This window comes from Mercenaria mercenaria, chromosome 3 (assembly GCF_021730395.1).
Source record: "Mercenaria mercenaria strain notata chromosome 3, MADL_Memer_1, whole genome shotgun sequence".
Taxonomy (NCBI): Eukaryota; Metazoa; Mollusca; class Bivalvia; order Venerida; family Veneridae; genus Mercenaria; species Mercenaria mercenaria.
Genome location: NC_069363.1, coordinates 79175859 through 79247947, shown reverse-complemented (window position 1 = coordinate 79247947; position 72089 = coordinate 79175859). Strand labels below are relative to the sequence as shown.

Below are 72089 nucleotides of genomic sequence, written 5' to 3'. Positions count from 1 at the left end.
AAGTCTGTTAATGGCATGTTGTATTAGAACTATGAAAGCGTAAAATAAATAAACACACATTTTACAAACTACTTTTACAAAATACAAGAGGGCCATGAAGGCCCTGTATCGTTCACCTGACCTATTGGCTTAAAGATCATCAAGAGTAACATTCTGACCAAGTTTCATTAAGATACGGTCATAAATGTGGCCTCTAGTGTTAACTAGCATTTCCTTTGATTTGACCCAGTGACCTAGTTTTTGACCCCACATGACCCAGATTCGATCTTGACCTAAAGATCATCAAGATTAACATTCTAAGTTTCATGAAGATACAGTCATCAATGTGGCCTCTAGAGTGTCAACAAGCTTTTCCTTTGATTTGACCTTGTGACCTAGTTTTTGACCCTACCTGACCCAGATTTGAACCTGACCTAGGCTATAGATCATCAAGATTAACACTCTGACCAAGTTTCATTGAGATATGGTAATAAATGTGGCCTCTACAGTGTGAACTAGCTTTTCCTTAAAATATCAAGATTAACATTCTGACCAAGTTTCATGAAGATACAATCATAAATGTTGCCTCTATAGTGTTAACTAGCTTTTCCTTTGATTTGACCTGATGGCCTAGTTTTTGACCCCAGATAACCCAATATCGAACTTGTCCAAGATTTTATTAAGGGTAACATTCTGACCAAGTTTCATTAAGATTGGGCCAAAATTGTAACCTCTGGAGTATTAACAAGCTTTTCCTTTAAGGAGGTAGGTTACCTTGTTACAAGGGTAAATTCAAATTAATTGAACCGCAGCATCTTTTTGTATTTCGTGTAATATGAATTTTTAACTGCTAAAATCTCAGTTTCGTTTGTCTCTGTCCCTTCAAATTCAATTTTTATCCAGGTTTGAAGAACATGACCCTCCAAAGGTATTTCATATTGAAAGAAGAAGGAAAATACGGATATTTAACACTTTTCAGTGTATTTTAGTTTAATTGATATCCGTAGAAGTCAGTATAATCTATTATTTTACTAGTATGCACGTCAGCTTTCTAATATAAGCCTAAAATGTATATGTCGCGGGGCTCGTGTTTCCATGGTAACGCATTTTCTCTCATTTTTAAACAACTATGTATAAAAATAGGGGTTTTCGACGACTTCAGTGCCATTCTATTAATGACCAACATGGAATATTTGGGTAATATTATTAGCAAAATACCAAGCACTATACATGGTACCCTATTTTTCTTAAAGTTTAAAGTAACCATGGCAACAGAGATGTTTAAAATGGCTTATATCTTGCTTTTTGTCGTAATTTCTTATAAAATAACATTGAATAAGATTGTCTTTCTAGTTGATGTAGCTTTAAAACATATTATTTCTAACGTAAGTTATATTTTCGTGTTATCTGCATTTATTCAAACAAATTTCTAAGCTTAGAATACTTACAGCAGTACCCCTCGTCTGGCATTTTTCATGGAAAAATCGTTCAGCATGCTACTATTATTCTCATGGATATTGTTGAAATGAAAATAAAAAGCCGAAGCTGTGTTTCTTAAATAGGCTAGTGTCAACGCTTTTGAATTTTACATTTAGATACATAGGTCACGGGCTTCGTTTCCATGGTAACATCAATTCAATTCAAGAAACCACAATTTTCTACTGAAATTCGAACAATTTTAGATCTTAGTTTTAGTATATAAGTAAGAAATTATCAACGGAAACTGAAATAGGTATTACAAATAAAACAGCTAGATTTTTTATTTGAAAATGGCCGTAACAAGTAACCTCTCACCCAACTATATTCCAAATAACATTGGTTACCATCATCCATTTTCTAACATTCCGCATAACATTTCAATATAACTACATAAAAGAAGCAAAATATTGATTATTATTCAGAGCAAAAGACTCAAAAAAATATTTCAGCAAATAATGGTTATTTGAAAATAGTTTGAATAAAGAAAATGCACATAATTACGTACTTTCAAGACAAAAGCTATTAATTTTGCGCGGTAACTGACACGTAACGTCATGACGTCAATGACGTCATTTTAAGACAACATTGTTTTGAAGCGTTTCTGCGGCAATTTATTCATTATTTCTGCATTATTAAACCATAAAGCGTCAGATCGAAGACAGGTCTATGATTTGTTTTCAGAAGAATGAATATACAAACACATTTAGTTTGTCGTAAACGTCGTCGTAAATCGTCACGTTAGCTTCCGGTTGGACATGCGCACATACAAATATAAAGGTAACCTACCTCCTTAATTTGACCTGGTGACCTAGTTTTTGACACCAGATGGCCCAATATCAAACTCTTTCAAGATTTTATTGAGGGTAACATTCTGACCAAGTTTCATTAAGACTGGGCCAAAATTGTGACCTCTAGAGTGTTAACAAACTTTTCCTTTGATTTGACCTGGTGACCTAGTTTTTGACCCCAGATGACCCAATATCGAACTCGTCCATGACTTTATCGAGGGTAACATTCTGACCAAGTTTCATTAAGATTGCACCTAAATTGTGACCTCTAGAGTGTTAACAGTCAAATTGTAGAAGACGACGGACACAGGGCGATCACAAAAGCTCACCTTGAGCACTTTGTGCTCAGGTGAACTAATAAAACTAGAGTAGATACATCGCTCATTAAAGAAATGTGCAATTTAAATCTAGTACTAGACTGACTGCAGTATTGTTTTGTAAAGCTCAGCACTGACTAGAAATGTTAAATTGAACATTATTAGCTTTCAAAACAACCCCTTTAACAAGTGAGAATTTTCACACATGATAAATCTTCGACCAGGTTGACTAGATACTGTAATGTTTTTAAAGTGCAGCACTTTTCAACACACTTTAAATAGAACATTAACCTTCAAAACACTTGAAACAAAAAACAATAACATATTTCCAGTGGTTTGCGACAACCGACAGGTTACAGCTTTCGTAATTTTTTTATTTTAATCATTTTTTATTTGTTTTGATAGAATATGACAAAGAGCAAAAATTTACATTTTTTTGCAATTAAGTACTGGTTTACATAGTTTAAAATGAGAGGAAAACAAGCTTTTCAAACAAGCAAATTCGATGAATTGGAATCCCCCGCCGAAAGGGTCAGAGTTGAGGAATGGCAAAAAAATATATCCAGCAAAAAGTTAAGAATGTTACCATGGGGGGGGGGGGGGGGGGGGAGGGGGGTGACCAAGGTAAGGTGGTGACCAGGTGTACACAACATCACATGTTTATAATAAATGTTCATGGAAAAGAATGAAAGAAGTTTAATGAAATTCTTCCAATTGGTTGGTTTGTTATGTACAGATCTGTGGATTTTTAAACAATTAAAGGGCAATAACTATATGGAAAATTGACCAATCGAAAAAAAACTTGAAGGGCATCGTCGCAGTATCTTGGTTCATGTCTATTTCAAGTTTGATGAAATTCTACCTGCTAGTTACTGAGAAATGGCTGCAGACGGACATTTTTCATTAAATCAAGGGCAATAACTCTGAGGGAAATTGACCTATCAAAAAAAAAACTTGACGGGCATCAGCGCAGTATCTTGGTTCATGTCTATTTCAAATTTGATGAAATTCTACCTGTTCATTACTGGGAAATGGCTGCAGACAGACATTTTTTATTAAATCAAGGGCAATAACTCTGAGGGAAATTGACAAATCAAAAAAAAAACTTGACGGGCATCATCGCAGTATGTTGGTCCATGTTTATTTCAAGTTTCATGAAATTCTACCAAGTAGTTACTGAGAAATGGCTGCGGACGGACGGACGGACGGACAACGCCATTTCAATAACCCTCTCCCAATTTCATCGGCGGGGGATAATAATATTTAGCATACGAAACTAATTGCAAAGTTTTATGAACCTAGCTTGAATTCGTTTTGGGTTATCGCAGGAACCAGATCTGCAGAAGGATAGATGGATGGACAGAGGCCCTCTGGTGTTCCACTGGTGGGGGACTAAAACGACAAATATTGTGACCAGGTTTGCTTACTAAAATGTTAAATCTAAAGGGTTTACTGTCAAACTGTTGCTGACACAAAAGCAATGTTTGATACATGGCAATTGCAATAGCTCAGTCATCTTGAGCATTCTTGCATTAGGTGAGCAAAAAGGGTTATAGCCCTTCTTTAAGTTGTGTGAGAAAGTCTGGAATATCATTTACCTGTCTGGATGACTCATGAACCTTGCAGTCTGTAATCAAGGCTTTCTTCTTTGAAGTTTCTGTTTCTGTAATTGTAAGCACTGCATTCTTTTTCTCATCAAGATGATCATTAGCTGCAGTTTTTGATTGTCTTCCTAGTTGCCGTTTCTGATGTGTGTTTTCTTCCTTTGCTGTCTCCTCAATATCAAAGATCTCAACATCTTCAGCTGTCTTTGCAAAATCTGTGGTTAGCCTTTTTAGTGATCTATTTCTAGAATGTCCCCTCTTTCTCCTTTTGACTGGATCATTTTTACTGTTACTTTGACTTTCCACTACCATAACACTATCACTGTCACTGAGAAGGATACTATCGAATGTCAATTCACAATCAATTACTTCCATGCAGTCATTATCAGAGTCAGAGTCTTCCACTGTAATCTCAATATCAGATCTAACAGTTTCTCCAGCAACTCTCCCAAAGTTTGTACCAGGTTCCTCCTTTAAAAAGTAAACCGCTGACAACGTATTCTGAACACTTTTTAGATCAGTGCTCTCTCTCTTTACAGAGTCCCCGGCAGTATTTGACTTTTCTGGCTCATTTTGATCAATTTTAAGAATTCCTGAAGGATCACTTTTCTTTGAATGGCAATCTTTGCCCACAGTCCGGGTCCCATTTCTCGAGTGTTTTCCTTTTAAAGAAGCTATCAGAGAAAGAGCACTACATTTAACAAATTCACTTGTTGTTCTAACTAGGTCAGCTTTTATATTACCCACGATGCCCCCTGCACAAATATGTCTTGAATCTGTCACTGGTTTTTCATCAAATAAACGATGGCAAGTATCACAAGAAAAGGTCTTTATGTATGTAGAGAACACATCAGCCTGAAATTTACAAACAAAGACAGTAATCAAGGGTAAACTGGGTGAAATTTTGTTAACCCTTACACAGCTAAATTTCTACAATGAATTTGTCCATCTTCCAATTTGGACAGTACCATTAACTGTTAAAAGGAGTGCTTACCAAAAAAATACTGGCTGAATAGCAAACAGTGCAGATCATGATCAGACTGCACGGATGTGCAGACTGATCATGATCTACACTTGTTGCAAAGCAAAACCAGTCGTGTCCAGCATGATAAGGGTTAATGTTTCAGACAAATATACAGCTATCACTAAAAAGTATTTCGTACTACCACTAAGATCCTTGCTTGACAAGGTTGAAATTGTAATAACTAATACCTCCTAAATCTTTGTATACTTCTAACTGTACCTTTTATATTCAACCTGGGAGATAATTTTATAAATGAGCCGCGCCATGAGAAAATCAACATAGTGGCTTTGCGACCAGCATGGATCCAGACCAGCCTGCGCATCTGCGCTGTCTGGTCAGGATCTATGCTGTCCGCTAACAGTATCTCTAATTCCAATAGGCTTTGAAAGCAAACAGCATGGATCCTGACCAGTCTGTGCGGATGCGCAGGCTGGTCTGGATCCATGCTGGTCCAGAGCCACTATGTTGGTTTTCTCATGACATGGCTCAAATATGAATTCAAGACAGAGTTATAGTTCTTGTGCTTGTCAGTTGATTCTGTTTTCATCTACCCTAGTATCAAGTCACTATCAACCAATATAAGTAAAACTAACCTTGGTACTTCACCTCCCTATAAAATTTTCAATGAAAACCTTCCAGTAGTTTCAGAGGAGCAGACCAGACAAACATCTGTCAGAAGGATGGGTCAGATGTATGGACAAAGAGAAAAGGAAAATTCATTATATCTCCCATAATCATGGCAATTTAAGGTGTGAAGAAGGATTACTGTGGCCTAACTATAGTAAAGGGACCAGCATGGGAGCCACCTGGTCTAGTTGCGTAATTGCAGACAGGTTTTTGAATACTAATTTTTCACTTAGCATGGCCAGAGAGGTCTAAATTAAAGCTGGTTTTTGTTTAAATTTCATTGTGGGTGTATTTTTGACATTTTGACGGAAAAACTGGGAGAGGAGATGTGAAGTGAAACTCAGTTTTAGTACGAGTAGTATTTCCAGGTCACAGCAGTGTGATTTTGATGTGGTTTTACATTAAGCAAATATGACAAGAGAAATCTCTCTTAAAAGTTGCATGACCCCTACTTTTCTCTTCATTTTATGTCAGTTTTATCATAATTCTAATTTCTTTAAAATGAAGTAAGGATTTGTTCTCTAAAATGGGTCTAGCAATGTTTGGTAACTCATTCAGAAATTTAAGTTTTATATAGAATATATAGGGGATACTATTTATGCTAGTTTGACCTACTGTTATGACTAAAATGTACCTACCAAAATTGTATCAGCGAGTGCTGACATCATATGAAAATTGTTTGTCTCATTCTGATGGTCCCTGAAATCTGCAGGTGTGAGAATGTCCATTCCACAATCGAGGCACTGAACTTGGAATGCTATCTTTTTACATTTTCTAATATAATCTTGAACAAACTCCTCAGCCATTGCTACAGGAAGATTAAAGTCACTGTCTATATCATCATCTGAAAATAAAATTAATCAAAAACTTCTTTTTCAAATTCACCCCGGTTCATTTATATAGATAATATATGCAATCATAAATTTACTATTTTTTTCATTTTTCATTTCATTACATAACATTTCACTTCAAACATGTGTATGCATACAACATTGTGAGTATTACTCTTATAATAACATGTATATTGTAATACATGAAAACAAAACAAAAACAAGAGGGCCATGAAGGCCCTGTATCGCTCACTTGACCTACTGACCTAAAGATCATCAAGATTAACATTCTGACCAAGTTTCATTAAGATATGGTCATAAATGTGGCCTCTAGTGTTAACTAGCTTTTCCTTTGATTTGACCTGGTGACCTAGTTTTTGACCCCACCTGACCCAGATTCGAACCTGCCCTAAGGATTATCAAGGTTAACATTCTGACCAAGTTTCATGAATATATAGTCATAAATGTGGCCTCTGGAGTGCTAACAAGCTTTTCCTTTGATTTGACCTAGTTTTTGACCCCGTCTGACCCAGATTTTAATTTGACCTTAAAGTCATCAACATTAACATTCTGACCAAGTTTCATTAAGATATGGCATAAATGTGGCTTATACAGTGTTAAGCTTTTCCTTTGATTTGACCTGGTGACCTAGTTTTTGGCCCCATCTGACCCAGATTTAAAGTTGACCTAAAGATCATCAAGATTAACATTCCGACCAAGTTTCATTAAGATACGGTCATAAATGTGGCCTCAAAAGTGCTAACTAACTTTTCCTTTGATTTGACTTGGTGACCTAGTTTTTGACCCCACATGACCAAGATTGGATCTTGACCTAATGATCATCAAGATTAACATTCTGACTAAGTTTCATGAAAATAAAGTCATAAATGTGGCCTCTAGAGTGTTAACAAGCTTTTCCTTTGATTTGACCTGGTGACATAGTTTTTGATCCCAGATAACCCAATATCGAACTTGTCCAAAATTTTATTGAGGGTAACATTCTGACCAAGTTTCATTAAGATTGGGCCAAAATTGTGACCTCTAGAGTGTTAACAGTCAAACTGTTGACGACGGACAGACGACGATGGACAACGGACACAGCGCGATCACAAAAGCTTACCTTGAGCACTTTGTGCCCAGGTGAGCTTAAAAGAAAATTCTAAATACATATTTCCTTTTCTTTGAGTATTTTCTTGTGTGTTTTTTTTCATTTGTGGAACCATTTGAAAAATTCTGGTTCAAGATCACCAAAGGAACATCAAGGCCACGTTTCATCAAAATCCATTCAGTGCTTTTGGGGGAGATATTGTTTAAAGAAATTGTTGACAACAGATGGATGCATGACAGATACAGCATAATCACAATAGCTCATCATCAACACCTCGTACTTGGGTTAGCTAATAAAGTGAAAATGCATCAAAACTACTTTTTTGCTGGGCAAGTAGAATAGTTCTCTACATACTTGGTTTGGTCAAGTTAGAAATAAACAGTTGTTATATTTCAATAAACTACCAAAAAAACATTCAATAAAACTGTTTTATCACTGAAATACTGCTGAAAACTGGCATGAAACAAATCTTCTTAAACAACAAAACCTACCTTTGAATGGAAACCTTATCCTGTGATGTTTTGACTTTTCCATATGATTCCAACAAGTTCCTAACGTCTCAAATAAATACAAGCACTGAGGACATAAATATGCTGAAATTTTAAGGGGAGGGTAAAAAGTTAAATGGTTTTCCATGTTCATATGCTCACTACACATATCCTTGGTATTGAACTGCAAGTCACATTCTGGGCACTTGTAGAACAAGGGGTCTGGCAGAAGTTTGCTGTCTCTAGCATGCCGACAAGGGTTGCAAGGTGAATGCTGGAAAAGATTCATATGTTGACCTAAAGAACCTTCCGAGGAAAATTCCGCCTCACAATATAAAATTGGACATATATATTGTGCATCTGAAGTTGAGGCTGATTTATGACTTGAAAAAAGTTCACCATCTTTATTTCTTAAGCTGTTCACTGATATATTGTCTTCTGCTGATGCTGAGGATTTATTTTCTTTTTCACTGGTACCCGACCCAGTTGTCAGACTTGCAGAAGTTACAGTACTGGTTCTCAAAGGACTGTTTTTTGACGATGTATGACTAATCTGACTGGTACCCTGTTTACTCATTTGACTGTTAGTTAAAGACTTCCAACCGGTCTGACCATGAAGATTCATTTGAGCAGGTCTGAGAGTTGTATCTTTTATCCCTGCAGAAAAAAATAATGCTGCAAATGTATTTTTTTTGGAAAGAGATTTGTTTGTTTTGGGTTTAACGTCGCACCGACACATTTTAGGTCATATATGGCGACTTTCCAGCTTTGATGGTGGAGGAAGACCCCAGGTGCCCCTCCGTGCATTATTTCATCACGAGCGGGCACCTGGGTAGAACCACCGACCTTCCGTTAGCCAGCTGGATGGCTTCCTCACATGAAGAATTCAATGCCCCAAGTGAGGCTCGAACCCACATCGATGAGGGGCAAGTGATTTGAAGTCAGCGACCTTAACCACTCGGCCACGGAGGCCCCTATTTTGGAAAGAGAACTCCTGACAAAATGAGATATACAAAATAAATGTTATATCATCAAGACAAGGTAGTTACAGTTTAAAATTACAGCATATTCAAAGACTGATTCATATAAATGACATTTGATTTTAAAATCTAACGCCTATCTATATTTAGCATAATTTAAACCACAGCCGAACAGATAAACAAGGACTAGATAATTTCTTCTATCAAACTGTGTCTGCCTCATTAGCTTATTAACTCTTGTTTCTGTTGTGTTTTATATATAATTACCAGTAGGTCAAATGGCAATTTACAAACTTTAATGAAAACACCATGTGTGTCTCAAGGTCAATACTGGTCGACTGGTCAATACTGGTCAATTAGTCAATACTGACTGTTAAGATATTTTGCAAAGTTTATGAACAATTAAATAATGACTGAAAGAACATCTGGGGCTTGATTATCGTAAATGCAGGCATTAGTATTTAGTTAAAGCAACCAAAACAATACTCCCGAATTGGTCAGAAGTGGTTGATTGGTCAATACTGATTGATACTGGTTATTAAACATTTTCTGTTAGATTAGACTACAAAGATATATAGTTTTGCTGAACTTCATTTGTAGAAAGTATTTCATAAACTGTAGCAGTGTTTTATTCACAATGATAAATCTAATGATTTTTAATATTGGTATAAATAATTTGATGAAAAACTGCTGCAAAACACCTGGACCCTTTCATGGAAGTGGTTTAATTGTGTTTTGATAGCAAGTGTCACATTGTCTTACAATATACAATAGGTATGTTGCTGGCCTGTTTATCTAGTCACTAATTATCTATCCTGATCAATAATCCCACTGTATTATTGAGATGCTTGAACATGGTAAAATAAGTCATGCAATCAAAGTATTCAACTGACCAGTATTGACCACTATATGTATTAATCAGGGAATTGCATAGGACCAAAATTTGAATTGACCAGTACTGTCCATTTCAATGAGTGTAATTTATATTAATAAAATCTTAAATTAATTTGAAATAACGGCTACTGTAAGAAGATAAAAGCATTGAATAAACTAGTATTGACCAGTCTAAGTATATTGTCCAAAATGGAGCCTGACCAGGACACATTGCCACAGACCAAAACCGAATCGACCAGTATTGACCACTATACTTTTTAATGAACAAAATTTTATATTATTCAAATTGCTTTATTATTTTTATATTACTACCACAGCCTGTGCCAATCTGTGAATGTGTATTATGTAAAAGTGTTGAATAAACCAGTATTGACCACCCAAGAGTGACCGTAGTATTGAATCGACCAGTATTGACCAGTATTGACCGGTTTTAACCAGTACTGACCGCTGGCTTTTTGCCAACATTGGCCTGCACATCCATGATACTAGTTGTTTCCTAATATGGAGCACGGCAACACAAGAATAGTTCCAAGACTGGAGAATCCAATTTAACTGGGTAGGGTATCAAGTGAGGAAGTATTATAAAGTTGGACATTGTGTTCAGTCTTTGCTGCTACAAGTATAAAATGTTATCATCGCTAATAAACTGTTTAAAGCGATGCTAAATCGGACCATACCATCACAATGCAACTGACGTCAGCATTTCAATCATGTCCTTAGCTGATTAACATTTGGAATTCAAATTTCCCTGAATTTTCATAACTGGCGGAAATTTCAGTCTAATATAATTACAGATAAAGCAACTTACCATTTTTCTTCGCCCAGTGACTCGCAGCATAACCTGCTCTAGCCAGTTCCCGAGGACATGCTACATTCTGTTTCAGATAGTCTGAATGGACTTTCTCAATATCACGTTTCGATTGCAATAAAGCATTCTAAAATACAAATAACAAATGGCTTATAATTCATTACACAAATGAAAAAGAGTTCAGAGATTCTACTTAATTAGTGCAGTTAGTTCCAAATCCTTGTGTTAAGTAGACAACTTGTGTTCTACAAAATGATCTTTCAAATTCTTAATTCATATTATGTTACCAAAGTCCCGGCCTTCCAGCATGGCCTTGCAAAAAAGTAGGAGAAAAGTAGGAGGTCCCTACACAAAAAAGTAGGAAAAAACAGGAGGTTTGAGGACAAAAAAGTAGGAAAAGTAGGAGGTTATTAACATGAAATTTGCAATGTTTACTGTAACAGCTGTTAATACTGCACCTACACCAGGCCCGGACACTGAAATGTTTGCTTGGGGGCACCAGTCTAGAACGGAGACGACACCGCAAGGCGCATAGCGAGCGCTGAGAGTGGGTAGGTATTGGAAGGGTGCCTTTCGCTCATGTTAGGGGGTCAGGATCTCCCCCTGGAAATTTTTGAAATACAGGCCTGAAATGGTGGCCTCTGGTGCATTTTTATGTCTAAATTTTGAGGTACTGGAGGGGTTACTTCCCTCTTTATGGGGGGTGGGAGTCAGGGGGCTTTCCCCCTTGGAAAGTTTGAAATACAGGTACGAAATGGTGGCCTCTGGTGCATTTCTGGGTCTAAATTTTGAGAAAAAAATATTCCTTTGCCAAAATAGTAGGGGCATCTTTGATGAGTATAGGTCACTTCTCAGCCAACTAAGGGATGCACGAGCCCCCTTGGCCCAGCCCTGGATCTGGGCCTGTACACTGGCAACCAAAAATGATGACCACAGATATCTTGACTGGCAGTTTCTGTGCTTAAATCAGTGTGTCCATATGGTTTGGTAGGATAATAGGTACCTTGATATTAGGCAATGTATTGCAGGGGGCACCAAATGGCTCCAGAAACTGCCAGCAACACATCAAGAGTCCATTATCTGCAAATATAACTACTGAAAAGGCTGTTTATTTTTTTCCTTTCTATGTCAAGCAAAAAAGTAGGAGAAGTAGGAGGTTTTCATCAAAAAAGTAGGAAAAAGTAGGAGGTATTTAAACAAGAGGACCATGATGGTCCTGAATCGCTCACCTCTTCCCACATGACCCAGTTTTTGACGTCGTTTTTTCTATTATTTGACACAGTGACCTACTTTTTGAGCTCATGTGACCCAGTTTTGAACTTGACCTAGATATTATCAAGATAAAAATTCTGACCAATTTTCATGAAGATCCATTGAAAAATATGGTCTCTAGAGAGGTCACAAGGTTTTTCTATTATTTGACCTATTGACCTAGTTTTCGAAGGTATGTGACCCTGTTTTGAACTTTACCTAGATATCATCAAGGTGAACATTCTCACTAATTTTCATGAAGATCTCATGAAAAATATGGCCTCTAGAGAGGTCACAAGGTTTTTCTATTTTTATACCTACTGGCCTAGTTTTTGACCGCATGTGACCCAGTTTTGAAACTGACCTAGATATTATCAAGGTGAACATTCAGGTCAATTTTCATGAAGATCCATTGAAAAATATGGCCTCTAGAGAGGTCAAAAGATTTTAATAATTTTAGACCTACTGACCTAGTTTTTGACCGCAGTTGACCCAGTTTCAAACTTGTCCTAGATATCATCAAGATGAACATTCAGACCAAATTTCATACAGATCCCATGAAAAGTATGGCCTCTAGAGAGGTCACAAGGTTTTTTTATTATTTGACCTACTGACCTAGTTTTTTATGGCACGTGACCCAGTTTCAAACTTGACCTAGATATCATCAAGGTGTACATTCTGACCAATGCTTATGGAGATCCATTCACAAGGATGGCCTCTAGAGAGGTCACAAGGTTTTTCTATTTTTAGACCTACTAACCTAGTTTTTGACCGCAATTGACCCTGTTTCAAACTTGACCTAGATATCATCAAGATGAACATTCAGACCAATTTTCATACAGATCCCATGAAAAATATGGCCTTTAGAGAGGTCACAAGGTTTTTCTATTATTTGACCTACTGACCTAGTTTTTGATGGCATGTGACCCACTTTCGAACTTGACCTAGATATCATCAAGATGAACATTCAGACCAACTTTCATACAGATCCCATGAAAAATATGGCCTCTAGAGAGGTCACAAGGTTTTTCTATTATTTGACCTACTGACCTAGTTTTTGATGGCAGGTGACCCACTTTCGAACTTGACCTAGATATCATCAAGGTGAACATTCTGACCAATTTTCATGAAGATCTCATGAAATATATGGCCTACAGAGAGGTCACAAGGTTTTTCTATTTTTAGACCTACTGACCTAGTTTTTGACCGCACGTGACCCAGTTTTGAACTTGACCTAGATATCATCAAGATAAACATTCAGACCAACTTTCATACAGATCCCATGAAAAATATGGCCTTTAGAGAGGTCACAAGGTTTTTCTATTATTTGACCTACTGACCTAGTTTTTGATGGCACATGACCCAGTTTCAAACTTGACCTAGATATCATCAAAGTGAACGTTCTGACCAATTTTCATGAAGATCTTGTGAAATATATGGCCTCTAGAGAGGTCACAAGGTTTTTCTATTTTTAGACCTACTGACCTAGTTTTTGAAGGCACGTGACCCAGTTTCGAACTTGACCTAGATATCATCAAGGTGAACATTCTGACTAATTTTCATGAAGATCTTGTGAAATATATGGCCTCTAGAGAGGTCACAAGGTTTTTCTATTTTTAGACCTACTGACCTAGTTTTTGATGGCACGTGACCCAGTTTCGAACTTGACCTAGATATCATCAAGATGAACATTCTGACCAACTTTCATAAAGATCCCATGAAAAACGTGACCTCTAGAGTGGTCACAAGCAAAAGTTTACGGACGGACGCACGCACGCACGCACGCACGGACGACGGACACCGCGCAATCACAAAAGCTCACCTTGTCACTTTGTGACAGGTGAGCTAAAAAGTAGGAAAATGTAGGAAAAAGTAGGGATGCCAGAAGGCCTGCAAGTCATTCCTAAATCATTCTCTATTGCAAGATAATCTATGAATTACTTGGAATAGCAAGTAAATGCCAATAATTTAATTAACAAGATACACTGCTTCCATAAAATCATAAATATTCAAAATGCTTGCGTGTTTGCTTATTTCACAGTACGTAGCCATCAGCAAAACTTTGATTTCAAGGTCCCAGGCCCGTAATCACAATTGGCAAAGTAAGTATTCTCCATATTTTATATTCTGGAATTTTTACAGAAAAACATGTGCATATTGATCTATTTTTATGTCTGAAGAACACTGCATTGCTTAACAGGAATATCTAATATAACAAAATTGCTGTGTCATCCACTATCTTACAAGAAGAAATGATGGCTTACAATAAATGAAAGGATTAAAACCAGTGCAATTAGACTGTTTCCTAATTTCACAAAAATTTTGTAAGGAGAAAATATCTTATAGTAAATGGTTATTAAATATAATAAGATTGAAGGTTGTTTGAAATCCTGTTAACTTATATATATAGATAAATAACCTCATTGACAATTACAAAAGAAATGTAACAGCTGAGCCTTATCCTTTAGCCTGCTGGTGGTGAGTTATTCTGCCTTTGTGATCAGTGCAGACCAAGATTAGCCTTCACATTCGTTTCAGTAAACACCCCTTTGAATAATAAATGGTACTGCCCAAATTGAACGATGGACAAGTTCATTTTAGAAATTTAGCAGGCTAAAGGTTAAATGAAAATGTCATCTACAAACCCTCATCTCTCTTTCTGCAGAATTCTGCTGAAATCTACCAGTGATCGAGTCTAACAGTGGATGTTTAGGGACTGGTCCAGCTGCATAATCACCATATTCAGTATCAAACTCACCACACTTTCTCTAAAATTAGAAGAGAGTAGACGGTCATTCTAAAGTTCTTATTCATACTAAATGTAACAAGCTTGCAATGTTTATGTTGTAACAGAAAAAACACGATAACTCTTTTAACTTACTGAGAAACTTCTAAGATAATTTTTCTTTAAGACCTGAACTTGTCGCTTGTTGCCAAGCTTTTTCCTCTATGATATTCCTATATATAATTTGCTTTTAAAAGTATAAAGTATAGATATTTTGTACAAGAAGCAACATTTTTAAAGGATTTCAAAACAAGTAATATAAAACAGTTCCAGCAATAGAAATCAGTAAATTTACCTTTGAATATGAAGATTTATCCGGGGAATCAAGTATTTCTATGACTGAATCATTCTTGGCCATGTTGTGAAAACTGGATGTCAATGGTGTCCTGAAATTTCATACAATTTATAGGTAATATTCACCAGTTGATCTGTGCATATGTACATGTACCAATCCATATTTATCAAAGCTGCTGCAAGATTAAATCTATATATAGCAATGTAGGTTTGTTTGCTTTGATGTGCTGAATCTTCAAGAGTTATTCATTCCATCAGTGCTAATAGATTCCAGTAATATTAACCTGTTCAAAGCAAGCAACTTCCCCAAATGAATCCGAGTTGGAAAATGAGTAATATTACAAACCTTGCCTTTGACAGTCAGTCTTCCATACTTGTCAAGTTCTGTGGACAATTTTCCAGGAGATTTCAGTTGAAAATACAGGAGATTTGATGAAAATCCAGGAGATTTTATCGACCAGCATTTTATAGGAAATTTTTGGTTGAATATAAAACTGTATAACAGATTACACCGAGTCAAATCATTACCTTGAAAAACCGGATCAGTAACGCTGGATCTCAGATCAAATGGATCGGTTTTGGTGATTTTGGGGAAGAAAATTATATTTTCCTGTTATTTGAAAATCACTGTGAAACAATGCTGCAACTCAGAAAAAGCATTATTTCAGTATATTCTTCGGCAAAAACACTAAATTACCACTTCCATGATATCACTGACATAATGAAAGGATAATGCAACAACTCACCCTATTTCTTTGCTCACATTTATAACTCCTATAGTTCCGGTAATTATAACCCTGCCATGCATGTATCGTTAACTTAAATTGAGAGAATAACTTGCAAAGCAGTGGTATGATAATTTATATTTTTAGACAAATTGAATTATTTCTGCTAAAGAATTGCTAATCCCATAATTCTTCAGTTTAGATATTGTCAATTTTACTACTTAATAAAGTTCATAGTAAAAAGTATGTGATTGTTGTCAAGGACCCAAAAGCTTTTGCCTTACTTTTAGTCTGAAAATGGAAAATTTACATACTAGTCTAAAGGAGGTAAAATCACAAGGGTGAGATTTAATTTTCCATCTAAAAATAGTCACGTAACTGGAGTTGAGGAATTCTTAAAGGTCCATGTGCGTGTTTTGTGCGAATGTTTTTGACATTTTGGTAGAAACACATTAAATTAATAGATGTGCTAAGGTGAGAGATAAAATTACACTGTAGAATGAAAAGTAGTTCCAAGTAAGAGCATCTTAATTCTGATCTTGAGAAAAATCTCTCGATAATGGCTTTCTGGTCATCGTACTTTTAATTTGAAAAGGAGCTAGCCTTTCTGTACATATATTTTTTTACTTTATGTAGAAAATATAGACAGGATTTAGTACGTGTGTTTTTTTTCTGTCTAAACATTTTGACAATAGTGCGACCGAATTACTGTCGTTAAGGAAATAGTATTTCACGGGGTTTCAGAAGAATGATTAACTATATAAAAACAATAAATTGATGTTTAGACTAGAACGGTATCAGGAGAAAATACTTATCGCTGTTTCTGAAAGATAAATTAAATGAATATGGTACGTTTCCCTTAGAAATTGATGAAAACGCACAAAGAGGTAAAATCCGAAGCTCGTTTGTTACTGCATTTTGCAGTCGCTGATCCTTTGGTTCCTGCGTTACTGATCAGTTCAGTCATGAATCGCCTTATACTGGCCTTTAAAAACATTTAATTAATCTTTTGAAGCAACAACGTGTTTCATGAATGTATCAGGGACATCACGGCACTGGTAATATTGTTTGTTTGTCAGAGAACATACTGAAAATAATGCTTTTTCTGAGTCATGGCATTGGGCCAAAATTAAAAATGTGTTTGTTTGCTGTTTCCCTACCTACCAGCATAAAATGCTGCGCCCTAAAATTTTTTATTGGACAATGCTGGTCAACTTTTTTTTAAAAAATTGGATATGAGAAATGCCGCATATATTTCAAGTAAGCAAAATAATAAGTAAGAATTGCCTACCTACCTACCTAACATTAAAAAGTAGGGTCGGGAGAAAGCAAACAAAGACTTTTTTAAATGTGGCCTTGTTTACCTGTTATTTTGGCATGGTTTTCCAAAGTAATTGAGAAAAGTGCTTAGATCTAATGGTAAACAAATAGCAACGAGTATTCCATAATGTTCAGAGCACATCATGCGCTGTATGCCGTCTCTGACAATGATTTCTAAATAACTGAAAAAGACAATTTTCTTACCAAAACAGCTCTATTTGATCCGAGATCATGCGTTACTGATCCGGTTTTTCATGGTAACGATTGGACTCGGTGGATTAGATCTAAATCATTTTCCTTTCTGACTTGATTAACTGATTTGGGCAATGTTTTCAAGGGCTTAAGTTGCAAGTTGAGACATTTTAACCCTTAAATTATCATGCTGGACACGACTGATTCTGCCTCTGCGACCAGTGTAAATCGTCTGTGCAGTCTGATCATAATCTGCACTGTTTGCCATTCAGTCAGGTATAATAACATTAAATGAGACATACATGTAAAGTTATTGAGAACGAAATGAACTTTTTATTACATTGTTCAATCAACGCCAATCTTAGAGAATTCAGTTATTAAAATTAGTACACAAGCTAAACAACCATTCTGTTAAGTATGACGATAACATGCTCAAAACAAGAAGCTGCGTTCAATAAACGCTTGATGCCCCCCAGTGGCATCCTTGTCGATTTTGCACCTAAGTCCAAAATGAGGTCAAGGTCAAACTGAGGTCAGGTGATGTCTGAAGATGAGGAATGGTTACAGTTTACATCTGTATTAGTATCAATTCATTCTAGTAAGGGGTATTGATGCTAGACGAAACAGTCCCATTTGGTTAACCAAGAGATGGCCCATATAAAGCAACCTAAGTCCAAAATGAGGTCAAGGTCAAACTGAGGTCAGGTGATGTCTGAAGATGAGGAATGGTCACAGGTTACATCTGCATTAGTATCAAGTCATACTAGCAAGGGGTATTGATGCTAGACGAAACAGTCCCATTTGCTTAACCGCGTACGGACGGACAGGACAAGCACTATATGCCTCCTGCATCAGTAGATGCTGGGGGCATAAAAATTAGGGTAGGTAGGTCGGAAAAAAAATATTAAAGAGGGTTATGCCTTTAGAGCATCAGTAAGTTGATTTCTAACATCACTGGCCATGTTTAAAGCATAAAAAGTGCAGTTTTGCAGTTTTTTGTTAAAAAGTTGAAAAAATATTCTCCAAGGCCATAAAAACATTTAGGGTCGGGCCAAAAATTTAGGGCAGGTTTGGGATTACGCCTTATGTGAATAATCTGTAGGTCTTTTTGGCATATTCCTAGATTTTTAGCACATGAGCAATATCTAACATTGATTAGATTATTAGATTTTTTTGTTGGATTTAACGTCACACCGACACACGATAGGTCATATGGCGACTTTCCAGCTTTTCATGGTGGAGGAAGACCCCAGGTGCCCCTCTGTGCATTATTTCATCACGAGCGGGCACCTGGGTAGAACCATTGACCTTCCGTAAGCCAGCTGGATGGCTTCAGGGTTCTCACTAGCAATTTCAAGTTGCAGTCCTGGAGCTGAAAAAGTTGCAGTCCCAACTACTGACTAGACTGACGGACAGAGTTAAACTTTCGTCAAAACACAGGCCTCTATTGTACTGTCATATTAAGTGTAGACCGACAGACATTTTGTAATCACAATTCTTCACCCAAATATTGTTAAGGTGAGATAAAATGGTAAATGTAAAATAGGTAAAATGCAGTCAAAAATCAATGTAGGACAAAATCACCCCTGGACACCCCCTCCCCCACATCCCTGCTCTTTCTGTTTCTGGTCTTCCTGGATGAAATCCTCCTGTGAAATTATCAAGGTGGACAAAATCCCCCTTGTGAAAATATCAAGTTGGACAAAATCCCTCGTGATAATTTTTTACTTTACCTTATTATTTCAGAATGGAAACGTATATAAACATACAGTGAAAAGAAAATATATAAACAATTATGTATTATTATACTTTTATTTTAATACTTATTATTAATAAGAGCATATTAACGTTAAAACATTCGGTCTAAAATACATTAAGAATGCACAGTATGTCTATGATCATCAACATACTAATAAATGCTTCTTCAGTAACATAAGCGATTTTGCAGAAGAATAATCACTTTACTAAGACCGACATTGACAGCATCTTAAAATTACTTGGACATTCATAATTAAGCCTAATTAACACTTTTTCTAAAAACATCTTGAAAACTGCCTAGTAATTAGTACGTGAGAAAACAATCGAAGTTACTTCAAACACCACATCGTTAACAATTAGACATTGTCACCTATGCAATCACGCCGACAATCACATGTATTCGAGTTGATCATACATATATGCCGCCTGTCTCGCGGTGTAGTGGAAACGGGCAACACTGATCGGCTAGACGCGGCTATCCGTGACAAGCGGGTAACTCCGCCCACATATTTTGCTCTCGAGTCAAAACTTGTGTATAAAAAACTATTTGCAGGTTTATGTAATCAATTAATTTTCATTGCGTCTCACTGCAGAAACGTGCGTCAGGGGACTCCCAAGCTGCAATAAACAGGCGTATACCGGGACCAATTACAATGTATGCGTACAGGGACTCCGATTTCGGCGTTTCCGAGAAGCCTGGGCTTCCTCACATGAAGAATTCAACCTATTTCACCATTTTAAATTTATACTGAAAAGTGCTTTTTATATACTCATAAAAATGAAATACAAAAGGCTGTTTACAGGTATCTCCCACTCATGAAATTCCTTTCAATTCATCTTTCGGTTTTCCATCTACAGAAAATCTATATACTGTTCAAATTATGAAGAGGATTTGCTAGCCATCCAGGCTTGGCATCCGGTTACCAGACAGCTAGACATTTCCTTCATGTATACACGTGATCTAATTCAGTTCCCATTTGACGGTGAGATTTGCTCTACATGCCTTTCAAGTTGCTGATCTATTTATTTTTATAACTCTTCGATTTTTTTTATAGAAGTAGCGTACCTAGATTAAGTATGGGTCCATGAGTCATATACACTTTTAAAAATATATTACAATTAGTATGTTTTCTAAGGAAAAAAATGCCAAAAAGTCATTCTGAATTTTTTTTGCCCCTGTGACAATGAGCCATTAAAGATGTAATTTTTTTAAAAAAAATATTTCTTTACAAATGGTTGGCTGTCTTTGGGCAAGTGAATACTCTTTCAGAATAATCTTGCTTCAAAGCCTAGTTGCAAACCATTTACGCACAGCGAGCGAGCAATGGCGTAAAACAGTAGTGTTTTCTCTATCTGAATAAATCCCACACTTTTTTAGCACCAAAGTCTTCCCCCTAAAACACACCAAACACACCGTGCCAGTTTAAAATAAAGTTTTAACCATTCGGAACAGGCTAAATGCAAACTATCAAGACCGAAAAATCAGCTTCAATCCTACTTTGTTACTTACAGATTCGCTATTTAACTTTTTCGCTTTCGCAAATTACCTTCACCTGCCATGATTACCGATGACAAGACGGTAGCTGTAAAGACCGTTTTCACTGGCGGAGACAATTTACGTATTTCAAACATAGCGATAAAATCCAAAGAGTACCTGAATGTAAACAAGTAGCTATGGCACACGAAGATTATTTACGAAATTCAAATTAAATAGCAACTGGTAAGTAACTAAGTAGGACTGAACCTTAATTTATTTTTCAGCCTTGTTAGCTTACATTTAGCATATTCTGACCGCTTGTAACGCTATTTTTAACTGACATGGTGTACTTGATGTGTTTTGGGGGTAAGACTATGGTGCGGAAAATGTGTGAGATTTATTCGTATAAAGAAAAGACAGTGGCTAGGGTTACGGTACCTCCGATTCTAGGATTACGGAAGTTCCGTATTTCTAACAACCTTATGGGGAAAAGGGCCAAAGGATTACGGAAGTATTTAAAAAAGGCCCACCCAAATTTTTAAAAATTTTTTTAAGGGAAAAAAAACATAAAAAATGTTAAAAAATTTAACTTTTTTTCTGTTAAAAATTCTTTCCTGTGTCTTTTTTCGTTTTGCGATCGGCCTTTTTTGGGTTATTTAAAAAAAAGAAAAGAAAAAGAAAAAAATAAAGAAAAAGGTTAAAAATTAAAAAAAAAAAAAAATTTCTTTAAATTTATAAAATAATAACGTACTCAAAAAAAAAAAAAAAAATACAACAATATTTTTAAAAAAAAAAAAAAAATTAATTTTTTAGGGAAATTGAAAAAAAAAATTTGGGCCCAAATGTTTCTTGTTTCTTTTTTATTTTCTCCCCCCCTAAAATACGGTAGCAACCCGTACCATTTTCCGTACAAATTTTTAAAACCGTTTTCCATCTAAATTACAATGTGAAACAGGACTAAAACCAACAATCAACTTGAACAGGTTTTAAATTTGGAGGGGACAGACGGACGAAGAGGGGTTCAAAATTTCCCGTTTTTAAAAATTAAACCCCAAGGTTCTTTAAATTGTTTTAAAATTTTGAAATCAATTTTTTTTGGGGCAACAAATTTTTACAATGTTAATTTTTCCGAAAAACACTCGAAAAAAAAAATCTAAATTAAAAATTTTTAGTGAGAGGAAAAAAGGGAAAAAGGGGAAATAAACCACCCTTTCGACAATGGGAAAAACTTTAAACCTTGAGCTCGGGAAATTTCGGAAAAAGGGTAAAATGCAAAAAATTTCCCAGTAATTAGAAAAAAATTTTCCCGCCAAAATTAAAAAAAATCTTTATTTTCCCTATGAAAAAACCCTTACTGAAAAAATTTAAACCCTGAAAAAGGGATGAAACAAAAATATCTTTAACAGAATAAAATGTTTAAAATTTTCAAAATGCCAAAGAATAAACGTGCGTTTAAAGAGCTTTTGAATTTCCCTTCTTTCTTTTTAAAAATTCAAATAAAATGAAAAAAAATTTGTTTAAAAGGGCCAGAAAATGCATGCGCTTTCCCCCTTTGCACAAATACAAAAAAAAAGTAAAAAGCCCCTTTAAAACTGAAAAATGAATTGGGCCCAAAATTTCGGCCGGGATTTAAAAATATCTAGTTTTAAAGGCCTTTAAAAACCCCAAATATGATTATTTAATAAAGGGTTAACAATAAATGGGTAATAATTTTTTTCAAAAATAAGCATATCCGTTACAAAAATTGTAAGTTTTGGGTAAAAGATAAAAAAGCCCGGGGCCAAGGGGTTACATCACTGCTGCATTTTTTAAGAAAAAATGAAAGGGATCCAGATTAAAGTAAAAGGAAATCACAAAAATTAAAATTGGCCCTGGGGTTTTAAAATTGGTCTGGGAAAACCTTTCAGTCCCACATTCTTTTTTTAAAAATTCGTTTTGGGAAACCCCCAAAGCGTAAATACTTTCAAAATTGATTTTCACTACTTGAATAAAAATGTAAGTGAAAAAAGAATAAAAATGTTCACACTGAGTTTAAGAATTGAGAAGTTTTCCAAAAAAACAGAAAGTATTTAGGAGCTGAATTTTTTCCAGGGTTGGGATTTTTTACTAATTTTGTCCACACACAAAAATTTAAATTCTTAAGTGTTTTAAATAAAACCAAAAAAAAGCAAAAAGTGAAATTTTTCCCAAAACATTTGCTTTTGGGAATGAATAACCCTTTATTATTTGGGTTAAAAACCTTCTATTACTTTTCTCATCGAAGCGTTTAATCTGCTTTTTTATTTTTTTTTTGATAAAAAATGTTTTGGGGAAAAGGGTTTAAAGAATTTTTGTTTTCATAACGGGAAAAAATCGAATGCTTTCATTTCCCTGTCCGCCCTGACCCTTCCCAAAAGAGTAGCATTAAATATACAACTTTTTAAATATAACAGGAAAAAATCTCCCCAAAAAACCCCGGGCCGCCCCCCCTCACCTTTCCCAAAATTCTTTGATTGTTCTTTTTAAATAAAAAAATTTAAAGAACACAACTTTTTTTAAACGAAATAAAACACTCAACATATACTATATCTCCCCTGTCAATCCCGACTTCTTACTGTTTAACCTTTTTAACGGGAAAATATAGATACTTTCTTAATTTTATTGTATAAAAACATTTGACTCACGTGAGTACCCCAGCCTATTTGCGGCATACAGGGGTTTCCCCCAACCGGGTGCCCACTATGCCCGAAATAATGAAACAAAAAGGACCCCGGTCTTCCAAAAAAAATTAAAGAAAAAAGTTGCCATATATCCGCTTTGTGTCCAAGGGCATGAAAAACTTTTTTAAAATATAAAACAGCTTAAGTGCCCTTTAAAGGGAAACTTTTAATATGAATTTTTTTTTTTTGGTTCAAAGGATTAACGCCCCCCCAACCCATTTAGGAATATGAAAATTTTTCAGCTTTGAAGGGTTTGGGTATGAAAAAGGCGCGCCCCAAAGGGCCCGGGATAAAACCCAATTATATTCGGTAAACCATTTTGGAGGGTTTAAATCGATCAAAAAACTCGCCTTTTCCTGACCTTTAGAGTTTTTTTAATCCCTTTAAACCCCCAAACCAAAATTAAATTTTTTAAAGCCCCCCTTTGGACCCCCCAAGAATGCCTAAAAAATTGGTTCGTCTTTTCTTATAAGATAACACCTTTTTTCCCAAAGTAAATTCATCTGGTAGGTATGACAAAAACCAAAAAACAACATACTTTTAACGGAAGATAAACACGATTCCAAGCATAGACAAAAGTCACAAAAATTTTTGGGGCCCATTTCCTTTTCATTTTACCCAAAGTCACGCCCAAAGACGTCAGGGGAAATAAGAACCCCAGACCATGGGCCCCAACAAAATCAGACGAAAAACGAAGAAGAGACAGCGTTTTAAAAACACCCGCCATTTAACAAAAAAAGTTTTTTCACTTTTTTTTAAAGTATTTTTGAAAAAGGGGGAGCCCTTTTTTCCCCCTAAAATTTTAAAAAAAACTTTTAATAAATTAAAAGGTAGTAAAAATGAAATTTTTTCATTTTGGGGAAAAAACCCGGGTTTTTTCTTTGTGATGTAAATTCGGGAAAAACTTTTTTGAAGATAAAAAAATAAAAAAACGTGTGCGTTTATTTGAATTTCATTCGCTTTTGACGAAAACGCGAACCCTTTTAGAAAATATCCCCCCCCCCCCCCCCCCACCCCACGAATATAAATTTTGATTTACAAGCAGTGCATCTCGGCCTATCAGAAAAGAAAGGGCCGTTAATAGTTTTGAAAAACCCTCCAGAAAAAACCTGACTTTTTCAAGAGAATATTTCTTTCCCTGGTCCCAAATAAGGGATGTTGCTCAAAAAAAATTTTATTCAAAATTAACTCTGAAGAAACAAAAGGGTGGAGTTTTTACACAAAAAATGTTCATAAAAGGAAAAAAAATTAAAGAAAAAGCAGTTGAAAATTTTGACATAAAAAAAGCTTTCCCAAAAACTGCAAAACAAAAGTCGAGAAAAAAGAAAGTTTTAAAAAGAAAAAAACCCTTTTAAAAAAACCCCTGAAAGGTTTCAAAACCAAAACCCCGCGCCAAACCTTTGCAGTGTTTTAATTTTGGGCCAAAGCCATGGTTTTTACCACTCCCCCAAAACCGGGTCCAAAAATAACGCTTTTCCTTAAAATCTTTATTTTGTTAAAAAAAACTTTAAAAATTTTTGATAAATTACTCAAGGATTGCTAAAAAACCCGGAAAATTTTGTTTCGGCGAGGCCTTAAAAATAAATGGGCCCGGGCATAGCCCGGGGGGGGTTTTAGAGCGTTCGACTATAAAATCTAGGACACGGGTTCAAAACTCTTTTGGGAACCCCAAATACAAGGGGAATTCGTCTACCCCCTTACCAGGGAAAAAAAATGGGGCCCAAAACTAAAAATGCAGTTTTTCTTACAATTTTTCTTTTTCAAGAATATCTAACAAAAACACATGCTATCCCCTGCTCCACTGTTTTCACTATCTCCCGGGTTTATTTTTTCCTTTGGAAACAGTATTGTAATTTGTCGGAATGGGGCATGAGTTCCAATCGATGGAAAATCCTCCGGAAAACACGGGAAAAAGGAACAGGCGACTTGCAAAAAAAATTTTTTTTTTTACCAAATAACCAGGTTGTAAGCGGGTTTTTCCGATTTGAAGGAATATTTCCACAAATTTTATCTAATACTGTTGGTTTTGGGGCAAAACCACAGAAACATTTTTTTTAAAAAAAATCCCAATTTTTTTTTCTGATGGTAAGGAACAGTGTGGTGAAAAAAGAGGTAAGGTGCAGGGGAAAATTTTTTAAAAAGGGTTTTTTAACATTTTCCCAAACCTTGTTTCGAAAAACCCAAATTTGACATTTCCCCTCCATTTAATAATAAAAGAAGCCCTGAATCGACCCTTCTGTTAAACAACACTAAAACAGAGGTGAAACCAAACCCGTGAAAACCCTTTCCCCGTTAAAAGTCATGCCCAAACAACGAGTTTTTGATTATTGGGGGGTCGTTTAAAAATGGGCCCAGAAGCAAATTAAAACATACCATAAATTCTAAAAATGGCCCTCCCGAGTTTTTTTCCCCCCAAAAATTTTGCGTGAAAAACCCCAAAGCAACTCGCGTTTTTGGGGGCGAAACGAAAAACGGGGTTGAAAACTTTTAGAAACGCTGCAAAAACAGAAATAGTTCTTGCGCATGCTCACGGCGGGCGTGCCTATCGCGCAAATAAATTTTTCCCCTCCCAAATCCCCCACGTCCCAAAACCCGGAAAAGGGGTTAAATGCGAAATGCCCAGCAAGCAAAACCGAGCATTTTAAAATACGCATGCTCACGGCAATGGATTTAAGTGTTTCATCCGGGCTTACTTTTTCTAGTTTAAAAAGAAAATTATATTTCTCTCAAATTTTTTTTTTTATTTGAAATTTTTTTTTTTGAAAAAATTCCGTAAAGATTTTTTTTTTTTAAACATTATCCCCCCGGAAAGTGTTTTAGACAGGTATAGTAGAAAATTTCAAAACTCATAAAAAGGGGGCATTTTCCACTGCTTACAAAGCGGCGACCCCTAATTTCCCTATACCCGCCAAGAATTTGGATTCGCTTTCCCAAATAAGTAATGTTGAAAGGGAAAAACAAAAGTTACGTTTTGATTTTATTGAGCCAATGTACGGGTATAACCCCCAAATATAAAAAATTTCTTCAGTGTATCCCCACATAATTTCGCGAAAATTTGAAAGTTTTTTAATAAAAAGCGCGCAAATTAAAACAATAAATTTGCCAAACAGTGGTGACTTCCCTTTAAAAATTTTTACACCATTTGCTGTCAACAAAGGGGTGTTGCATCAGTTTTTGAAAATGTGAAATATTAAATTTTGGGGTTTTACAAGTTCGCGGTGGGGTTAACTTTTCCCATATTATTTTTTAAGTTTTATGTATTCCTTTTTTCATGATGCAAACCCTTTCCAAATAGGTTTACCATGCTAAAAACCTTTTGCTAGATCTATATTACTCTAAACCCCCAAAATTCCCAACACGGGTTAAAGGGAAGCGTTTTACAAAACCCTTCCCCCCGGAAGAGCAAAAACCACAAAATTTAACAGATCAATAAAAAAAAAAAAGGTAAATTACGCTTTGAATAGTGCACAGGTGCTAACACAAAACCCAAAATTTATTTTCCCTTTAAAGGCCTAAAAGTAAAATTTTGGGTTATGTGCCCTAGCACCTGGGAAATAATGCATAAAACCCAGGTCTGTAATTTTTAAGTAAATAAAAACATGATCTAAAATGAAATAACAAAAATGCACGCAATAAATTTTTTAAATTGGCGAAAACAAAACTAAAACGTCGGACTTTTTTCCCAACACAGCATATTTAATTTAATAATTCCCCACATTGAACAAAAACCCAGCTTTGAATGGAAATTTCTAAAAACCAATTTTTAAACCCTTTTTTTTAACAATAAAATGTCTGTGTATAAAAATATTTTGGGGAAATTTTAAAAAATGATGGAAGGGAAATTTGAAATTTAAAGTTTTTTTGTTTTTAAAAATATCAACTTCCAGTTGGAAAAAACAAAAATCCTCTTTTTTAAGAAGTATAATAAACCAATTCGGAAAGGGGTTTGAAACCAAAGCAACCCAAGGGAAAAAAAGAAGCAAATTAATTTAAAAGATGAATTAAAACCCTTAAACTGCAAAAAAAACCCCTTTGGTTTTAAAAAACCCAAAATAAATATTTTAAAAAAAAACTGAATTCTTTTTTGTTTTTTTTTCACATTTATAAATTTTTAAGAGAAAAATTTATTTTAAAATAAATTTTTCAAAATTTTACCTTTTTAAACTCTTTCCCCAAAAAAAAAATATGTTGAGTAAAAACTCTTTGGCCAAAAAAATTATCAACGCCTGGTTAGAAAAAAAATCCAAGTCAAACCCCAAAACCCTTTACAAACACATTCTGGGGTTTTTTTTTTATTACACCAGAAACTAAAATTTTTTAATTTTTAAAAAACCCAAAGGGAAAAACAAAGGGGGAAATTTCCCGCTCAGTTTTTAAAGAAAATTTTAAGGGCGAAAATCCGCAAAAATTTTGTTTTTCAAAGGCGGACAATGGGCGGACAAGGGATTATTCTAAAAATTTACCCAAAAACAGGAAGGGGGAATTTTTCTTAAATTCGGGTTAAATGCTTTTCAAAAAAAAGGTGAAACCCTCACTAGGGGGTTTCCAGAAAAAATTTAAGGGGGAAATTTTTGAATTTAGAAAAAAGGGCCTTACGAGAAAAGGGGAATTTGGGAAGGTGGAATTTTGTATATAAATTTAAATTTTAAATAGAACCCACTGAAAAGGGCCCCATGTTTTAAACCCCATCCAGATTTGTCATTCTTTTTTAGAGAAAAAGCACTTTCTGAAAGGCTTTTTAAAACAGGGATGTTGTTAGTTAGGAAAAGACAAAAGACAAGGAGTACTTTTTTTTAAAAAATATATTTGTGATAATTTTAAAATTTTTAAAAAATTTTTACTTCTGAAAACCCTTTAAAGAAATACAAATTAAAGTATAGAAATTTAATGAAAATTTTCCCCTTTTTTAAAAACCAAAACACTACTTTTTAAAAAATTTTTACATTTCAAAAGTCCCTTGTATAATGTAAACTTTTTAAAAAGAAGCAAAAAAAATTTTAAAAAAAAATTTTAAAATTCAATGTTAAATTTAAAATTGTTTTTTTAAACTTAGAAACATAATAATTGCCAAATTATAGATTTTTAAATCAAAAAAGGAAGGAAACGGGCAACACACTTTTAAAAATAATTTCAGTAAAATAATCAGTATTCATGACATTTTTCCATGTTTAAATTATGGATTTTTAAATTTCTTTTTTAAACCCTTTCAAGAAATGTCTGTATTTTTTGTGCTTTTTCTTCAAAAATTTTCTATCATTAACCACAGCTGAATATTTGAAAAAACGAAGCTCATTTCTTTTTAATAAATTGTATTTGGAAAAGCAAATAAATCTAGGAAATGTAAAAGTTTTCATGCTCAAGATAAATACAAAGGGTACATTTTTAATTTTTTACATAAGGCGATTTTTTTCCGGTTTAAAGCTTTTCTGGGAAATTTTTTTTTTCCCCCTAAGCAGAGAATTTTCCTTTAAAGGGGAAATTTTTTTTTCCTGTTTAAAAACTTTTTTAACCCCCAAATTTAAAGGTATTTTCCCCGCCTTATTTAACGGGAAAAAAAATTTCATTTTTTTGGGAGCCCTTTTTCCCCCAAAGGTCTCTCTAAGGTTTAAATCCCTTTTAATAGCAACATAAAAAGGGAAAACCCGCCTTTTTTTTCTGGGGGGTTTTCCCCGCAAAAGGGCGAACTTTTTCGTACCAATTTCGAACCGGGCAAATTTTTTCCCTTTGGGGGACATGTTTTCAAAGAACTATACAAGTAAGAACTTTAGGGTTTAATAAAACCCCAAAAAAAGTCAAACAATTCGTTTCTCTCCCCCTTTTTCTTAAATTTCACCCGGAACCCTTTTTGATTTTCCCGGTAATTTTTCCACCCCTTTAAAAATTTTAACAAGCGCATGCTAATGAAATTAAAATGACCATATTGTAAACCATCAATCGGACCTTCACCTGGGAAAAGAAAGGAGAAAAAATTTTGAAAAAAAATTAGTTGAATAATTTAAAAATATTTGACAAAAATTTATAGTTTTTAAAAAACTGTTAAACATGCTTTAAGGGTTTAATCAGATTTGCAAAAAAGCGTTTATTTTTACAAACACGCCCCTGGGGCAATTGGCCAAACCCCTTTCCGCAGCCTTAACGTAAAAAAAACATTTAGCGTCTGATGACCCTTTCACCTTCCAAAAGAATCGACATTTTTTAAACAAAAAATTAATTTTGAAAATATTTCGAAATGTCTGGTCTGCAATTCAAAAATGGGGTTTTATCTTTAAAAACCAAAGGGATTCATGGGATTCAAACTCCCCAGACAACATCAAAAACAAAACCCTTTTTAAAATTTGATGAAGTTCCAAAATTATCCGGGTACCCTTGGGCCCCCTTTACGGACCCATTTGGGGTTTTTGGGGAAACGAAAAAAACTCAATTTTCATTTTGGTAGAAGGAAAAACGAATAAGCCGGGTTACTAAAACCCAGTTAATTGGGAAAGATAAAATTTTGTTTTCCAAAGCGTCCAGATTTTGGGGGACCGGGGGGCCCCCGTTGCCCCTTTTAACCTTTTCTACGAAAATCAAATATGGGGTTTCCTTTTCCCAACTTTGCAAATCTACTTTCATTTTCTTTTTTTCTTCCGCAAAAAGCTTAAAGGGCGAGTTACTCACTTTTTTTTTGTCAAAAACAAGAAAATATATATGCCCGGCGAGATTTTCAAAAAAAATGTGCTGGCTTTTCCTAAAATATGAAAAAAAATTTTAAAGGGCAAATTTCAAAATGGGGGAAATATGTTTCGGTATGGGCTTAATATTTAAAAAACGGGGAAAATGTGTAGGGGGCAGAAAACCAGTTGGAAAAATTTTTTGAAAGGTTTCCCACCCTGGGTTTTGAACCCGGTTTTGACTGGGACTTAATTTCTAACCTTTTGACAAATTTTTTCATAACCATGTTTAAAAAATAAAATTTCTCTACTAGAATAGTTATACTAGTTTTTCATAGGAATTTCATTAAAGGGTTTTTTTTTGTAAAAATTTCAACTAAACCCTTTTCTCTTTCTTAAAAGTTTAAGATAAACTTTTTTAAAAGTAAATTTTATCTGAAAAAAACCCAAATTGAAAAAAGAGAAAAAAGTCTTTTCATGAAAATTTAAAAAATCTTTTTAAAGCTTACCCTTTAAAAAAAAGGCATTTTAAAAAAAAAAACTAAAAACCCTGTAAGGGTTTTGAAAATACCAATTTTTTGCATAGTTAAAATTAGAAATTTTTTTTTGACTGAAAATTAACATTTTGGGATTGACAAAAAAGTTTTTAAACAGCTTGAAAGGTTTAAAAGTATAAATTTTATGCATTTTTTTTTTGTTTCCCTTGTGGGGGCAATTTTCCCCATCTGAGGGACGGAAGGCTGGCAGCAAAAAAAAGATATTTCAAAAGGATCTTGTGCTTTGGGTTTTACATCGACATCATACTAGAAAAGGGTATAATCATATTTTTTGTTACTAAGGGTTATCCCTTCTTTTATTTTTTCTGAAACTTTACATAAACCTTGTCCAGCATACAAGCAAAGTAAAGTATGGCAAGGGGGGGGGACCAATTTTACATCCTTAAAGGGCCCCAAGGTGAAAAATTAAAGGGTTTTTTTAAGGGTTTAAAATTTTTCACAATCTTTTTTTTTCCCGTCCCTATCTTTTGTTAAAAATTGCAAAATATCTTACTGTAACTTCACCCTAAAACTTGGCCAGCAAAAACAAGGGAAAATATTTGGGGGGGGGGGGGTGGGCCGGTATACATAAGGCCCAAAAACACCAAGGTGTTATACTTTGGGGTTTTTTTTTAAGATTAAAGATTTTCTCAACCATGTTTTTTTGTCATATCTTTGAACCAAATTTTCTTTCATCTTACTGTAAAATTTTACAAATCATTGTCCACTAAAAGCCAAAAAGTGCAGTAATGGACCCATTAAACTTAGGGCAAGGTCCCCAAGGTTTTAAACTTAAAGGGAAAATTTTTTAAAGGGTTTAAAAGTTTTTACAGCCTTTTTTTTTATCCGGGCCTATCTTTTTTTTCTGTTACTTTTACTTACTGTAACTTCACCTAAAATATACATAGGGACCAAACCCCCCAAACAGCTCGCCCTTAACCCAAAAAACAAGGCCCCAAAGGGATTTTTTACTTTGATTATTTTTTAAAGGGTTTAAAGTTTTTGGGAACTTTGAAATTTTTTGGGCATTTTTTTGTTACTAAACTTATAACTTACTGTAAAATTTTATAATTTAAAATTGTCCAGCTACAAACAAAGACTGGGCAGGGGCGGTCCCATTAAACCCAAGGTCAAGGTTTAAAAAGTTTTAGACATGGAATTATTTTCATGGGTTTTTTTTTTTCCAAAAATTTTCGTTTTATTAGACATATCTTTTGCTGCCTTTAAATTAAAAAAAAATTTTTTTCTTAAAATTTTCACAGCCCGTTTAAATTACATTTCCCCAAAGCTCGAATGAAAATTTTTACAAAATATGCCCCTTTCATTCTTAAAAATTTTATGCAGTCTTCGCTCTTGGATATAACTTTTCTACAACATAAGAAAGAAAATTTGAAACTTTAAAATGTACTTTATCATCATCATCTGCATTTTGGAAACCCCAAACCCCCCTCACCCTGATTTGAAAAATATTTTACAAAAATTTTGCCCGTTTTTTAAACCTTAAATTTTTTTTACAAATTTTGTTTTCTGGCATCACATGGACTTTTTAAGAAAATTTACTTTTAAACTCAAAAAAAAACTTTACCATCGCAACTGCATGCTTTGGAAAAAAACCAAATAAATCTTTGTTTTGTTTTTTGACAGAAAAAAAAGCCCCTTATGTAAATTCCTTTTAAAAATAGAGGTTTCTTATTGAGATATATATTAATTTTTTTCTGTCAAAACCCGAAAATGGAGCGTTTCTGTCCCTTTCGGACACTCTTGTTTTAAAAATTTTATTTAAAAATTTAAAACTTTGCCAAGCCAGATCAAATTTGGGCAAATTTTGCTTCAGTTGAGCGACAAGGCCTACTTGGGGGCCCCTTTTTTTCTGAGTCTTGTTAAAAAAACTTACTGGGAAAGAATTTTTTTAGTCAATAGTCGGGAAACAAACAACCCGGTACAGTAAACAGGTAAAATTTTTAATTTTAAAAAAATCTTAAAGCGTAAAATTTTGGCTTCGGGGCCCCAGGGTTCGCGTGTAAAAAAATTTATTTTAAAACAAAGAAAATTTTCCTTTAAAATTTTTAGAACCTAAAGAACAATATAGCTATATGGCCCAAACAAATTTTTTGTAAGATAAAATAATTTAAAAAAAGCAAAAACACATAGAAAAGGTCGAATTTTGATAAAACCAACCGCATAATTTCATACAGCGCGATCGAAAAAATATGTTCAAAACAAACGTAAAGTAATTAAAAATTTATATAAACATTGAATTTAAAACTTTAGGCTATTAATGCAAAAAAAAAAGATCTTAAAAACATCAAAAAATGACAAAGGGCAGCATTTTTTAAAAAAAGAGTAAAACGGGATCAGTTTAAAACATTCAAAAATTTAACGAGAAAAAAAATAACAAAATTTATCGATATGAACCTTTAGCATAGGCGTGGGGGTGTAAAAAAATAAATAACCGTGTACGTCAACAATCGGACTATATTAAAAAGCAAAGTTTTAATGTGTTTTTTTAAAATTATAAAAAATTTTACTGATAATTAAATAAAGTAGTAGAGGTGGCATGGCGTTTTATCCCCAGGGGGTTCAGAGAGTAAGAAAAGGGACTCGCGGCCCTTTCCTGGAGACAAAAATTTAATAAATTAAAAATATATCTCATAAACTATTTATTATTTTTTGGGAATTTTTAAAACAAATTTTGGGGGGTAAAACATTTTAAAAAAACCTACAATAACAAAAAAAGATCCCCGGGCCCTTTAAATTTAAAGGGATCCTTTTTTTTATATCGAAAAAAATCTAATATTTTTTGGGAAAAACCCCAAAAACCGACCTGTATCTGGGAAAGGGGCTCAAAAAATTTAAATCTCACTGGGCCCCAAGATTAATTTGTTTTGACTGGAAACATTTATAACTAAGCAGCGAAGCGAAAAAAAATAACATGATTAAAAAAAAAACAAAACAAACCCTCAGAAAACTAAGGGTGTGAACTTTTTATGCCGACCTTTGGGGAAACTTTTTCACACTGAACTTAAAAAAGACTTCAGTGACCATGAAATTTATTTACTGACAAATTTCTAAAATTTTTTAGCATCAGTTTGCCCAAACATTCTCAAATTACTTGGTGAGCGTTTTTAGATTCCCAAAAGAAACCCTTTGTTTTGAAAAAAAAAACATTTTAAAAAATTCGTCCTAAACTGAGCCAAATTTTTTGGTGTAAGTTTGGGATTCTACTTTTTTTAATTTTTTTTATTCCCCATTAAACCCGGGGAGGTCCTACAAATAAATAATTTTCGAAAATTAAATTTTTTTTTTTACAGGTCATGTAAACGAAAAAAGAAATCAAGCAAAGGACCCTCAAAATGTTGCACAAACCGGGAAATTTGGGGACTTAAAAATTTTAGGGTATAACTTCATAAAACTGGCGGGAAAAAACCCAAAAGCAAGGGCTTTCGAATGGCCGTAAAACAGTTTTTTGGGCCTTCGTAGGAAGATGATACAATAAATTTAAAGTAAGCATTCAAAAGATGCGTTTAAGGTAACAAAAAGAAGTTAACAAATTTTTATGTGGAAAAGGAAAAATTTCTTTTTGCTTTACGGGAAAATGATATTTGCATGCATAAATTTAAACGGAGGCAGCTCAAAACCACCAACAGGAAACTCTTTTTGATATTTAAAGTTTTGATAGACCCATTTGACTGTTTTTGGCCCGCTTGCGGAAACGGTATTACGATAGTTTTTAATTTAAACCTCCATAAAGTCAGGAAATTTTCGCTTGTGGGAGAAGAAACTCGATTAAAGAAATTTTTCCCCTAAAGGAAAAAAAAAACCCTTTCGCGAACCAGAAGCGTGTGAAAACATCCCCGGGGAAAAAAGTCAAAAAACGCGGCCAGCGCATTTTTTTCCATCATCCGAAGATTTAAACTTTCAGGGAAAAAAGGGTTTTTTGGGTGGACCACTTTCTCTGCCCCAAATTGACCCTTTTTCTCTGCTGTTTCCCCCCCCGGTGGGGGCCAAAAATCCGGACTCTCGATCCATAACGACGGCCCCCTTTCGACTGAGCTAAACATGGCCCCCCGATTTTCCCTTAACCCTGCTGTGATGTTTCTAAATTTTAGAGGGGATGTTTAAAAATGTTAAAATAATTATTTACGACGTTAAGGTACTTCCGCCATCTTGAATTTAGAGTGACCTTCATTTGAAGTGTGAAAATATAGTGAACAAAAGCTTTCAAATGCAGCTGTTCCAGAATACAAAAACAGCTCAGTTTTCAAGACCTGAACTTAAAGTAGCTGTATAAAAAGTAAAACTAAAATTTGGAAATAAACAAAGAAGATATTTTACCTGTATTTTTCCAAATTTTTGGTTAGATTTATAAATCCTTTCAAAATACTTTATTAAAAATTCATGAATGGCAAAAGTTAGTTCAAAGTTTCAATTAGTGCATAGGAGAATCGTCTTACTGAATAGAACTAAACTTATTACAAAATGTGTTTTCAAATCTGACCACCTCATGTATTAAAACTAAAATAAATCTGTACATATTGCTATTTTCAGCATACATAAAAGTAGTGCAATGTGCGGACAATGATTTTTATACGTATGGTGTACCAAACTGCCTAAAATTGTAAGACAAGTCTCAGACTTAATGTGAACAGGATTTGGCAACGATCCGAAATTCTTTTCAAGGATTGTCAAGTATAAGAAAGGTATAATTTATTATAGTGGAATTTATGTACTTACGCGCTGCTTATCTCGCGGAAAATTTGATGGAAATGGAATTTTCGGCACTTCCTGCGGTAACTACCGAAATTACTTAACGTAACTTTCTCACTCATGCGTGATTGTATATTTATAGATTATAAAAACAATCGAAATATTTGCTTTATCACGATATATGCAAATATCTTTAGACAATCTTGAACCATTAGGCCACAGTATTTCCGCATACTGGTCCGGGACAAGTTCGATGTGTATAGTGATTCCTTATTAGATGTTTCATGCCTCGTAAACTAACCAATTTTGATCTATCGACTTTTTAAACATATAGAAAAAAGCGATGTTTTTGAAAAGACAGTGAGAATAAATCCCCCAAAAAAAAATTAAAAGCCAAATATGTTGGGGGGAGGAATAAAATTTTTAATAAAAATTGTAGAAACCGAACATTTTAAAAAATGAGTCAGTTGAACTTCTCAGGAAAACCTGATGTTTAAAAATCAGCAATTTTAAAAAGTAACTTTTTTGCACTTGGTTCTTCGTTAAACAATGTTTATTTTTTCCTTTTCATAGTTTAAACGAAAATAAATGGCATTGAAATTCCGGCATAAAAAGGAATTGACTTAACATTACTGTGGTTGACACCCCATAGGCAAAGACCACAGTTATTTGCCCTTGGGTTGACCACAATACGGAATATAGGGAAGTGGTTATGCGGGAAATAGTTCCTCTGTTTGAGGGAAAAAATTTTTGGGGTGATTTTTTAGTGAAAGACCTGCAATAAATGGCATTTTTAATAGGGGAAATTTGAAATAGAAGGCACAGTCAATTTGACAGAATGAGAATGTCAGAATATGTATAACGCTTTTTGATAGGGCCTTTTTTGCCTGTTTGGGGCCTTTAGAAGTATTCTTCTACGCATGTGATTTGGTTCAAAATGGGGGAAAAAACAGCCGGTAAACCCCAATGTTTACTGTGGCGGGAAATTTTTTTCTTTGATAGTTCGTTGAGTTGGGTTTTTTTTTAAGGGGTTGGAAGCAGGGCCAAAATTGTTTAAGTGCCATCCTATATAAAAATATAGTAAAAAAAACTGTGGTCTTAGGCCTAGCCCGAAACAGGGGGTCCATACAAAACTGTCTACAAACCAAGGATAACGAGTTCTTTATCTGAAAATTACGAACATTGTGACACGTTCAGATACACTAAAATGATAGACTTGCTATTTGCCCGTGCACATTTTTTCTATCGTCGTTAATATAAAGTAGACAGAAAATATTCGAACACATGCATAATTCATTAAACTTCTTTAATGTATGTTCTGAAATAACAAATAACTGGCTAAACTGAGACCCCCATACTTCAAGAAAAATTAGTTTATTTCCCACGAGGTTCAAAATGCACGGGGGTTCGTGATAATACATGCCTTTAAATTTTCACTGGTTGAAGTGTAAACAAATAGTTAAATTTGCTTCGTTTTTTTTTCCCCGGGAAAAGATGGGACGGTTTTTTATATTGGAAAAATTTATGAAAAACTATCTTTAAAGTTGAAAGTTGATTATTTTCTAAGGACGAAAAACTGAAAAACAATTAACACTTTACTTTTTCACCCAATGTTCCTCAGGTGAATTTTTGACATTGTTTAAAAAGAGAAATCAGTTTTGTGTCATCTTAAAATGCGTTGTTGGGCCCCTAAACGTATGTTCCCGGGGAAAAAATTTAAAAAGGGTTTTTTTTTGGGGATTTTTTTTTTAATTTTTAAAATTCAAAACAAGTGTAATATTTCCAGTTTTTTGAAATGATTGAAATTCAACTTTTTTTAGAAAAAGTTTTGATCTTTTAGAAAATTTTTTCAGCGGATGCTTACAAATTTTAAGGAGATGGCTTTCTTGTCAAGGGGGTGTGTAAAGGGGAAAAACTATCTTTCACATTGCGTTTTTTTTCTTTAAAAGTGAGGATCGGTAACAGATTAAGGAGATCGGGAAGTGAAAAACTTTACTAAATGGTTTTATTAACCTGAATAAGGGGACGTACAATTTCAGTAAAGGGAATCTCAGGTTTAAAAAAACAATAATAATTTTTTTCCTTTAAATGAACATGGCGGCAAAAAATTTTAGAAAAACTGTGCACGTGTTTTGGGGCATTGAATGTTTAACGACATTTTTTGAAAAATTTTCGCCGTATGCAATTTTGGCATTTCTTTTATTTGAAAAAAAAGTTTTTTTTAACAATTTTGGTTTCATCGATACCGAAATTTTTCACCAAAAATGTTCCTCATTTTTTCCAAAGCACTGTAGAGATAGGGTTCGCGTAGCTTTCATGCTCGCAAGTTTACCCACAGAATATCTTTTCAATTTTTATCATAATTTTTTGTTTTTTCCCTTTAATTTTTAAAACTGTTTCGAGGGTCAGATTTTTCACATGGATTTTATTTCAATTGCGGAAATCCCTTTAAATTCCCAACTCCACATACTAGGTTTTTATAAAGCAAGCTTGTTTTACAATTAATGTGCGAAGCTAATGCGCGCGCCAAATTTTTATTTGGGAACGAGACAAGAACAACGAATACAGTAAAATATCACTTTGCGCTAAGGTAACCCGTAGGAAAAGTTTGTTGAGGGATTGACTCACTAAAAACTCTATATGAAATAGGGGGACTTTGAGCTGCTGCAGCGCGCACTAAACAATGCACACACCGCGGGCCATTTGAAAGGTCTGTGACTTAGTTTTTTTTCTTGAGGAATGTTGTCAGTGCAGTATACACATTGAAAGAATGACTTATTTTCCGTGACAAGTTCTGTTTTTTTACGACGAAAATGCTACCAACATATCAAGGATAGATCTGTTAAATAATTTGAGCCAAAAAGAATGCATCACAAGAAAGGAATGTATTTCTACAGAGCCAAAACTGCGAACTATTAGAATCCGTTATTTTCTGCCATTTTTTCGCGCCATTTTCCTATTTGTTGATGTCTGTATACCTACTGCATTGCAATTTTGCACTTTTGAAACAAATATTTTTAAAATGCAGACTTTAATTGAATCCTGATTTTTGAAAATGAAGGACATTCAGCTATTAAAATGATAAGATCTCGTATACTTGATTTATTGTAAGGCCGATATGGCCTTAACTTGTTCAAAAATTGTGGTAGATTGATAGTTTTCATACTTCAACAGTGTTTCTGTTATGTAATGACGGACAGTTAACCAAACCAGTGTTCATTTATTTTGTACCTGTACAAACTTGTTCTCCGCAAGTAACTGCCAACTTCCCCAATCAGAGGTGGAGGAATGATTTCAGGTACAGTGTCTTTTATCAAATCGTCACGGAGAACATACGCCTGGAATCGACCCTGCGGTACGTAGATCAGCGCATTCCTTACGCTTAGCGGGCGGACTGAAACAAGTACTAAATAACCCTGGATTCTACAAATGGTTTGATTCAATCATTGTTGCAGCTATTTTTTTATCCACTGAATGACAGATATTACTGCACAAGACCAATTATTGCTTGGTTTTTAGCTCAACCTGTCACAAAGTGACAAGGTGAGCCTTTGTGATCACCCTTCGTCCGTCGTTAGTCCGTGCGTGCGTCAACAATTTCTTATCTGCACGATAGAGGTTTCATTAATGATTTTGTTTTAACCAAACTTGCACATAACTTGAATCACCATAAGATCTTGATTCCTTTCTTGAACTGACCAAATCCTATTATGAGTTCAGAGTTATGGCCCCTGAAACTGTCCAGAATTAGCTTTTTTACCTTGTCTGCACAATAGCAGCTTCATATATGATTTGAATTTAATCAGACTTGCACACAACTTTTATCATCACAAGATCTTAGTTCCTTTCTTGAACCGGCCAAACTGCATTATGGGTTCCAGAGTGATGGCCCCTGAAAGAGTCAGAATTAGCTTTTTTGACCTTGTCTGCGCAATAGCAGTTTCATTTATGATTTGAATTTAATCAAGCTTGCACATAACTTGTGGCACCATTAGATGTCGGTTTCTTTCCTGAACTTGCCAGATCTCATCTTGGGTTCGAGAGTTATGGCCCTTGAAAGGGCCAAAATTAGCTATTTTGACCTGTCTGCATTATAGCAGCTTCATTTATGATTTGGCTTTAACTAAACATGTGCACAACTTGTATCACAACAAGATCTTGTCTCCTTTCTTGAACTGGCCAGGTTCCATCATGGGTACTAGATTAATGGCCCCTGATAGGGCCAAAAATAAGCTATTTTGACCTTGTCTGCACAATAGCAGCTTCATTTATGATTTGACTCTAACTAAACTTGCGCACAACTTGTATCACCACAAGATCTTGGTTCCATTCTTGAACTGGGCAGATTCCATCATGGATTCTATAGAGTTATGGCCCCTCAAAGGTCCAAAACTGGCTATGTTGGCCTTTGCAACCATATAGAGATTTCTTTTATGGTTTGACTTGATACGAACTTCCAAAATATCTTCAACAACAATAAATCTTGGATTCCATGAGTTATTTTATATCTGATTACCTCCCCTGATTGTCATCAAAATGGATTTATATCAGTAAGTACTTACAGGACTTATTTGAAATTTCATTATTGTCTTACTGGCTTATGGAAAGTCGGTGGTTCTACCCAGGTGCCCGCTCCTGATGAAATAGTGCACGTAGGGGCACCTGGGGTCTTCCTCCACCATTAAAAGCTGGAAAGTCGCCATATGACCTAAAATTGTGTCGGCGCGACGTTAAACCCAACAAAATAAAAAATAAAATCATTATTGTCATTAGTTAGATTGAGACAATCAGTGTAGGTAACTATGGACTGATTTCAAATTACCTCCCTTTATTTGAAAATAAAATGGATATATCTCCGTAACCAACGAAGATACTGATTTGAAATTGCATTTATGTCAACAGATAGACTTGGACAATCACTGAAGATACATATTGGCTGAATTTATGACAAATTACCTCCCTTTATTTTTTATCTAAATGAGGACACCTTAGCATCTTCAAATGAGATTTGTTTGAAACGTTATTTATGTCTTTCATGGTAAGAAATAGTCGTATTAGGTAACTTTTGATAGAACATTTATCAATATAAATACTTTACTAATATATTGTTGTATATGCTTGTACTCTGTATCTTCTACATGCATATACCAATGCATCATTACCTCCCCTGATTTTAATAAAAATGGATGTTGATAGAACTCATTTGGAATGTCATTATTGTTTTTAGTTTGACTGAGGCAACCAGGGTAGATAGTGTGGACTGATTTTATGTCAAATTACCTCCCTTTGTAGCCCGCCCGCTTAGCTCAGTAGGTAAGAGCGTTGGTCTACGGATCTCGGGGTCGCGAGTTCGATCCTCGGGCGGGGCGTATGTTCTCCGTGACTATTTGATAAACGACATTGTGTCTGAAATCATTAGTCCTCCACCTCTGATTCATGCGGGGAAGTTGGCAGTTACTTGCGGAGAACAGGTTTGTACTGGTACAGAATCCAGGAATACTGGTTAGGTTAACTGCCCGCCGTTACATGACTGAAATACTGTTGAAAAACGGCGTTAAACCCAAAACAAACAAACAAAAACCTCCCTTTGTTTCAAATTAAAATGGTTGTATCTCAGTAACCAATGAAGACACTGATTTGAAATGTCATTTGTGCCATCAGATGGACTCGAACAATCAGGATAGCTAACTTTTGACTGAATTTATGACAAATTACCTCCCTTTATTATTTGTAAACGAATATATAAGTATGTAAGGAATATCATGTTAGTAAAAAAATGCAGCATTTGAGCCTAGTACCCTCTATGTCAAAACTTGATCATATCATTTTGAGCAGTGGTACTCCGGTGAGCGATACAGGGCCATCAAGGCCCTCTGGTTTATTTTTGTAATTGGAAAACGCACCAAGTAGAGGTTGCTTATTACGAAAATGATATTTTTGTTTTAAAAGATAATTACTTTAAAATATTTTGTGTTTTTAGGATAGATGATACATTGGTTTTTATCACATGACGTGTTTAAAACATGTAAAGGTAGCTGTTCCTGTTTTATTTTGCTTCTTACTGTATTTTCTTTCGATATAAATAATATTTTATAGTATCAATAAAGTTGATGTTTCATGTTGAGATTTTAGATATTTATATCGCTTTGTCTGTCCGTTCGACCTTTACTCACATTTTGCTACTGATGAATTTCCAACTTTTAGAAACATCTCTAAACCAATAAAGCGGGACAGCTCTATCTATCACGACATCAATAATCCAATATCAGCGCTACCAGATGCATTCGTCGATTTCCGTATTAATTGTTGTTGTTGTAGTAACACGGGGAAGGGGGTCGATAATTAACAGCTTTGATCATTTTCTGATGCATTTTCTGGTGGGCGGTTTGCGAAACTTGAATGGAGTTTTAATAATATTAAAGTGTCGAAAATTTATATTATACTTTATCAGTTGTCAAATAAATGTGATATTTAAGAATACGAAAATCAATATGTTATCTAAAATATTTAGAAATCGTTACATTTTATACATCAAACACATAAATTTACGTTCTTTTCAATACATGAAACATCATGTTAAACATATTTCTATGTACAAAAAAAAGAGAAATGTTTACACACAAGAAACAGTCTGTAAATAAAATAAATATTCAAGAATATTAATAGGCCATCTAAAGAATTTTAAAAGCGTAACTTTCTTTAAAAAAATCTAACACATAAATTTACGAACAGTGTAGATCCGTGCAGACTGATCATGATCTGCACTGTTTGCCATTCAGCCAGTAACTTTTTGGTATGCACCTCATTTCATAATTTATGGTACTGTCCAAATTGAAAGATAGACACGTTCAAAATAGAAATTTAGCATGGTAAGGATTAATTTTCTAATATCGTGCTTAAATAGAAATATCATATTTGCGTGACTTGGATAAGTACTGCTGACAAATACGACTACCATAGTATAGCTTAACTATAAATACACTGAAAAAAAATCAACATTAAATAACAATAGCTCAATTTTAGAATAGTAATTACTTAAGCTTTTTTCATGAAATTTGGGCCAGGATCTTTACTTAGTAAATATTTACGGAACAATTCTGTTAACGATTTATGGTATAATCTAAATTCATAGATGGACAAGTATAATATATTGCTGTGAATTCTAAATTTCCTACTGTCATACGATTAATAAGATAAGGGTAACAAGAAATATCTTTAAAAATGATGGTCGGCGAATTGTTATAAGGAAAGAAGTTTATGAATTTTTCATCTAACATTCATCTTTCATCTAACATTTTTCAAATTGCAAACTAAACACCGCACTTTAACAATTTAAATGGTTTTCTTTTAATTTTCCGCAAAGGTTTCGTAGGGTTGCAATTTTGTTTCGTTTATCCTTAGACGAATAATTACAGCAGTAGTTTGATAAAGATTCATGAAGCGGTTCATGAGAAGAGGTCATTAAACGTGTTTATATTTTTAGCTAAATTGGTCCCTATCCCCATTTGTAACAAATAGCAGAATACCTTACGATTTTGTTACACATCGAGTTTGATAAAAATCCATTAACGCGAAGAAAGGCATATCTACTTTTAGCTATAGTGGTCCCTAATAGGGCCCAAGTTCCTATATAAATGAATTTGGAAGAGGACCTTATAATGATGCTCCAGACCAATTATGACAAAGATCCACCGCATTTCTAGTTTTAGCTCTAAAAGGGGTCAAATATCACAGCTGAACAAAGTTGGCTGCGGGCCTAATAAAGATGCTACAAATCAAGTTTGATTAGAATACATGAGAAAAAAATCAATTAAAGTTTTTTATTTTTTTATTTTTATTTATTTCTAAAATAGGCCAAGTGATCCCGCTTTAACAAATGCATATTCGCTATTCATGAATCTTTGGACAATGACGTCACACCTATAAAAAAGTGAAGGTCAAGCAAAACATACAATTGTAATTATTTCAATATTTCTGTTTCATAAGCAAAGTTTGACCGTAGTCATGTCACATAGATAAACTGTATGCAGCGTATCTTCATTTCAGTGTAATGAGATTCAGTTATTATATAGCATATATATAATGAAACAGATTTCAACCGAGTTCAATATTTGCATACCATACAAAAGAAAAATATTCATATATAATAAATCAGTTAATTAATTTATAACAAATATATCAAAGCAAACAAGTACTCATTTTAATATGCAATCTGAATAAGTCACAAAAGCAAGAAACCTTTTCATATACAGACGACAACTGTAACAAGGAAAATCTTTTAAAAAGCACTTCTCTACATAAAAGACTTTTATCACACCTTTATTCATGTGATACGCAGACCGTATTCAGCTCTCTTTAATTTGATATATGTTGGTATTTGAACAGGTTTTTATCATATTTATTAAACTTACTTATGATTTTGAGATATATCAATATTCTTGCTAAATATACTGAGCCAAAGTTATCTCAGCGTAGCACAATCAACAGAGTGAAAGAAATTGACACTCTCGTCCAATCAGGCGGAATGTTGCATAAATCTTCCATTTTGATAAATTATCTATAATGCGTTATCAAGCAGTTTGATTTGCAAACTGAAGTCACGTGGCATATGTAACGAAAACGAATTTAGACGGCGTCGCTGAAAAATCATAAAAATAACTCCCGATGGAAAGGGAAAAGACTATAGAAACGACAGAAGAAAGTGAAATATATACATATCAACGCAAAAACCATACAAATACCTAATAGTAATTGGGGTAACGTATTTTATGACCCGATTTGAAACAACACTGACCGGATATTGTTTACCCCTAGGCAATATTGTAAAAATTCTCATCCATCAGAGGTCCGTCAAAATCCCGAGACGTTCATCCGGGAAACCACGATATACCTCTGGTATGCGAGAATGTATTGTAATACACAGTAAATATCAAAGGGTAGTTTTAAAACATATGTTACAATTAAATTATATTATGCTAAATGTGTGCAATCTTTGGACTAAAAGGAATAATAGATAACGCAATTTGTAAACGAATAATTAAAAAATGTATCAAAATTACGCATTAATTTAAGAATACAGAATAAAATATAGCATATAGGCAAATTTATCGATGTTGCAAAAAGTTCGTAATGTACAGCCGACATTTCATTGAAACTAAAGATGCACATAGATATCGTTGAGACGAAGTGCATCTTACAAGAACCTGATGTCTGTGTTGAAGAGTACTCGGATTATATTTCCATTTATGTAGCTAATATTTTCTTGTCCAAAAGTACTAAGAACATCTCGGACAGTTTAACTTACATGAGATGCAGAGCAGTACACAAGAACAGTTTCTACGTTGAATGCATTTAAAATTATCTCCATTTTGTACTTAATTCTTCCCGGTCCAATGCGTCATTTTCGAAAATGGTAAGTTGAAATCGTGATGAGACAAGTAAATTGCACGAGAATCTTTACTCAATTTAGGTCATATCTGAAACTGTTTCCTTTTTGCCAAAAGCGGAAGAATATTGTTTTTGTGTTGCCCGTCCGGCTGTCAGTCTGGGTGTTTATAATACTGATTGTATTTAAGCTAGAATCGCCACATTTTACATCATGAATAGCAATTTAGATGGAAAAGCAAATGGTAAAATTTGCTGTGGCCGAATTATTACGGTTCCCCTCCCATTTTTTTTGTATCAATGAAATATACATTAATCTGTATTGCAGAAATAGGTCTACAACTGTTTGAAAATTTTAGGAAATATATAAGTCAGGTATGTAATAGTCTTACTAATACGTTTATATTTTTATTAGCCAGTAAAGCTTTTCGTCTGACGAGAAAATCACACCCCCCCCCCCCCCGCGTTTTTCTAATGTTTGAACGTAATTTCCGATTTGATAGTAAAACTTGATAATTATGTTAAACACACTAAAACACATTTTTGTTAAAGTTTAATGAATGACTTTCGGACCTTGGGCAATATTTTCCCACTTTTTTACCGGCAAGCGATCCATCAAGTTTCTAATTGCATCAGGTCAGAAATAAATTTCCTTCAAGTTACGAGTTCAGTACAGGAAAATATACCGTTGTACTTTAGACCAGTTAATAGCATAAACTGTGGACCGACGACTTAAATAAGGTGATATTTTATAAAAATTTATCCCTACACGAGAATGAAAAGGGTCCCCATAATACGAACACATAGTCAAAATATATTTGGTCCGTTTTGACATAACTTATCGCAAAATTTTCCATTCTTTCACATAATTTAGAATTCCTTTCCCCAAATATATGACAAAGTGCACCCGCATGAACACTATATGGTGTTTAATTACAAAATAGAGTGTTTTTTTTTTCTTTTTTTTTTTTAATTGATACATAGACTTAGTGCGTTTATTCTATTAGAAGGGTTCGGTTTTAACTGCATGAAGATAGTTTTAAACAGCTGTTCTTCTATTTACCCCAATATTTGCAATATAGAGATATTGCCCGAAGCTATTCGAGACTAAAATGTACTAGTTGTGAGACTCTCATTCTGATTAGGTAGATCACAAACAACACGTAACGTTCCGCCAAAGGCGGTATTGCACTTTGATCCTCTGACTGGCAGGATGGGATATTGTGTCATCCGGTTTCCATTAATTGTTTAGCGGGAGTAGCATTTTGCGCATGTTTAAATGTGTATAAGTTTTAGTAACTATGATAGTGTATGTACAATTTTGCGAAAAGAACTTATGTTTCTTCGTTTTATTACGATATTTTTTAGAGACATTCCTTATGATAAATTTTCTGATTTTCGTTGAATATTATAGTTGAATAATAAATTACATACTATATAAAGTTACGCATTTCTCCCGTTCTTATTTGATTGATTTTTAGACGGACGAGATTTTATATTACATACTAGGAAGAAAAACGTATCTAGCTCCCGTATAAAAACTGTATTTTTTCCCTTAATGTGAATAATCTAGCCTGTATTCTGTGACAGAGTTTAGTCTCAGCGTAATTTAAATGTTTATAATTATTCAGCCTCTAAAGTTATTTAAAATATTTCATACAAGAATAATTTTGATAACTAGGTATACACTCATCCTTGTAACAGCGGATTAAAAACGCAGCAAAATCCATTAAAAATGTATAAGATCATCACCGGGGCATTTGGAAATATATGGATAATTTCATCTTGTACTACTTTTTATTATCTGTTCATATACAGTATGTTTCTTTTGATTTCATTTTTGTTGTGCGCTTGTATGTTCAGTCTGTGTTTAAAATAATAGAGAAGTTCACTGAAATGGAATTAAAAATGTATTTTAACACTTGTTTAGAACGAAACGATATGACATAAAAAAACAACTTTTATATTTGTTCTTAAAGACAAAGTTTTAATCTGTAATTAAGGAAGACCAATTAGTAAATATGTTTTGATTCCATTTAAACTTTGAAATGGAAGCAACAAAAGTTAAAAACATCAACTTGTGATCATACACAGGCATCATGCAGACGACGCAAGCTGCGCGTGCGCTTTACCATCTCCAATCTACACGCTGCGCATGCGTATAATGCAAAAAAAACTCGTCTCCCGCTTTCGCACGCTTACACGGTTTAAAACTAATTTGATTGGTTGCACGATTAACTAAGCGTGTAACGTGAAACGTTTATGAATGGTGCCACGCAAGGGTTTAATCGTGTGCACGGGGAACCAACACGCGGGCGCCACTGTATATTGACGTTTCCTAAGCTCCTGTAGTATTTCTTCATAAATAACCCGCAAACAAAGTTTGAAGGAGGGTGGTATATAGGAGTCACCATGCGGTCTGTCTGTTCGGTCTGTTTGTATGTGTGTCCTCATAAATGGTCGTGCAATTACTTCAATACTATTACACCTACCTCTCTAAACGTTTACACACAAATATCGGCAATATGTAGTTAATGTCCGTCTTATTCATTTCCTTTTCTTTTAAAAGTGACACTTAACGGTGAAACAGGGTGTGTTTTCGTGTCAATGCCATAACTTCTTTATGCATTAAGGGATTCTGAAATAACTTGGCACAAATGTTCACCATCATGAGACCATCATGAGACGATGTGTCGCACATAAGACTATATTTTCTAGAGTTTCAACCTATTGAATTAATAAGCTTTGAAAATATGAACAGTAAATGGGGTGATTTGTATTGAAACGGCGCCAGATTTAATCCACTAACCCTTTGTGGATCGCTTTCTTGACAGCGTCGCACAGTAAACAGCTCTATTTTAGTTGTGTCTTTATATTTGCAATAGACACACGAAATTTAACATGAAACTTTTCTAATTTTACTGAACAAAAATCTGAGAATGAAATAAGTCCCCATTTTACAAAAAGAAGTGTCATTAGAGGAATAATAAGGGTTTATTAGGTCACCTGAGCAAGTTGAACTTTTGTGACCACCCTATGTCCGTCGTCAACAATTTGACTGTTAACTGCAGAGGTCATATGCACTCTTTTGGTCCAACCTGAATGAAACTTGGTCAGAATGTTACCCTCAATAGAATCTTGGATGAATTCGATATTGGGTTATCTGGGCTCAAAAACTAGGTCACCACGTCAAATCAATGGAAAAGGTTGTTAACAGTCTAGAGATCACAATTTGGCCCAATCTTAATGACACTTGGTCAGAATATTACCCTAAACAAAATCTTGCACGAGTTCGAATTTGGGTCTTCTGGGTTCAAAAACTAGGTCACCAGGTCAAATTAAAGGAAAAGCTTGTTAACACTCTATAGGCCACATTTGGGACCATATATTAATGAAACTTTTTTCAGAATGTTAATTTTCATGATATTAAGGTCGAGTTCAAATCTGGGTCAGATGGGTTAAAAATTTGGTCACCAGGTCAAATCTAAGGAAAAGCTAGTTAACACTCTAGAGGCCATATCGTAACTAAACTTTGTCAGAATATTAATCTTGATTATCTGTAGGTGACGTTTAAATCTGGATCAGATGGAGTCAAAAACTAGGTAACCAGATAAAATGTAAGGAAAAGCTTGTTAACTTTCCAGAGGCCATAATTATGACAATATCTCTATGAAACTTGAAGGGGATATAACTCTGGAACCCATGATGGGATTTGGCCATTTTTTCAAAAGGAACCGATATATTATACCCATACAAGTTGTGTGCAACTTTGATAAAGATCACATACAAAATGTGGGTCGCTAGGAAGGGTGATCACAAAACCCCACACTGTCACTACGTGACAGGTGAGCTAAAAATAGTATACGTGCGTTTACTACATATTGCCCTAAATGTGTTTGTTAGGCATCAAGGCAGGTGCGTGAATTTTTTGGAGGGCTCAAATAAGTCTTTTTTTTTCAGAAAATAATCTTTTAATTATATTTTCAGATTGCGCGCTTTGAAGCATATCTGAAATACGTAGTGCCTACATGAAAACCCTCTTTTTTCATGAACACTAATAGTTACGCGGTGTAAGTTTCTGTTATTGAATTAAACATCAATGCTTTTTTTAATGCAGATATTGTATTTACATTACAAAAACATTCTTGTGCATCAAAATCCTCCGGGCATAATTCTCCCCTTTAATTTGACCAATGCGGACCTTGATTTTATTAAATAAAAACTTAAGATAAAATATAAACAGTACATGTAAATATTTACGTTTCGTTCTTTATTTCAATTTATAGTCAATATTAGAACGTGGTCGCAACGAAGACTCCATTTCATACAGAAAGACTTGTTTGATTGTTATAAGTTTAAAAAGTCGGCACTGGCAACTCATATCGGCGACTCCTCCAGAAGATTGTTAGTAATGTTAGTGGTTCTATAGCGTGACAGGTGTAATCTAGTAAGCCCTAACCCAGGGCCCTCCCTTTTTCAGGCGTCAATTTTCTTCGGGTAAATTTCATCTGTGCTTGTATTTCTTTCCTCGTATGGTGTTCTCCTGGAGCTGATGATTGGTAGAAGTACATTTGAAAGGTATCATACTGTACTTTGGCACATGTACTTTCTTACGACACTAGGTCTTTTGAAATGTGCCTTTGGGCGGATGAGCAGTAATACACTAAATATAGTGACAAAAACGGACATTTCTTGTTCATAATGATACACATTATATTTGTAGAAAATAGAGACTTTGACCCGAATTCAGGATCCAGAAGTTAAGCTTGCAATCAACGCTAGGGTGATCCCATATTACAAATTTCATTTACCTAAATACGAAATAGAAATATCAAGCCCCGACTGAGCGCCCTCCCTCTTTAAGTTGTAAATTTTCTTCGGGTAAATTTCACCCGTGCTTGTATATTTCGTTACCCACATAGTGTTCTCCTAGGGCTTATGATTGGTAGAAATGATTCAATCCACTTTCCAGTGAATATATTGAATACAATAGAATGAAATGTTGCTTGCGTTTCTGTAATGTTAAAAGGCATCTGTCGTCATTTTAATATACGCGCTGTTGGTCCCCGCGCTTAGATTAAATGTGTTGAAAAATGAGTCCTTTACTGACGTAAATAACCCTTAAATCAAATAAAAGAACTGTTTTAGGCCGCCGTTTTTCCAGCAAGATAAGTTGGGACACAATTCCAATTGAATTTTCAAAGATTTCTCAGAAGACGGCTATATCATGATGTTTACGTTCTTACATACCAATTTAACATTATCCAACTTTTAAAATTTCACCATGTCCGCCCAGAAACATTTCAAGTTCGCAAAAATATGGGACAATTGGATTTTCCAAATGCCCGATTGGACGGCGTGTATCAAATCGGATTTTGGAAAAGCCCGATTGCCTGGACAAAATTATTTTCTTCATATTTTTGTACATAATTTTTTTTTGAAATATTACAAAATTGTACCATTTATTTTTCCATGACCCTTCTAAACTAAAGTAGATGTGTCTAAGTCATTAAGAAATGAGTGTAACTCAATGCAGATCTGGAGCGCCTGTATAAATTACAGAGTCCAGTATATACCGGTTTCAAGCAATTTGAACGAAAATAACTTAAGGTGTCACCCCGGTATAGAAGTACTTCCGGGTCGTTGTATCCTAGAAAGTAGTTCTTTGAAATTTTGAAGTTCCCAATTTAACGCTATCCCTACTTTGACATGTTATATTCCAAATGTATTTATTGATACTGTGTACATTTTTTGTCATTTCTGATGTCTTTAACAGTTGTTTTATGTGTGTTTTTCAGGATTACATTTCTGTGCGGAAGGATTAAAAAACTACACCAGACTGGTGGCCATGACAGATGTCAGTGGGAAACTTAAACATGGACTAGATACTTTGATGTGTAGCAAAAAAGTTCATCGTTGATGGTGGTGTTTTTCTGTGATATATTGACTGGGATAGTATTACTCTTCAGAAATACAGAGCTGTCAATGCTGCAATTTTGTTGTGAAATTCACAATCCATGTCCAAAAATGCTTGTTTTACTATACAGCAAAGAAGGAGAAATTGTACCGGGCCGACACCTATATGGCAAATTCAGAAAATGGAATATCTCAGCAACCATAGGGTTTACAGTCATGAAACTTCACACACTAGTAGCTGATAACAATACAAATCAGTGGCTAAAAGGATATTTCCAAGGTTTGTGAAATTTTAATTTTATTCAAATTTTAAAAATTCAGTAGTTGAATTTTCTTTGAAATTTGAGTAATAGTTGTCTCCTCTTGATTTGTCAGTCTTCTACTATAGTGCAAAGACACTGAACAAGCAGGAAGCTTTAAAAAGGCTATATAAAAAGAAGACACATAGTTTTTCACTTTAATTTTAAGAAAAAAATATAAATTTAAATTTCTTAAATTTTTTTAAAAAAATTTCCATTTCGCATAGCGTCTCTTTTCCGAAGAATTTATAAGTATATATATGTGAACATGTTACATAGTGCCGCAGTAGACCGTGGATGAACAGTGTCGTATGTGTGGAAGCTGTACATTTTGGACCGGATGGGTTTATAAATGAGGCTATAGTCGGTTTCGTAACAGGAGTCGGAGAGACTGATTGCTTGTCGGGCCTGGATCTGGAACCGGTCACGGTGTTATTACACTGATGTTAAAGCCAGTCAGCAGGCGTCTCATATATGATATAAAGAAATTGCGTGAATGTTCGTTCCCTTACGTATGAGACGCATAACTAATATTACACGAAATAATTATTTTTATCATTCCAGTCAAATCCAGTCTGCTACCGGCATTTTGGCATTGAAGGACATTGCTTACCAGTGTGCCGAGTGCATTTGACGGCATTATTAATGTATAACAAGTTTTCTTTACACTGACAGGACATTGGTTGTATTACACAGGAAATTACATGGAGGTTGCTTCAGTGTGATAAAATAGTTGTTGTTGTTGTTGTTGTTGTTGTTTGTGTATTATTTTATTTATTCATTTGTTTTTTTCAGTTTAGAACATATTCCGAGCTTTCAGCCCGCATCAGGCCGTCGTCAGATACATTCTGCCTTGAATGGGATGCTTCTATTCTGATTTGCTTTTCAGGTTTACAACGCAGGTCTGTGTTACTAAGAAAATATTTAACGGGACTGATTTCCTGGGTCGGCCTCGTGCAGTTTCCTTAATATGTATTTGTCCTGGTACCGACTGGAAACACAACTTGACGGTATTTGTATTTCAGTTTTGCTCGATTCATTCTACTTCATTCTTCAGATAGGACCTTTCCTGTTGGGACTTTTATTCATGTTTTTCTGTATGTTGTTTTTTCATAGCATTTATGTGTTTCAATTCTTTTAAATGTGCATTTCAGATACTTTATTGTCTGTGCTGAAAGGGGTGTCTGGTAATACTTATTGTTAATATTCTTTTCACTATTTCAGCTACATATATGTAGAAAATTATTCAGTTGCAGTGTTTTAATGACAGACTTCCTGTAAAGTTCCTGAACCAGTTGATATCAGAATGATAAAGAAATGATAGATGGTACCAATCTGTGAATATTATGTCACCTTTTTCTATAGGTGTTCCTGATCACACTTAGAACTATACACACACACTCATTTGTTTCTCAAGAAAGGCCGACACCGGTTCACAATCTTTCTTTTGTCATTTGCAGGCGATGAATTCCATATGTCAGTAGGAATTTAGAATCGTACAACCAGTCAGCAGCTACCCATAAACCAGACCAACCTATTAAGTCGAGCGGGCAGAAGCTGTGATTCCCAGTGTTACACCGCAGAATGACGGCTAGTTTTCGGTAAGCGATTTACATGTTCCACCGGTGCATTTCCCTCTGGTCCTATTGTCTTTAGTCAGAACTGTAGCCTAAAATGTCAGTAACTGCTTGACAGTTTCAGGGGTACCCTGAGCTGTGTCTGGCTCCAGTTGGAGTTCTTGACCTTCCGCACTTGCCTGCTTCCAAGATGGCGCGGATCGGCTTTGCATTTGGCGTTTCAGGCATTGTTCGGCTTAGCCGAAGAAATAACTCATTTTAAGGCTGTGGTGTATTGTTCTGTTTTACTTCCAGTAATTGTCATAAATATAATCACATATTGGTCTTTGCTTGTGGGTTCTGGTCTTTCAATCATTAAAAGTTTCATTTTTCTGCAATTGTAGTGGGTAAATTATGCATTTTTTACTAAAAATTGCATATTTTTAAAGTAAATACTCATTTTGATACATCATTTTTCAAAATAAATAAGCTTAAAGTTACATAAAACATACTATAAGCATTAAGTAGTGATATCACAGTTGATTTCATGAAAGTCTGATTGAAATTATCAGAAGGAAGGCAAATTTTGTAATGTGCCTTTTTTCTTCAAAATTCCGGTTTCCGAGCCAATCCCTCCGCAAAGTAGGTCTAATGTTTGAAATGTTTCTGCGGGACAAAATTTTCTTTGCGATGACAATGTCTTGTGTAACTTTTCTCGCAAAACCCTAAGTTACAAGATTTTATAAGAAAAATTTGGCTAAATTAAAAATTTGATAAGATTTAGGTGTCACCCCGGTATAGAAGTACTTCCGGGTCGTTGTATCCTAGAAAGTAGTTCTTTGAAATTTTGAAGTTCCCAATTTAACGCTATCCCTACTTTGACATGTTATATTCCAAATGTATTTATTGATACTGTGTACATTTTTTGTCATTTCTGATGTCTTTAACAGTTGTTTTATGTTTGTTTTTCAGGATTACATTTCTGTGCGGAAGGATTAAAAAACTACACCAGACTGGTGGCCATGACAGATGTCAGTGGGAAATTTAAACATGGACTAGATACTTTGATGTGTAGCAAAAAAGTTCATCGTTGATGGTGGTGTTTTTCTGTGATATATTGACTGGGATAGTATTACTCTTCAGAAATACAGAGCTGTCAATGCTGCAATTTTGTTGTGAAATTCACAATCCATGTCCAAAAATGCTTGTTTTACCATACAGCAAAGAAGGAGAAATTGTACCGGGCCGACACCTTTACTGTATATATTTTGTAACCATTGTGATACTAGCCCTAACCTTTAGTCAGTATAGTATACATATTATACACTAAATGCGTGCGGATATGCAATAATTTGCGTATTTTAAACCGTGCACTCCAACTGACAATCACTTCCGGATATGCGCAGAAGGCCGCTCCAGCTCTGCAATGAGCAACATCGTTTAGAAGTACAATTACATTACCACTTAGACACGTTATGTCGAAATAAAACACTCAAACACAAATTAAATAAACTGATTAAATCATTTACTCTGACCTTTTGATCATGATACCGCATATTCACGCGGCATTATTGTATCGTCTGCATATTTCGCACTGAAGTTAAGTCATAAGACGGAAAGCTAGTAATTCCCAAAAAAACTATAGTTCGCCTTAATATAACTGAAATTATTCCCGCACTGTTATTATCACTTCTATAATTATCTGCAATAATAAAACGTATTTTCCAAGTTGCACACCTGGTTAATTGATCACATACCGCTCCATTTGCACAATAACTTTGTCGTTAAACCAGATTAATAAAAAAAAAATAATATTCTAGAAATTCTGTAAATTTAATTCATGAAATTGTTATGACTTCCTTTTTTCTCTCTCTACCTTTCTTTCTTTTTTTTCTTTTATATTGAGGCATGCGGTAAGAATTACCAATTGATAATAATACTCTGCTGTAATAATTAATCGGCTCTTTCTGTATCATCGGCAGCTAAACTTCGGGCGAGTTCGTGCGTTTCCACACGCGCCCGGAAATACCACGGATACGTGCAAATAAAGATATAATACAAAAATCACCAACTTTTAAACGTCTAGGGAAGCAAGAAAACATTAAAATAATTTCAAAATAAAAACATATATAACAATTTTATTGTCTGTAGAATACTTCAATAGGATAATAAATATTCTCAAATTATGGATAAAGTGGCTACAGGGGAAAGAATAAGATACGTACAACAGGTTTTTGCTTATTTTATTCGGTAACTGTATGCCGAAAACAGAGACTGATAGTGGTGTTTTTTAATCGCCAAGGGAAGCATTAATTCTTCATTTTAGATAAACATTTTTTTTATATCTTTGTAAAGAGAAAAGAATGACGAACACTTCAATAGTATAATAAATATTGTGTGTTCATTCTAATTAAAACAATATTTGTTCAAACTTTTTTTCCTTCTTTGTTTCTATTGGAAAATATCAACCAGATAAAAATCGATATCGCACAGCCAGGTGATTTCAAGGGGGACAATTATACCAATAGGACGGCAAATTTTAACTAATTGTTGATCATGAATAACCGTCTGTGGGTTCATCAAAGTTTTATTTTACAAAAATGAAATATATATCGTTCAAAAATATATTCATTGAGAGTAAGAAATCGCTTGCACCTTAGCTTTTATATCATTGGTTTATACAAAAAAAGCTTTAAACAGACGCATATATACGTGATTTTTACACACTTTATAAAGAAAATAGAAGGAAAAGAATGACGAAATGATGGCATAACATATCGTCTCGTGGGTCAATCAAAATCAAAGATCAAATTTATTTTTAAAATAGCTTGTCATGATTCAAATGTTGAACTTGGATAATTTATTTTCACCTAAGGATTCTTACTTTTAGTTATTAAGTAAAATGTGAACGAGCCCTACTTATTTCTACGAGTATATAGAAAGTCTGACCGCTATCGATTATTGGCGGGAGGAGTATTCTTCCGTATGTAAAACGCTCACAGTCACAGCTGAATATTTCTGTTGTTGGACCAGCGGGTATAAACGTTTCTCAGTTTCCATGCTGACATTAAACGTTTTTTTATTTCCAGTGTAACTGGCATTACAAAATGTTTAGTTGAAATGATATAACAATTACTAGTAATCTAAACTGTTTGTCACAGGAGTACTGACACATATCTTCATACCAGTTTACATCCGGTTTCTCGCACAGCAGAAGAAAGGTTTTGGCCTTATAACGACACTGATATCAAAGTTTTCAAACAACCTTGGGTCACACGGGACTTGTCTGTCGGCCGGAAACTCGAAAGACCAGCGTTGCAATAAGCTACTTATGAAAAGAAAGTAGCGAGTTTTGGCGAACATCTCTCCTGGGCACTGACGTAAACCGTGCCCAAAAAGGCATCAGGCTGAAAATATACAAGAAGAATTGTTCATAAAAATGGCTAATATACAAAGGATTAATTCGATGAAAAAAGATCATATTATGGCGAAATTTATATCGCTTTATTTAGATAGCACAAAGGCAGTTGTTCCTTAGAGAAAATGCGATTAAAATATTTTCTACTGTATTTAAAATATCAAAATCTAGATATAAGTGGTCATCTGAAATTTATAATTCAACAATGAAATATTAGAAACACTATTAGATACACTTCGCAAATCATATGAAACAGATTGATCATTTGATATCAAACACATCTGAGCCAATATGGAAATCATGGAACAATATAAAAGAACGGAGCCAATATGGAAATCATGGAACAATATAAAAGAACGGAGCCAATATGGAAATCATGGAACAATATAAAAGAACGGAGCCAATATGGAAATCATGGAACAATATAAAAGAACGGAGCCAATATGGAAATCATAGAACAACATAAAAGAACGGAGCCAATATGGAAATCATGGAACAATATAAAATGAAAATCATGGAACAATATAAAAGAACGGAGCCAATATGGAAATCATGGAACAATATAAAAGATCGGAGCCAATACAAATTCATGCATTTTGATTATAACGAGAAGTTACTTCAGTTAGTTTTCCTCGTTATTTTCCTTTCCTGCGCGTTTGGTGTCATATAAATGATAAATACAAAATAACTGTCACTTTGCATTCAGAAAATGCTACTCAATGGTAAAAAACTCAGCGAAATAAGATTGACGCTTAAGACGTCAGAAACGATATTGTGACGTGAGAACGGAAAAACTCACATCAAGTTTTGCTATAAATTTTGCCTTTAATCCAGTTTATAAAAAATCGGCTCGATAAAAAAATGAATAATTTTGGTATGTTGTTTCACAGTATGTGAACGTCTAGCAGACACACAAATACTTAGGGGTCACCGACTTCTATTTTTCGCAATATATCGTAACTTTACCCCCACCCCCGCATGGTTTGAGGCTATATGACGTTAGAGTTAAAAAGAGTGTGTTTTCAACTTACACAACTCACGTTCTTGTTAGAAACGAGATGTATTTATTATAAGAAATTTTCAAGATATATTCGATCTGAACTGTAGATGCCATGTTTTGGTGAAAGGAAAACACCTTTGACAAAATGTATATTTTATGCTATTGTCCGTAACCTTGCACTCATTAATCTTCGCTAATATTTTCGGGTGCTTTCGTTACTTGAAAAAAAGATGATCTGACTGAGGACTCGGACCCACAACCCTGAGATTGATGGCTAATCGTTTTGTCCACGCAGCTACTTTCATATGCGATATTTTGTAAATCAAGAAATTTTACGCAATAGTTATACGGACACCGAGAATTAAATTATATGGAATATTTATGGGGGCCAGGACAATATGTCAATACTTACGGACAATATCCACTACTGTCCGAAAGTATTGACCTGGCACTCATTAATCTTCGTAAATATTTTCTGGCGTTTTCGTTGATTTATGCAATATCTGTATCCTGAAAAAATCTATATTACTAAAGTTACATATACAATTATTCAATGACACGGTGGCGACCTGTTAAGGTGTCAGACTTCCACGCACGTTACCACGGGTTCGAAATCACTTAGATCATATTCAATGTAATTGTAATATTATCGACAACTGTTTCAATTTGACATTATTTTATGTATCATATTACATAGATTTTAATTGTTTTCTCTTTTAGTACGATTACTGAATGTTTTAATAAATGAACCATAAATGTCACGATACGTTTGATAAAATAAGTGGTAAGTTTGCAAATAAAACTGAGGAAGATATGTGGGGGGAGAGAGATATGGTCAGACGTAGGACTCGAACCCACAACACTGAGTGCCAGGTCAAAACTTACGGGCAATATTTACTATCCATTGTTTATTTCCTATTGATGTTTTCAAAATGCAGATTAAAAGCTTGAAGAATAGTTGTCTTTTCTGTTACTATCGGTTTAGTACATACCGCCAATCGTTCAACCTGTCTCTTGCAAATGCTAACTTAGCTTTGTAAGAAAAAGCTAGTATACGGTCGTGAAAATAGGAACTGTAATATGTTTTAAACTTTTAGAAAGCTCGTTCAAATGTAATTTTATGACATGAGGATTTGCCTGATTTTACCAGAAATATTTATCGACGCATGTCAAACGGTTGTTCCACTTCACATGTACAATCAGCACGAAAATAGTATATGGAATTCTTATTTTTTACGTTAATTAATTTATGGAGAATCATGAAAAAAATGTACCATTTTAGACATCAATCTCCACATCTCATTCATGCGAGATTACAAGTTGAGAGAAGAGTCTGTTCTATATGCATAAGGCTGAGCAACTGGTATCATTTTTTCGCATCCTTGGTCAAAGATGCGAGCTTCGGCACGAGACAGACAGTGACAGAGAGACAAAGAGACAAAGAGACAGAGACAGTGAGGTTACAGTTAGGCAGAGTAGCTAGTCCAGCGAAGAGACTTTATTCCTGAAAAATAGATCTACAGATGACGATAAAGTATTGCATATTTTGAAGTTCCGCTATAGCCCTATTGGTTACGACGACGGGAAAATGTCTTTATTGCCGCGGTTGTTCGGGGTTCGATTTCCGACACGGTCTACTTTTTTTCTTGATTTGGATTTTTAAAAATATTTTAGTTACAAAAACTCAAATTCTAATGTTCATGATACGACCAAACTTCAATTTGAGAGAAAGATTATTTTTAGCCAAATCTGGAGGTGGGTGACTTTAATTGACACTTTCTTAGAAAATCCCTCTTATGTCTCTCAATACTTTCATGTCGATTCGTTTCATCAATTCATTCCCGATTTACCGTTAATACATGCAGCTCCGCATGCATACTATTTAGATTATTTTGTTAAAGAAAACACGATTTCTTAATGGGGTAGGGGTAAAATATCGTCAAATATTGAAAAATAAAAGTCGGTGACCCCAAAGTATTTATGTGTCTACAACACGTATACATACTCGAAAACAACTTACAAAAGTTATACGTACTTTTATCGAGCCGATTTTTTATAAACTGGATTTTAAGCCAAAATTTGTAGCAAAACTTGATATGAGTTTTCCCGTTCTGATGTCACAGTATCGTCTCTGACGTCTTAAGCGTCAGTCTTATTTCACTGAATTTTGTACCATTGAGTAGCATTTTCTGAATGCAAAGTGACAGTTATTTTGTATTTTTCATTAATATGACATTTAGAGCGCAGGAGAGGGAAAATGCCGAGAGCATTCGGAACAGGACATTGCACGAAACGTGACTTCAGGAGTAATGTTTCTGACACAATAGCAAAAAACTCCAACAGTATGGCGACACACTAACATCGGAACTCAATCGCATATATCCTGAATTTTATACAGTATAAATTTCAGGACGAAATTCGGCAAAAAAATCTGGGGCGCATTCCACCTTAATCAGAAATTCTGACACACGTCCAGAAACATATTAAGACAATATACGACAATCAGATTAACCTTTAGCCTGCTGGCGGCAAGTGATTCTGCCTTTGCGACTAGCGCAGACCAAGATCCGTGCAGGCTGATCACTGTCTGCGCTGTTCGCTATTCAGTTAGTGAATCTTAAGTGATGACATATGCCACCATAGACATGATAGAAGACCCCTTCGAATAATTAGCGATACTACCCAATTGAATGATGGACTAGTTCATTTTAGAAATTGAGCAGTTTAAAGGTTAATTAAAAGGATAGCGTTTATCTTAAACAGACATTAAATTTTTTGTGGTAGTTTGGGTATTTGTGCAGGTACAACAGCGGTTCAAACGCTTTGAAAAGAATTCATAATTGCAATTATAAATGAAGTAGCGAACACTTATATTAGTTGTAATCTGCAAACAACTTCGGATAAGAATAAAACGAGGCATGGGGTTTATAATATGCATTTGGTCGATAAACACATGTATGTCTCGTTACCTGCAGCCTACGAAGAAATGACATTTAAAGCAATTTCTATAACAGCTCAGTAGTAAGCTCCCATTATTGCTGATTATATCACGACATCACAGTATTTCTTAGAAAAATCACTCGTACCTACACACGACCCCATCTGTTTTACTGGCTAAAACAATGATATGTTCGAAAATAAAAGTCTAAAATAATTTGATCTGAACGTGCACCACTGCCGTATCAGAATAAGAATCAGTTATAAATGATTTCCCTACATGAGATTTACGACGAGAAAAATATTTGAAACTTTTATGTCTAACTCACAGATAGATGTATTCGAAATACTCAATAAATATACAAACAAATTTGAACTTCTGTAAATTTGCTTTACTGACTTTCTCCGAAGTATATGTTCTGAAGGTAACAGGTCTCCGTGCTCGTCCAAAAATCTTTCTGGTCTGAATGTCCAAGGATCTCCCCATATTTCTTTATTGTGATGTAGAAACCATGCATTTCCAATTATCTGAAATACAACTTTTATGTTAAACATGTTTCGTGTGTAAAGTGTCTACTAAATCCCAAGAGGCGCCCCCGCTAAGCTCAATAGGGAGAGCGCAGATCTACGGACAACAGGGTCGTCAGTTCGATCCCCAGGCCAGGCATATGTTCTAACTGACGATTTAATAAACGACATTGTGTCTGATGTCATTCGTCCCCCACCTCTGATTCGTGTGGAAAAGTAGGCATTTACTTGCGGAGACCAGGTTTGTATTGGTACAGAATCCAGGAACACTGGTTAGGTCAACTGCCCGCCGTACTAACTAACTAACTAACTAAACCCCAAATAATGCCCATACCGATAGGTCGTGGAGGTGAATTGTTACTGTGAGATCCGACATTCTGTCAACATGATACAATTTAAGTAATAAGAAACTGCAGTCAACAGATAACTGTATAATGCACTGAATCAAACTGTTGCAAAATAAAAAAAGGACCGATGTTGTTACCCTTTGAGTTCGTCTGAATTTTTTAAAATGTAAATATTTTTATCATTGGTATGACTTCATACTATCCAAATGTATAACAAATTCAATAAAATAGTAAGAAACTGTTCATATTATATCAACAGACTGAACAATACCAGACTCACCTTAGCCAGTATGAGAAATGTAGGGACAAAGTGAGAACATCAGGGCCAATATGAGAAAACCGGGCCAATACGGGACTTATGCATTTTGATTGGTCAAAGTAAGGGGAAAAACGATAGAAAATGATAAAATTTGGATTGATCAAGTAACTTAGTACCAGCCAATGTGACCACCTTCGGACAAATGACAAGACAAAGATAAGATCATATGATTGATAACATTATGATATTCACATGTTCTCTACTGTTATATAATCGTTTGTGTCATTTCATATCCCCCACAAATGATGCGAATGTATTCAATCTTTTCTGTTAAATCAATGTCAAATCAAATACATACTGACGTTTTGACTGATTTACAAACCTTAAACATGATATATAAAATTTTATAAACTTACTGTACTGTTGGCTTCAATGTCAAATCCCTCAAACTCTACGTGCTGTCTACACCTGTGTGGCAACATGAGTGGCACAATAGTTATATATCGGTGTACTTCCATCTCAAATGCCTTAAAGAACGTGCATTTGCTTCGGTCTTTGAAGGTTGGTTGTCTACCTTGACCAATTTCTCTGTCAAATTCTTCCTGCAGTTTACGCTGGTACTGTGGGTGGTTCAGTAAGATCAACATGGTGTTTGTAAGGGCAGACCAAGTAGTTGTGATGCCTTAAATAAAAAATGGACGAATATCATATATATCAAAAGAATTTAATAGTCAGTTCTTAGTGGAGAGCGTCATCTACATATTCGTACTCACTTTGTAACATTACTTCATTTTTTTAAATCACAAATAAGTGTAATTAGTATTAAATGCCAAAGTATTTACTAACAAATGATTTTTTCTGATCGCTTTAACATTGACACTCATTAACTTCAGTATAAATGACCGCCTCGGTAGCCTAGTGGTAGAGCACCCGCTTCGAGTGCGGGGGTCGTGGGTTCGATCCCTGTCACGTGTCTACGGCGTGATATTACAGTGTGTCAACACTATAAATGTGGACATTGGAATGTTACATGTAGACCCCGTCGTCTATGCGAATGAAAAAATGTCGGAGAAGACGTTAATCCCGAACACACACTCAGTATATGACTTCTAAATACGATAATTTGTATCATAATCATCCATATATAATCTATATGGCAATCTATATGGCATATCGTCGTATCCAACAGAGAAAGAGTTGAATTTGACAAAATTTTAAGGTTATCTGTTTAGTTTGATAAGTGTCTCAGAATATAGGTTTCAATATTAAAAGACGCGATGTTTGTTTGTAAACTTATTTACAGATGCCACCGGTAACCCTCCTGAAGATTGTTAGTAATGCTGGGACTGCAAGATACAGAAGACGCTCTAATTTCAGATGCTTTCCTGGTCCAGAGTGGTTTATGTAGAGCCACTGGTCACGAGAGTCATTTTCCAATGTTAGTATTATTCTCCCAACCCCTAGTTTTGTAGTCTGACAGTGTAACCATGGGACAACTGCCTCGGTCCCAAAGGCCTGCTCGTGTGGTAGGAAATATTTCAACCTTAAACAGGTAATAACACCCGGGTTGTTATTACATTTGGGAGGCTGACAATATGCTATGTCAGGCGCTCTAACCTGTGTACTGCAAAATCATTTAATTTCGTGGGTATGAAATTTCGTGGTATTGGTCTAAACGGCAATTTCGTGGGGATATGAATTCGTGGATTTCAACTTTTGAACATAAAATGAATGGGAATTTTACATGTTCGTTGGGATTAAATTTTGTGGATTGACTCAACCACGAAATCCACGAAAATTAGTCCCCCACGAGTATTAATGATTTCACAGTATTTTATATAAAGTTAACCATCCCATATCATTATCGCTGGTCTGTGTATTTTAATAGTAACTTTGTTTATTAATTGACTATACAAATTCAGGTCATGCATAACCGTTGGTAAATGATTACTTGTGTGTATGTATAATCACAACTTGTCTTGATATTTGCATATATGAGAGATGTTTATGATGCGTGTATTTTTTCATATACTAGTATCTTACGTTTGGTCGCACATCAAATTATGTTTTGGGGTAGGATTAATCGATTAAAAATCGTGTCGGCATTCTTAACATACATTGTCGAGAATCTCGACTTTTCTGACTTTGAAATCTTATTGATATACTGCTTTCGAATTATCCCAAATACATTATTTGAAAGGTATAAAGAACTGGCAATTTTCAATTACAAAAGAAATTAGCGTTTGAAACTTCGTATTTGTTCTGTATCAAACTTTGAAAAAAAAAATATTCTAAAGCAAAATATTTACCTCCATCAATAATGTCAATTACTTGAGCAATAATTGTTTCATCAGTAAAGAACACATCGGCATCAGATTCACGTTGCTTTTGCTGTTCCTCCAGGAAAAAATCAACAATGCCCCGAACTTGACCTCTGACGTGTGTTGTCTGTAATTTGAATCCACACAAACATATATTCAACAAAATAGGAACTGCAAAAGCATTGTACAGCTAAACCTTTGTTAAGCAGCAAGCCAAGGGAGGGACACAATCTGGCCGCTGAAGGCAGGTTGCTGCTTAAGACAACGGAACAGAAAGTCAGTTTGGGAAATTCGCCATCCGCTGTTTAAGGGAAGTTGCTGTTGAATACAAGTGACCTCTAAGGCAGGTTAACTGTATAAAATAATCGCTCATACAGCATTCCATACGGAAAAAGTGGAACGTGCTAAGAATTACTCGGAAGCGGGTGCTGCTTGTGGGCCAGCGGGGTGTTCTATATTTCATAACATCTCATGGAGAGAATCAAATCAAGTCTGTTTTATTTTGCTTTACTGCTTTTTAAGCTGCTTGAAGATGTTCTTAAAGTAGTTGCTTTTATCAATGTTATTCTTATTACACACAACAAATCTTTCAAAGTATCTCAATAGCTAAAGTTAGTGGGCCCGTAAGATGAATCGGTAATTTCCGTATGATGACGTTTTCACACGTGTTTCGGCATTCTTTGGGCATTTACGACTAGTTCATACAAGCCAATGGCTTTCTGTTCCGGAAAATACCGAAATCGCATACGGAGATAATTTAACGGAACGGAAATTGTCATTTGTCATCTTAAATCTGAACTATATTTGGAAAACTTATTGCTGGAAATAATTTACTGAATTCTATTGCATAAGGATTATTTACTCAGACATCTAAATAAATCAACAAAGTGCAAACCTTTATATCATGGAAAAATTTCTTCACAATTTTGGCGTTAACAGACTTTGCTTTTCGGTACTCATTTCCGTATTTTCCTGGCAAATACCGCAAAAATGGGAAAACTGACATGATAAAATTGACGTAAGAATTCAGGTAAAAATCTTCAACTTCTATTTCTTCCTTGAACATGTTAATTTCTTCTTCATTATCTGATATTGTTTCACCGATTAGCTGAAAATGAAATAAACGACATCTACTAGTTTTATGCAATGAAATCAATACGATGACGATACAATTACATTTTGTATATAAAAAACAATTGTTTACACACGACGTTTGCAAACTATCATGCATGTTTTTCAGTTGTAAACAGATGCCAAAAGAGAATTGGTATCTCTTTATCTATAGCATTTTTCATATATAATTGTCATATGAACTGCCTGTGTTAAAACGACAAAGTAATATAACTAGCATATACCCGATAAGCAACATAGAATTTGACTTTGCAAACGGTATAAACACGATGAAAATTAGCTAGATATGCAATCTGATTAAAATATCGATCTTCTCGTACATGAACCTCATGCGTAGCGTTACTGAGGAGATGATTTTAATCTGATTGGTAAGTCCTCATGCGTAGATGATTTTAATCTGATTGGTAAGTCCTCATGCGTAGATGATTTTAATCTGATTGGTAAGTCCTCATGCGCAGATGATTTCAATCAGATTGGTAAATCCTCATGCGCAGATGATTTCAATCAGATTGGTAGAAATGTAGTCGAACTTGATATACTCATATATTACAAAAATATTGATTTAATTAAGTCTACGTTCTTATCTATATAAAGGTATGGGACTGAAAATGAAAATTGGGTAATTACGTATTTTACGTATGCGAGTTCGGCATTCTCCGTTGTTTTTTTTTACGGAAAACGCATATACGTATTGAGCGTTATGTACGTCCGAAGAATGACGAATCGCCTAGCGAGTGTACGTAATCAAACGGAAATTGCCGAGTGTTATTACGGGTCTAATGCCTTAAACATGAACTGGAGACATTTTCATTTAAACCTTACCCTGCTAAATTTCTATAATGAACTCGTCCGTCTTTCAATTTGGACAGTACCATTACAGGTAACTGTTAAAAAGGGTGCTTACCAAAATGATACTGACTGAATGGCGAACAGTGCAAATCATGATCAGACTGCATGGATGTGCAGGCTGATCAATTATCTACAATGGTCGCAAAGGCAAAGTCAGTCGTGTCCAGCATGATAGGGAGTTTCACCGTACGTTAAAATATCAACAGTTTGTTTAAGCAACTTGCCTAGACAACTCAATAGAAGAAAACAAATATAAAAAATTAAGATAACTGAGATGTATACAGGTATGGACTATGGCCATGACCTGATTTTAGCGCTTATCGGAAGAAGAGACGAAGAAGTTTGTTTACAGTTTGTCATAAACTGAACATAGAAATACAGTCACGTTAAAATGACGGCACCGATGGACACAATAACTGTTTTTCATTAATAAATGTACAATGTAAACACTTACTGTATGACCTACCGGTCAATACTGACAATTATTGCCCTCGGTTCTTATCATTTATATAAGGAGTCATGTAATAATCATGCTTATACAAGTGTAACAACCGTATGTGCATCGGTTCAAAGAGGTGTCTTGGGGATTACTACATAGTACCTTAGCAGTTATTAAATAGAGCCTTAGCGATCATTACATAGAGCCTTGACGATCATTACATATGGCCTTAGTGATTATTACATAAAGTATGCACTAGACTACTAACCGTAACTGAAATAACATTTGACAGCGACTGCTGAAATATTCCCCTCAGCAATCATAACATCGAGCCTTAGCGATGATAACATTGTGCCTTAGCGATTATCACATAGAGCCCTAGCGATCATTACATAGAGCTTAAGCGATTAACACATCGAGCTTTACTGATTATTGAATAAAGCCTTAGCGATTATTACATAGAACCTTAGCGATTATAATTAGAGGCTTGGCGATTATTACACAGAGCCTTAGTGATTATTACATAGAGCCTTAGTGATTATTACATACAGGCTTAGCGATTATTCAAAAATACGCACTAGACTACTAACCATAAGTGAAATAACATTTGACAGCGACTGCAGAAACATTCCCAAACACTCAAAATTTTGTCCTGGTGCATTCTCTATTCTTTGAACTAAATTCTTCATTTCTGTAAGGACGTTATTCTCCAACTCTTGTATTCCACTCCCGTATGCATGTAGTGCTTGCATCACATTTTTTCTTGCAGTCTTGTGGAACTGACCTGATCCATCTACTACAAAGCTTACAGCTTGGCTGTTACAAGCAAAATGCTCACCATAAAACATTTCTGCTCGATCACTAAAATAATGTTTGTACTTTTCGCCACCGAATGATTTACGAATGATGCTTTCGCTATTCAAAACTACAAATTTATCAAACAGCATTTTCAGTTGAAATATTTCTCCATATTGCTGTGCATAGTCCATAAACTTGAAGTGAATATTTTTGTCGTCAATTTCGTGTATGCATCCGAGAACAGGCAACCCCTTTGGTCCCGCTATGACTTTACCTTTCAATGTCTTCTTCTTACTAAAGTACATAAACATTGCTACAAGTCCTAAAACTATATAAACAATTTCATATCCCATCGTTCTTTTTCACGATCCAAACTGTTTTATACTTTAACCACAAACTGCATAATTTCAAATAATTATCAGCTGTATTTACACGATCAGCTATGAAGTGTGAGGTAAAAAGATACAAATAGACAATCTACATTTAAGTTAGTTTAAGGCTTATGTTCAGGTTAAGAAATACTAACGAACATTTTAGCATAAAACTGATGTTTTTGTCACTTAACAGGAGGTAAAACAGTGAATTATTATACAACAAATCACTGTTCTGACGTCACAATAAATACGTCATAGCATCGAACGGCATAGCGGCGCGCTGGAAAAGAAACCGATTGAAAACGGTCAAATATTTAATGAATGCCGTCAAGGATGAACTTTAAATTCCTTGGTAACGTGTTAGAGTGCTTTGAAAATAGATGTCCCCTTACACCCACTTTTGTACATGTGTAAAGTCCCATATTAATAATCGAATCTACAAGAAAACTATTTGCAGCCAAGCTATGTAATAATTGATTTCGTTTGAGTGTAATTATTAGAGGTATTGAAATGTAATACATCCCTGACGCCCGTCAGAACCGGTATTTTACTGATTAAGGGGTAGGCCATTATGTAATACGTTAATTAGGTGGATGGGGTATAAGAGGAATATCGAAGCCAGGGGCGTACCCTGATGATTTTGAACTGTACGCCAAATATGAGTAGCATAGCTACGAACCAAGCAGAGATGCTGCGAGTGTGGGGTAGGTAGGGGGAAGGGGTCTCCATCTCCCGGCGGATTGGGTTTTTGGGGCCTCCCCTTGGAAATGTTGAAAAATTTTCGGCAAGAGATGCGTTCTCTTGCTATATTCCAGCGTTAATATAGTTTGTTTGTAACATTTGTACTACATATTACAAAAATAATCATTTAAATTCATAGTTTATCACACCGCTAATGCTTACTGGCAGGGCTCGTGACAGTGTCTAAAACTGAAACTGGCGCAGCCCCGGATATTTGGAGGAATATAACATTTTTTTCGTATAGGGTCATATGTAACTTTACCCTTCAATAGGTGTATCGCTCTGGCACGATACTTGGCCGTAATAATATTCATTAATAATTTTATCTAAGATTTTAAAATGTCTAATATCTATTTCGCAGAGCTTTCCTTGAATTACTTCGATACAAAGATAAATAACAAAATGAATTATGACAGACGTAGAATGTTCTGTGAATTGCTATGATCAAATCGCATATTCGAACTGTGTGCAAAGCTGTTATTATCATTATTTATTTATTTATTTATTTTATATCCTCTGTAATGTTAAGATTACATAGGCAATACTCATACATTAAGGATATACTAGTTTTTTGTTGTTATCGTTTTTGAAATCTTTGTCAATGTTTAATTTAATGCATGACTTCTGCTTCCGCATTCTGACATATTTTTGATAAAATATATCTACCCACACATTGCAAATATTTCAAGTTTTCTCACGCGAAACGTAACTTTTTTCTAGTTAACGTAAACAACATCTGATATTGGCAAACGCAAATTCAAACTGCGTAACTTGCTATATTCAGATTTGTATATGGATTGATAGATTTTTGTGCAACCATTACAAATCTCCATTATCACGTCAAGAGTGTTATCTTTAGCGTAACTTTTTTCTTTCTCGAGACATCGGCTGATCATTTTGTTCTCCTGCTGCTCTTTTGATTTACCAGTAAAACACATGTCATTTGAAACTTGAACAGCAGAGTGAGACGGGTGTCCGGTTTTTGTGCAAACAAATTTTCCGACATGCCCAAATTGAGTACATCGAGATTCAACGGACATACATAGTGTTAAATTGGTATGTTTGTAGAAAACGAGCGCTCGGTCTTGCATGCACAACCGATTTGTTTGGTATAAGGACCGACGCACCGACACAAATCTATGTCATATGGGAACTTTTATAATGGAGGAAGACCCCAGGTGCCCCTCCGTGCATTATTTCATAACGGGCGGCCACCTAGGTAGAACCACCGACCTCCCGTTTTCCTCACATGATATGCACAATAGAATCTCTTTTTTTTTCTGAAAGAGTATCACAATTTGGAATTTGTGGCAAAATGATTTCCCTGAAATAGTGCTCTAAATCTAAAACATCCAGTTAGTATACATGTATATTAAATATAAATCATTGGCTAGACTTTTTGTACTAGTAATAAATATTTATACTGTGTTTAGCTATACATGCATTTTGTCTTATTTTAAACCTGTTGCATAATACTGTTATTTGTATGTTAACATAAACTATAAGTAGTAATTGTTCATATTTTCAAATGTAAAATTCGGATCTAGTGTACCTTTGAGATATGGTCTGTAGCTTGTATCCGCTCGTATCTTTTTATGTTCGAAACCCGGCACGAAGTGTCTATTTTTTGATAAGAGTAAGCCATCATGGCTTTATCCAGGTACCAGTACATGGCTAAAGTTATGTCCGAAGGAGGCACCCGGGGTCCTCCTTCCAACATTAAACACTTTAAAAAGCAGGATAGTTCTTTTGAGACACAAACACGAACTTGTAAATATTTGCAAGTTTACTTTAATTGACCATCTTATACTAAACTTTCAAAAATTTTCAGGGTTTACCTGCATATTTTCCATGGCATTAATACACTTTCATTGTTCAAATGTTTCTACTTAAGTTTGCCACTTGAGCATTTTGATTCTTGTGAGACATATCTTTTTCTTCTATAGAACACTTTAACCAAGGGATGCCCAATATACATGTGTAATCAAGATCATATGACATGTTTGTGAAAACCTTTACAAGTTCAATTAAAAATATACGATATTTGAAATAATTAATATAATATTATCGACACCAATTGTTATGTCCGTACTTGCTATTCGAGGTGTATTCACTTTTGCGCTATTGGTAACAATAATATTGATTCCACTAATGAAAATTGATGATCATAATGCAAATATGATATACAGAAAAACACAGTCAGTGAGACCAGCTTTCATCTGTAAAATTGCTTGTTTGTAAGCAGTATATGCTTTAGAAAGAAGACAAATATAAATAGATGTACCGTTCGAAGGTGTTGCCACTGGCCCTTCCTGGGAAGTGCCCAATGTGTTCCTTTATCCGTTAGTTTTGTCCTCGCTGTCAGTTTGTGTACTTGTGCGTGCGTGCGTGCGTGTGTGTTTCTATTTGTGGCAGGCCTATTTGGTGATCTGTGTCTCTGGCTGTGTTTGCTGTGCTGTATGCTTCCAGGATTTTTAAAATTCACGATTATTAAAAAAACACAAAACAGTCTATTATTTCAAAAATGAATTTGATAATCTCATTAAGATGATATTGTTCAATTGAAGAACTTTAAATAGCCACATAACCTCCTTAGGCTTTACATCTTATTGCATTTTTAGCATTTTAAGCCTTTTTATTTTCACGCTGTCGAATTTGAATTGTACGCACAGACGTATAGACGTATGCCCAGGTACGCCCCTGGAAGCCGCTGTAAAACAAACTTTATTCCAATGTGACAGTAAGTTAAAACCAACAAGAGCTGTCACTAATGGTGACAAATGCCCCCGCAGCACCTTGACCTTTGACCTGGTGACCCCAAAGTCAGTAGGAGTGGTGAACTCAATAAGTACTATCAGCTTGTGAAGTTTGAAGGTCCTGGGTGAAGTGGTTCGCATGTAAAGTGCCTTCATGCAAAAAGTTAACGTTGGCCCCTGTGACCTTGACCTTTGACATCGTGACCCAAAAGTCAGTAGAGTTGGTGTACTCATAAAGTACTATCAGCATGTAAAGTGTGAAGGTCCTGGGTGAAGTGGTTCGCGAGTAAAGTGCCTTCATGCAAAAAATTAACGTTGGCCCCTGTGACCTTGACCTTTGATCTGGTGACCCCAAGGTCAGCAGGGGTGGTGTACTCAATAAGTACTATCAGCACGTGAAGTTTGAAGGTCCTGGGTGCAGTGTTTCGCGAGTAAAGTGCCTTCATGCAAAAAGTTAACGTTGGCCCCTGTGACCTTGACCTTTGACCTGGTAACTCCAAAGTCAGTACGAGTGGTGTAGTCAATAGGTACTATAAACATGTGAAGTTTGAAGGTCCTGGGTGCAGTGGTTCGCGAGTAAAGTCCCTTCATGCAATAAGTTAACGTTGGCCCCTGTGATCTTGACCTTTCACCTGGTGATCCCAAAGTCAGTAGAGGTGGTGTACTCATTAGGTCCTATCAGCATGTGAAATTTGAAGGTCCTGGGTGCAGTGTTCGCAAGTAAAAGGCCTTCATGCAAAAAGGTAACGTTGGCCCCTGTGACCTTGACCTTTGACCTGGTGACCCCAAAGTCAATAGGGGTGGTGTACTCAATAAGTACTATCAGCATGTGATGTTTGAAGGTCCTGGGTGCAGCGGTTCGCGAGTAAAGTGCCTTCATGCAAAAAGTTAACGTTGGCCCCTGTGTCCTTGACCTTTGACCTGGTAACCCAAAGTCAGTAGGGGTGGTGTAGTCAAAAGGTACTATAAGCATGTGAAGTTTGAAGGTCCTGGGTGCAGTGGTTCGCGAGTTAAGTGCCTTCATGCAAAAAGGTAACGTTGGCCCCTGTGACCTTGACCTTTGATCTGGTGATCCCAAAGTCAATAGAGGTGGTGTACCCAATAAGTACTATCAGCATGTAAAGTTTGAAGGTCCTGGGTGCAGTGGTTCGCAAGTAAAATGCCTTCATGCAAAAAGTTAACGTTGGCCCCTGTGACCTTGACCTTTGACCTGGTGACCCCAATGTCAATAAGGGTGGTGTACTCAATAAGTACTATCAGCATGTGAAGTTTGAAGGTCCTGGGTGCAGTGGTTCGCGAGTAAAGTGCCTTCATGCAAAAAGTTAACGTTGGCCCCTGTGACCTTGACCTTTGACCTGGTAACCCCAAAGTCAGTAGGGATAGTATAGTCAATAGGTACTATAAGCAAATGAAGTTTGAAGGTCCTGGGTGCAGTGGTTCGCGAGTAAAGTGCCTTCATGCAAAAAGTTAACGTTGGCCCCTGTGACATTGACCTTTGACCTGGTGACCCCAAGGTCAGTAGGAGTAGTGTACTCAATAAGTCCTATCAGCACGTGAAGTTTGAAGGTCCTGGGTGCAGTGGTTCGCAAGTAAAAGACCTTCATGCAAAAAGTTAACGTTGGCCCCTGTGACCTTGACCTTTGACCTGGTGACCCCAAAGTCAGTAGGGGTAGTATACTCAATACGTACTATCAGCATTTGAAGTTTGAAGTCCTG

General features: G+C 35.1%; 1 protein-coding gene, 1 long non-coding RNA gene and 1 pseudogene across 4 annotated transcripts in view; 1 reads left to right on the top strand and 2 right to left on the bottom strand.

Moving 5' to 3' along the window:
- Window positions 1–20974, bottom strand: part of LOC123524302 (E3 SUMO-protein ligase ZNF451-like) — a 28996-nt gene extending 8022 nt beyond the window's left edge. Inside the window, exons 1-7 of one of the 3 annotated variants that reach the window (XM_053539013.1) lie at window positions 20906–20974; window positions 15258–15348; window positions 14823–14945; window positions 10927–11053; window positions 8248–8901; window positions 6457–6662; window positions 4162–5022 (exon numbers count right to left, since the gene is read on the bottom strand). In XM_053539013.1, coding sequence (XP_053394988.1) covers window positions 4162–5022; window positions 6457–6662; window positions 8248–8901; window positions 10927–11053; window positions 14823–14945; window positions 15258–15320 — 2034 coding nt within the window. In that variant the 5' untranslated portion in view covers window positions 15321–15348; window positions 20906–20974. Of the gene's footprint in view, window positions 1–4161; window positions 5023–6456; window positions 6663–8247; window positions 8902–10926; window positions 11054–14822; window positions 14946–15257; window positions 15349–20052; window positions 20712–20761; window positions 20825–20905 lie in introns of those variants that run through there. The other 2 variants (XM_045302396.2, XM_053539012.1) reach the window with 2 other exon arrangements.
- A 29361-nt stretch (window positions 20975–50335) lies between these two features.
- LOC128555729 (uncharacterized) lies at window positions 50336–53750 on the top strand. Its single transcript, XR_008370301.1, has 3 exons — window positions 50336–50900; window positions 52380–52520; window positions 53448–53750. It is a non-coding gene; the product is annotated as an uncharacterized LOC128555729 (long non-coding RNA).
- Window positions 53751–54014: 264 nt separating this feature from the next.
- LOC123525668 (cytochrome P450 2D28-like) lies at window positions 54015–66943 on the bottom strand (annotated as a pseudogene).
- Window positions 66944–72089: the final 5146 nt, after the last annotated feature.